Genomic DNA, 72,089 nt, shown 5'->3' with positions numbered 1-72,089 from the left:
GACCGCATAATGCCAAAGACCATGTTTGAATTCGTAATGTCTTCATTAAGATTTCAGTGTTGTTGTGAACTGTCAAATGGTCACCGTCTGAAAGCGATTTAGAAATCAACCATTGACCGGAATAACACAGCACGCACACACGCGCATTCGGGGCTAATCTCACATAACCTATAATACAGTGTCTGTAGCCCGTATATTGAATTTTAACATAAGATATTGAATCTGACAAAGTCCATCTCATTAGCATGATGCATCGGTGAGTAATTTCCTATCGAATACCCTTTTTCACATGCAGGCCCCTAATAAATGAAAAGGTTAAATTCCAATGGCATTTGAAAGATAATACTAATTCAGAACTTCCCTCAAAACAAAAAGGCTTGAAAATGCTTGTTGTTGTTATGGGGAAATAACGACCTCTAGTTGTCCAATCAAAATTAGCTAGCGCGATCGTTTAATTAAATAGTCTGATTTTCCGACCCTTGTAACGAATGGTCGAATGCTCTGTGCTGCACAAAGATCAAATCATTGAAATGTTGACCATTACAAAAAGTGGGTTTTTGATGTAGACAAATACCCATGTACCCTCTACAGCTCTTATTATGTGTGTTATTACCAAAGAAAAAAAGGAGTCAGTCAGTCAGTCAGTCACTCAATATTGTCTGACAGGGAAGTCTAGAAAGAAATCGGGTTTCCTTGCATAATTTGAATATACTAGGACACTGCTAACGTTTAAATTTCACAGATAGGACGTACGTCTATTGTATTGTATTGTATTTATTAAACTTCATTGATTTACAATAATATTCTGTGACATAATTCATAAATCCAGCAAATTCTACAGAATATGATGTTGGCTGCAAAAGGAATACACTACCTTTAAGGAAGAAAGGCAAATAAATGCCTGTTTGGGTTGGCTTTGGACAAATGAGCACATTTCAGCTTTGACAAAATGTGGAGAAGAAATACACACAAACGCATATATTGATAAAAGTAACCTTAGCCTTTCAATTCTTATCCTTCTTCGTTGTTTCTGAGAAGATTGCTGCCTTGGTTAATAATAGAAAAAGCTTAAATACACTAGTTATTCAATAATCGATATTCAAGATTTCCTTATTTTTTGGTTGTATATTATGATAATACAGAAATATTTTTTTCATTGATAATACTCATAATGATAATATTAATAACAATAATAAGCTCATTATTTTGAAACCTTTCTGATCGAATTGATTATACAATGTAAGAATGACGATATAATTCAATTATTTTGTCTGTTACAGTCAGACCTACTTTAGTGACCACCTGTCTACAAAATCCCAATTTTCTTTTCCCTTGAAAATGGTTTTGTATTGAAACATGTATTAAAGGTAACTGTCTACAAAGACCACTTTTTGTGTTTCCCTCGGGCGGTCGCTATAGACAGGTTTGAATGTACTATGTATTTTGTCTCATTATATTGTATTACTTGCACCAACAAGTGGAAATCGAATTTCCTGATATAGACAATAAATCATATACTTTTGATATACTTATATTTTTTGATGCTACAACCAATTCGCGCCTAGTATCACCACACTGATGGTGACCATATTTCGTATGGAGTACGGGAAGGGCCGATCAGCCCGTGACATTATTGAATATTCGGGATATCCGTCACCTCATATTCTCCTAATAACTCTAGAAATTATGTTATTCCGGCCAGGGGGTGTGGACATTATAGGAGGCAGAAGGCACTTTACACCGGAAGCAAAAGTAAATCCTACTGCAGTATTGCAGTACTCCTGTATTGCCTTTCCGACATTGAATTAGAAATTGGAACAAACATGCGCAAGCTTTCAAAGTGATACGTACACTTGATAATACTCTCGCCTGCGGATATCAATTTACGATGCCATTAAACATTTTACTGACGACACCAGGAATTGTATTGCCCAATCGACATTGGAACACACACTACAGGAAAGGAAAGGAAAGCCAAGCATTGTCATGCAATCTTATCATGAATTCATTACAGGTTATTATTTAACCTTCATGGGTTTTATTCACTATGAACATGACTGACAAAGAAAGCGGACAAAATATACAGTTCCTCAGGTAGACAAAGGAACATCCCTTCACTGCTATTATGTAAAAATGTGTAGAACAGGTGTCACATTCATATTCACATTTTTACATAATAGCAGTAAAGGATGTTCCTTTGTCTATCTGAAGAACTGTATATTTTGTCCGCTTTCTTTGTCCGTCATATTCATAGTGATTGTACAGTGTTTAAATTCTTTAATGTGGTATTATATACATGTAGTTCCTGCGTCAAACCACAAAATAGCTATAATGTATGTTATTATAATTTATTTAAAAGGCAGGGAGACAGTATGTGCGAGACGTGATCAATTTTGTGTGCTGCTATAGTTAAGCCTATCTACCTCCCACTATTAATCTCGGAATCATCCGTTTAATACTTGAAGTGCACCTGCCATCGGCATTGATCGAATTCAGCCTAGACAGAACGATTCGCACTTAAAGATAAAGTTGAGTAGTGCTAAATGATGTGATTATATTGCGAAAGAAAGTGTCTGTAAGCAAGTAGGAAAGGATGATTTTTCCGTATATTTTTAATTTTTTTTTGGTAAAATGAATTTATTGATAAATATATGCTTTTGAACAAATCAAACAATCATACACAATCAATTGAAATAACATCGTAGCATCTTAACGTAGTTCAAATAAAACATGTTTCGTTTTCTTGAATAACAGTGTTTTCAAAAATGCATAGTTTTTTTGTTTTACAGTTCCTTTCGATCTTTCATCGGTTCCGTATAATTGATGTATATTAAGATGTTTCGGAATGATCAAAATGAAAAAAAAAACTGACCCGATCATGCTGAAAATCGCGCAGAAATGAGTACATGGGACTACACACACGAGTGACATGGAGGATTGGTCCAAAGTTTTTTAAAACTATTTGTCGTCATATCTTAATTATGACGGCATCTGATGAACGAACGTCTTTAATGGAAATGTCTTCTCTAATTTTGTTCCAGATTGACGTACATAGAATAAACAAGGTGCTATTTTTTGTGGCCATCTTTACCAAAACTCCACCTTCTCTTTAAGCGGCTATATTTATAACCAATCCTATAAGTCCCTCCTGCATAACATTTTGCGATTTCCACATCAGACAATTGGTGAAACAGTTATACTTACGTATGTAGGAAGAAGTTGAAATTGAATGAGAACATGACTCCAAGTTACAACAGTCGAACAGTTGCGGGTACAATAGAGTGTTTGAATTAATCCGATAACTGCATAAAATAGAAGACGGAAAAACAAATTTTGATTTTAAATGGGAATAACTTATAGTTTCGGGGAAACAATTTGGTAATAGTTCGTAGGAAGACGAAAGAGAAATTGAGGGTTTAAGAAGGTGTAAACCACTTAATGATATTCTTGAAAGGCTTCCTTTAGTAAAAGCGAACCTATTACCGAGTGTCATTATCAATTTCAGAGCATGTGCATACGCATTCCAATATGTGATTCGACATTTTATTTCAAATTTTCCCATATGATATTATATATTTTATTGATCACTAATATTTTGAATACCTTAGTTTTTTTCAAATGAACATGTGTCATCGCTTCATAACTTGATACTACATGTAGTACCAAACCAGGGCCCCGTTGCACAAAACTTACCATTGATGGTAACTTTGCCATCAATGGTAACTACCATGAAAACCTTGATTTGATTGGCTGTTGAGCCCTGTTACCATGGTAGTTGCCATTAATGGCAAAGGTACCATCAATGGTAAGTTTTATGCAACGGGGCCCTGGTGATTTATAGTTACCCTCCATTCGACTTTAACCAGCACCGTGCCATACCTTTAATATCTAAAGGCGCGAAAACCTTTTCAAGAATGCTCTCCGACCCTTTCCTGAACCCCCTGAACTGTCAATAATAATGCTTTCTAAAATAATGGCTATGAGTTTTATATAAACAGCAAAGCAGCATGCAAACCAGCTGTTAGTTTTGACGCAGCTTCCTTGTCGATGGAATTTCGCAACAGAACAAGACAGTTATCGGTTCTCGTGGCGTATGCTTTTAAAAGTCGAGTATTAGCAGGGAATGTAGTTTTCTTCTTGGGTTTGGGTGTGTATGTCTGCGGTATATATTTTTGAACTTTAGTTTTAAACATTGCTCTTGTACAGACATAATACAACGTTAATAACCAACATTGCAATTATTAAGGCATGAAGGCCTTTAGACATATACGTTAACACAAAAGAGCGAACCTCGGCTTAATTTCCACCCGGATATTGTAATGGCACTATTAATTTTACTCCTTATTCTCTTTAAATATCGTTATTTTAAAGTCTCCTGAATGGGGGGGGGGGGAGTTTTATGCGTTATCTTATATCAATAATGATTTCAAGGAAGATTCAAGAGGTATTGGGGCGACAGGATCATGAATGGGTAGAAGGATGTATCATCGCCACGTTATTTATCTCCTTGTACTTCATAGAGGGTTTCAGACGCCGGAATAGGGAAAGTATGTCTCTATATTTTAAAGGAAATAGAAGCGTAAATCAAACTTATGACCCCTAAATCATAATATGTTGAATTTCGTAGAATTCAAAATTGTCGTTTAAAAAATGCATCTTTGGAAGAGAGAAAACAAACGAGTATCAAAATGGAATGGATGGCAATTGCATCATGACAATAATCACAATATACAAAAGGGATTCAAAAAGCCCAATTTGCATCATCCTAATTATCTGGGGCATTATAATTTTGAAATGAGCATATTACGGTAATCCATCAACAACATACTTGATACTTAGGAGAGCCTTAAACGTCTATACAGCTTCAAGGAGTTATTCCACTTTCAAAGCTATTATCCACCTTCCCTGGGAATCCGACCAAAAAACAAAAGTTCTAACCACCTCAGGTACATTCACGATCAAGGGACATAGTCTAATCTTGAAATGATATAGAGTTGCGTCTTAATTCCACAATCGGAATGACGTGAGTTCCATGGGCTTTACATCTCCATGGAAACGCACACCGCATATCGCAGACGACATGCCTTGGCAATCGATAAGAATCAGCTTGGCGGTAAGAGGTGACACTTCGGCACTAGGTCACGTGATAAACAAAGAAGCAGCCTATAAATACGCCATACCAATGATTTACCGAAATGTCAAACAAATTTCAAAGTGGTTTCGAAGCGAACTTTTTCTAGATGGGGGAAGATTGGGGAAGGAGGGAAGAGGTGGTAAAGGTAGCTCGGATTAAATACAATTTGTCCTATTATAGCAGACATCGTTATTAATATTTTTTTATCGTGACGTTTTAAGAAATAAATGTAGGCCTACTCTTTAAACAGAAATCGATAAGGATAAGGATAAAAAGAGTACATAATAGCACTACAACCATGATGTCAGTGGTTTATTTTCATTGATCAATGCTCTAATGTCCTATCTTTAAACTTTGCAGTAATTTTTATAAATCGCTAAACATACATGATCCAGAGAATTGAAGTCGTTCAATTTGGATTTTTTTGTGTGATTGTGTCATATTGCACTGCTTTTCTAATTTTCTCATTTTACACACTCTTCCTCCATGTTTCAGTTCTTGGTAAACTACCCTTTTCCGTATTCTTTGTTGGCTGACATATTACCCTTTTTTAATGCTGTTTCTGCCTCTCTCGTTATCACTCAGACTTTTCTGCCACGATAAGAATATTATTTGTCTGCGGTACGATTGTATAGCAGACAAATGTTGTTTGTATCGTTAATGAATGCATACTTATGTTGGGTCCGGGGCTGTGCCCCGATGGAATGTAATTTGCATAGGCAGCTCGTACAGGTGTACGAGCTAATTCTGCCACGGAGACCAGGGCGTGGCATGAATTAGTGTGTAATTGAATCATTCTAGCTTAAGCTTTCAACGAGACAACTTTTATTTACAATAAAAGTGCGTTGTGTCATATACTGTTACATGACTGTGTTTGAATAAGGTTTTCCAGAGTTTTTATGCTCGTTGAGTTTTATCTCTGGTTTTTTATCCTGGACCATGATAGGTCCGGTTTCCAGTGAAGGAAACGGTTTCCAGTGAAGGAAACGAGAAGAAATGTTTGTTAAACATTCATACTGAATAAACGGCCGGCTCTCAGTAGTCGTTGTCAGGCTATTCCACAATAATTGAAGTGTATTATTGTGTTATTTGTGTGTATTGGAAGTCAAGAGGGATGACAGACGAAATAATATGTGAGATTATAGGACAGACGGAACAAGAATGTTTAAAATGCACAAGTAATCTATTGGGTCTGTTCTCGCAATCCTCATTTTTGTTTTTACTTCGTGTTCTATTTTGTCAAAAATCTGAGATCAAGAGACATCAAAGCTTTCAAGCTACCGCGTCACGTGGGATTAGTTGTACTAGAACTAGAGTGATCCGGCTAAATGTGTTTCCGGACGTGACCGAACACCGAATAGGTGAATCGGATTAAGGGCCAGACAACTCCCCAATCTGACGTCACATCAATGTTTAACAAGTGGGCCGTCACTCTACTCCGATGGCCTCTTTAAACATGACGTATGATGCAGGATAGTGATCAGTGAGATATTCACAAGTGGGTCATTTAATGACCAGATTTTTCGAATAAGTAGTTTTTGGAGGGGGCTCACGGGGGCTATTAAGAGGCGTATCCAGCATTGTTTAAATCCTGTGATCGTCGTCCTCTCCTGTTTGAAGGCCAAGGACACCAACAGATTTGTTTCCTACAAATTTCTCGCGCCTAATGTTTTAAAATAATTCTATAGGTAATAGCAATCGCATGGTGCCAAAATATTTAACAATATTTATTGCTATACTAAGGGTTCAAATGTATTCCTGAGGGTAAGATGTGGCAAATATTGGTTTAATAATATAAAGTCAATGAATATCAGGCTACACCAGACGAAAAACCCTTTGTGTTTTAAGGCGTCTGCTTACAAGAAATTGGGGATTCTCCTGATATCGATGAAAATGCTGAAAATAAATGAAGAAGGAGAAAAGGAGAACGAAGAAGGGTGAGAAGAAGTAGGAAAGTAGAAAAGTATAAGAGGCAGAAGAAAGTGTATGAAACCTCGAATTTCACGTATGTCCTTTTTTGTACCTCGTTATAATAATATGTCTTGTTTACCCAGGGTAGCCTCATCAGTATTTATACTGTTCTCCCTGAGGGCCCTGCAATCATATTATTCCCCCGGTCATCGGATTCAGGCTTTATACCAGCACACAATGTATGCACATTTTCCACTCCCTGTGGAGTATTCCAGCCAGGCGTCATTTTTACAAGCGCACACTTGCTAATCTAAGTACATTAGCTTTCGCATTCTAGCGGGAACCCATTTAACACCTGGGTAGAGAGTGGCAAATATAGATCAATGTCTTGCCAAAGGACATTAGTGCCGCAGTGGGACTTGAAACGCGGACCTTGTGATCCACAGTCCGGTGACATATCTACTCGTCCACGACACCTCTACACCATGAAGATGCCCGTTAATGAGTCAATAAGTATTCTCCATTACCTTAAATGGATGAATTATGCAGGAAAAGTAGGTCTCGGTAGGGCAAATGTTGCCTCAGGAACATATTAAATCAATTATGGCTGAAAAAACTTCTAGGAATCTCGTTCTTGTACGGATAGTTAAAGACGCCATTATCATACAACATATGTTTCACTTTATTTTTGTAAAAAAATACCCTTAGGCCGGTAATATTTCTCAAATTGTTGTTTCTTTTCTGCTTTCTTTGTTTTAGCCTTCCATTTCTTTTGCAATATATGTACACCAGCCGTGAGTATTTTGAATGTCACATAAACCTACTTTCATCCTAACGCATTTACGCATTCTACTTCGTCATTTCCTTATTTTGGAGAGCCATATAACAAATAATGTCGTTAGCTAGAGGCATGTTTAGGAGGTTACCATAATGATATATTTTATTTGTTATTCCATTTACCTTGTTTGAAAAACAAGCTGCTACTTATACGAGTAGCCGGCAAGCGAGGCGTGTGCGTGTGCGTGTGAGTATGTATCTGTGTGTTTGTGTGAGGGTAGGGTAGGACATATGGTTTATCGTATTTTTCTGTTTTGTTTTTAATAAACAAATGTCAGAGTATAAGAATATAAACAACAAACTCATCATTTCCCGAAATTATTGATGCCTAAATTTTGATATACCATCTCTCACAACAACCCTCAATATTTCACCATCATGCAGAAATCATATTCATTCCAAAATGATGAAAAATCATTTGTGTATCTTTATTGGACGGTGATCCATTTGTTGGAAATGTTAAAAGCAGATTTAAGCTTGCTAGGGAAGGAGACAATTTATGTTTCCCAACACATGATACCGTACAATCTGGTATAACCGCAGTCAGTCATGTGCCGTTTTCATGGAGTAATGTTTCGCCTGCTGGCAGGATAATCTATATACATACAGTTTTTTAATTCAATTTGATATGGAAATGGGAATAGCCGGAGGCGAGAAGGGCTAGAAAAACATATGCACCGATGTTTTTTTTTGGTTGCATTTTCAAGGTCTACAGCGGATGTGGGGAAGTTAAATTATCAATAAAAGCAAAGATACATGACTTGGATGTTTTTTGAAAATAAAATCGAACACACACACACACAAAACACACACACCCACATACACACAAATGAGAACAGGTGTTGCATAGCAGGAGATGAAAAAACAAATGTTTATATCCTTAAATGAACCTCAAATAGATAGAAAATTTGCCCCTGAAAATGTATGTATAATAGTTCAGTTGACTGATATAATTTATTTTGTAACATTACATTTCTTAGAAATTTATTGTGATATATCACAATAATTTGCGTAACATGACATTCCCGGTGTGTTAGTCTGTCATTGATGAGTCTAGAGTTATAGTTACTTTGGTTTTACTTGGATTTTTTATTGTAACAGAAAACAGATGCCATTTCCCCCAACAAAGGTCCGCTCGTCAGCCTGTATCCCGCATTCAAAACCTAATTGATCGGCTATATCAGATGCTCCATTCGGTCCCTCATGCGCGCACACGCACAAACACATCCATACAATACACACCCACATCATGCTACCCACACTCTCTCCCCTCCCGCTCACATTATTATGATCATTTTATTATACTTGTTACTCAGTCCTAATGATGATGAAACGATGATTTGTTCAATTGCTCCACAATGTAAGGAACCTCGTTAAACAAACCGAACCCCATAAAATAACAACAACAATAACGAAAACAAAAGGAAACGACAAACCAAAAACTAGAAAACAAACATGAAGAGGTAGATATCACAGTTATTTTTAGCTTTCTATATTATGCAAATCTTGAGAGCTGAATATTCAATAATTTGATGGCTGCCCTTTGTCATGCTTATCTCCATAAAATCATTGTGTGAACCATTGACGGATTCCTATAAAGATTAGATACGACTAATACACAATCGCCTTAAAAAAATAATTGTCTTGTCTTGAATACACTTTGGTCTAATCAGATTCTTTCGAACAGCTGACAAATTTATTTACGATTGTAATGGTACTTTTGTCAACTGTAGTTGTCGCCTTTAGTAATTCCAGAGAACGGTCACCGATCACAACTATAGATTATTTATGGGTGGATGCAACAAGCAAGACGGGATTCATTCTTTATCCTGGTGTGGGTTATTGGTGGGTGGGCAGTGGATACTTTTTGTACTCAATTACGTCTCGCCGTAGGCTTTAACAACTTATACCTGTATAATGATCGTTCTTTACCACCCCCCTTCCCATGCGTAGCAACGTGAATGTAGTTCCAAACTGCCCACGGCTGTACTTTTTGATCGGTTGCTGGTTCAGCCTTCATTTCCTCTCTGTAATACCACCATACCTTAGTAATGTAGAAATGCAACTTATTAGGAAATTTAAGTGCATATGACTACAAAGAGGTGGGATGTTTTGCATTCTAGAATAACAGGGAGAGACGTGGGTTGGGAATTGTGAGTAGAAGTCTAATCAACGGGGGCGTCTCATTGTGTTTTACGGATTATTACACGTGGGGGTATACAGAACGCGGGGATCTATTTTGCATTGCAAATTAATGGTTCGATGATGCCTACGCTCCAAGAAAATGTTAGAGTAATGGCATAATTACTCATCGCCTTTTATTCGTATTGATCTAAAAATACTATATTACTATCCATTATCGGATGGAGGGAAGTATGGGGGGGGGGGGGGGTGGCTGCCTCCATGCACATATCAGGCATGTTATCCCTGATTACAATTCAAATAAAGCAAACATACCAATCAGGGACTAGTTACTTACACATGATCCCGTCACTATCCCTAAAGGGGTTCCTTATATCGCGTTCCCCTTTTCTGTCTTATTATTTTGAACAATCATATCTCGAGCTCTTTAAATGTCATGTTCCTATTTACATATCATCTCTCGAAGAGCCGATTTTTATCGACCCACAGGGAAATCAGAATTGTAAAAATACCCTCCGAGATATATTGTCATGCGCAGTGGTTTAAGCGATCAAATAAAGTGTCACGTGACAATTTGGTCACGTGGCTCACACCTAGTGGCCTATCAGCTTGAAAGATTTGGTCGTTGTTGTTGTTGGGGGGGGGGGGGGTCGAATCCTTTAATCTTAACGACAAGCTCGAATGGCGAAAAATCATCGAATGACGATGGAAACGCCATTAATCGCAACAACAACAAGCTCTTTAATTCATACATATATGGGAATTTACTTTCATCTAGCATCTGCCTAGTCATGATTTTACCTTTTTATATTTTAGAAAGTCACATTGGTCGACACCATCGTGATACGTTTTTTAATATTATACATAATTAAGTTTACTATGAAAAAAGGTGCTCATGATGATCTTTGTCATTTTCATTACTACTCACTCAGCATCCATATTTCAAAATAAATGAACTGAAATTTATCGACCCATCTGTGGTCTGTCATTATAGGAAAAGTTCTTTTTCCGTTGGTTAACAAATACATTGATTCGAGTTTACAGCGTGTGGTCAGTAGATACGCACGATACAAGCTTTATATCGTTATATTTCTTTGAGAAAAGTATTTAAACAAGTGGGAAAGGACGTCCCGAAAGTTCTTATAACACAATAGCAACTAGTTTTGAAAACTCAACACAATAGCCATTTAAACATCATATTGTATATCCCATAGAAATCAGGTTCAGTAATATTCGCCTATTTCCATAGGCGACTCACTAGGCAAATTGAATCGTCGTAGGTTGATTTTCTGGAAGTATAGTTGGGATCGAGTTTTATGGCAAATCTTTTGAGTAACCAATAGTTTTTTTAAACAATATATTTCTAATTCATAAACTTTATGTCCCTGCCCGAATGGCTCAACCAATTTTGCCGTATCGTATTAGTATAAATCAGCAGTGATTGTAATATTTTTCATTTCAATTTGTTGAGTTATAATGTTTAAAGGTAAAGACCAGTTTTGGAAACACCCCCTCTCAAATGATGACATGAAAGCTCTTATTACCAAACATGTGAAAGAATAAGTTTTGACTAATACGTGATGATACAAATTCTGCCTAAACCGCCCACATATTGATATATTTAGTAAATTATTATATCTATTTGGACCTGATAGATATCGCGAAAGTGTCCCATATTCATCGTTCTGGGTACAGTGCTTGTAATTTTACCAAGACTGGGCCAAATTTCTTATCATTTTGATGATTCCAGAACCTTGCAGTACACACCAATTCTAATATGCTAGCCCGGGTATGCTAGATGATCAACCTTTCCTGATCGATTCCACAACGTTTCTTTCACAATGCAATCGCATGACCATGACTGGTCTTTATCTTTAAGTTGCCGTGACTGAAAGAAAGTAAAAGTAAATCAAAATATCTGATAATTTGGGTCTGTTGCCGGTAAAAATATCCGAGGTAAAAAAGGCCAGTGGTATCATTTTGTTTAACGTCAGACATTTTGTGCAGGAGCGATTTAAGGTAAGGTGATATATTGCGTTGTCAATTAAAGCTTCTCTTTGCCGTAGGATGAGCAACGGAAGAGTGATTAGGTGATCCTTCACAAACAGCTCTTTAAATATGAAGCCTTTATACACAAGGCTTTTACGGCTACGCTAAATAACACAACGTAACAATATTTCAACAATAAGCATGCGATGTCGTATATTCGCCGGGTGCAAATAAATCATTATATTAAAAAAACAAGAGGCCTCAATAAGATAAACAATGGATGCAAGAACTGAATTTGAAAAAAGCATGATCCCATTTTTTCTTTTGTAGTGTTTTGTTTTTATCAGGAGATATTTGTCAGAAATTCCTATTTAGTTTATGATTTTTGAAATATTTTTAAATTTGAAAAGAAGGCAATAATATAGATCTATTGACTGCTACATGCCAATGAGAGGCATAGCTATTTCTATAGGCTCAGGGGGACATTACATCCTGCTATACACCAAATTCACAAACACATCTACAAAGAATTCTTGCCTTATCCTTTTCTTCAGTAAAGATGAGTTAAAACATCACAGAAAATCTGAGGCACTGTCTGTTATAAAACTTCGCTGGAAATTTGCCTGAATGTTACGATCGTTCTGGAATCGTGCACACGCTGTATGGTATCCGCGCTCGCACAAAGAAACTTTTTACACGTAAACCAATGGGAATCTCAGCAAAATCTAACTATGCGGCCCGTTACCCGGGGTAACGGGCATGTTTGTGATTAACTATTGCCCGTTACCGGGTGTATTAGGGAATTTCTTCCGTATCATATATTTTTTAAAATTTACGGTTCTATTAACATGATTTAACAAGAATCTACCGAATACCGTAATTTTGTGTGTGTTTGTCTCCATTTATTCCATCTCGAACTAACCAACCTAAGTAACGATGAAACCACCTGATAAGGTCAAGGCAACCACGTGACGTTTTGAAGAACCAACCCGAAATAGATCGGTTCCTTCCGCAAATACTTGCATGCTTGGTTCTGAGATGAGCCGAGTAATGTTATCGGTAAAGGATGAATAAAGTCAATACAATAGAAGGCTGAAAATGACAAGGACCTGCAACCTATCAAAAAATCAACCGAGTTCATTCGAACAACTCAAAATAATGGTAAAGAAGTGTTGTTCGTCAATTAGTAAATCCGGCGGTTATTAAATAGTATTAAATGTCCTTTTCAGTTTGCATTCATTGGTTGTTCGATATAATTCTCACATGATACGTCAGAGAACGCAAAGGTCAATGACGCATTCCTACGTCAGGTAAATTGACGCTTGGTTTGCAATGGGCGTTAGTGAGAACAAAAATATATGTATACTCATATATATATATATATATATATACCGTTTCCCGTTTATATCAACACGTCTATCATGTCTGTTGTTAGACCATCAACTAATATTCAACCATAGAAGGACATGAATATCTTACGATTGTCTTGATAGCACTATGCATTATATATATTTACATTTCTTGCTGGTTTCTTTCTTTTATTACTATAATTTCAAACATGTTATCCACAACCATGCCAAAATTCGCAAACTTCTCACTTGATTTGAACTGCCCCCTTCTGGCGACGCGAAGCATGAAACTCGCATACTTGACGTCCGTATAATAAAGGTTGAGGCAAAGGGGAATCACGCGGAGTTACTTTCTAGCCCCGATGCACAAATTTCACCCCTTGATTTTGACGAAATGTCATTTATACATAGCACATAACACGGATCACTACACGTATACAGTTTGTCTTTTGCCCACGGCAGACGAATCGAGAAAGTCGGTTTTAAGCAGATTGTGAGTGATCGTGATGACATTTAAGTAAACTTGCCGGCGAAACAAGACTGTTGATATTTGTCTTGAAATGTGAGTTCAACTTAATGAAAGTAATTCTGCCGGCACTATATAAATAACAGGTCGCCCACTTTCTCTGTTTTGACATCCTTGAACTTTAAAGCTCTTCGGAAATCTTAATCGATCTGCAAAGAATACGGGAGTTTGAATGTGCGATGAAAAAAGAACCAGGTTGAAGCACGCTTTGCTTTCATACCATGAGGTTAATATCAATCGAAAATAGTCGATTTGTGGACTCTTTCTGCTTAAAGGTGATATCATAAAGTAAAAACAAGAACATTGTTAAGAAACTTTGTTAATTAACATATTGCATGGGAGGAGAAATATGTTCAATTCATACCATGCAATACACTATATCTCATAATTGAGTTTTTAGACACCTCAAGAAAATGATGAACACTTATTGTTCTTAATAACATAATGGTCATTCAATATATTTTGAATTTGTTTTCTTCGCAAATATACACGTGTGTCACCAAACTACTTGTAGTTTATAATGTGTTTATCTTCTCCTTGAGTTTTTTCATGGTGATCCAATTTTCATTTTTGTATTCCCTTCTTAAAATTCGCTTGAATACAACCACATAATCATTTATACTACTACTACTACTACTACTACTACTACTACTACTACTCCGTAAAAAAATCTCTCTTCTTCATCTCTCCTTCTGTATTTTGTTGGTGTTCTCTATCTCCCCTATGTAGAACACTTTCAATGTCGGTCCTAATCAATATCTCTTTTATCTATCTCTCTCCATATTTTTCTCTCTTTCTCTTTCTCTTTTTCTCTCTTTCCTTCTCTCTCCATATTTTTCTGTCTCTCTCTCTTTCTCATTCCCTTCTTTTCCTCTCCCTTTCCCTCTATTTCTCTCATTCCATTCTCTATCTCCCTTTCCCTCTTCCTCCCCCTCCATCCCTCCCTCTCTCCTCTCCTATCGATTTGCATTACCATTGGATATGAAAAACAAAAACATATTTCTCTCTCTCTCTTTCTCTCTCTCTCTCTCTGTCTCTTTCTTTCTTATTCCCTTCTCTTCCTCTCCCTTCCCCTCTATTTTTCTCTTTCTCTATCTCCCTTTCCCTCTCCCTTCCCCCTCCTTCCCTTATCCCCCTTTTCTTTGCATTGACATTGGATATGAAGAAGAATTTTTTTTTCTCTCTCTCCCCCTCTCTCTCTCCCTCTCTCCCTCTCTCTCTCTCTCTCTCTCTCTCCGTATTTATCTTTTTCTCTGTCTCTTTCTTTCTCCTCATACTATCTACCTCTCCCTTTTCCTCTATTTCTCTCTCTCTCTATTTCCCGTCCCTCTCTCTTTTCAATCCATTCCTCCCTCCTTTTACCCCCATTCCTTTGAATTACCATTATACATGTTCTCTTCTCAAATCAAATGTGAGATCGGACGTTTCACGGGCTTCACACCATCCACATAACCTGTACTTTGTTGGAGTACTCATAAAAATCAGATTGGGTTTATTCTGCTGGTCATGTTAAGGAAATGGCTTGTTGGTAGTGCAGAGGGGCGTTTTCATTCCTTTCAAGCTCACACTCTTGAAAGGAATTGAATTTCTGAAATTCAAGCAGACGGCGGAGATCGTGTGACAACATGACTTGTGAGTTGCACGTAACGTACTGTTCATCTTATTGAAGCAAGTACACACTCACTTGTAAAAATGTAAAGCAAGGCGCCGTTCCGGCTCAATAGTATAGTATCATCCATGCAATTTAATTGGATTCGCCTTGATTTGATTTGATTTGACTGAAGTTTAATTTTTATACTTTATTTTGATTGTATTCGAGAAACCTGATTCAAATAACAGAAACATGGAATTAAATTATACAAAACAAAAGTAGTTGTTCAATTCATAATTAGAGGCTATAGAAAAATTAAATTTATTTTCTGTCAAGAATAGTCATTGAGATTTTATTCAAAAAGCCAGTTTCTCATCTACTCATTGGTGCTACACGAATATTAACACTAGTATCAAATACTGACGCTATGGCAGACCACTGGTAACTCTATTCCTTTGTGAATTTCCGTTACTCATAGGACTTTATTTTAAATCGTTTTTACCTCCTCTGTATGTTTTCTTCAGAGTCGACTGTTCTCACAGGAAGATTGTTGATCAAATGGATATAACTGAAGTGTACACTTTCCTCTTCGAAGTATAGTTGAACGATCGCCTAACCCCGGGAACTTGCACTATTGGTAACGGGATACTAATTATCGATTAGCCTGGCGCAGCATGCCTGATACATTGCACAGTTCTATCACGGAGCCGAATATTCAATGGAACATATACCATTTCCCAGGAATCGTTGCGCAAGAGTCCAATTTAGACATGAGATTCGGATGCTTACGACTTTGCAGGATCCCGCCAAATCGTTCTCCAATATTCGCGTGTTTAAGGTGAACCACAGAATGTTGTTTGTGAATGCAACATTTGTAAAGACGCAATATATATTTTAGTTAAGGAGGGAGTGGTGGAGTTTTCGTTTGCACAATACCACCCCCGGGTGAGATTTTTTGCTGTTCCAGGTTCGTTTTGTAAATAGGGGCATTCTTTTTCTCGATATGAAAATTTTACCCGAAATGAGAATTCGGGAATCCCACCTGCCCTCCCAGGCTCGCTCAAAAGGTCAGTGTGCAAGGGTGTAGATGTGTGCATTAGTGTGCGTGCGTGTGTGTTCGTGTGCGCGTGCGTGTGCGCGCCTATGTATAATTTTTGTTCTGTCTTTTTTGTAAACTCACCTCTACTGGATTTCTTTGCAGCATGAAATATACCCGTCCAGAAGTAGTTATGTCCTAGAATGCATATTGGGAGCCTCAAATCTGTCGAGATTAATTTAAAGATAAACAAACTTGATATAAAAGTTTTATTAATTTAATTGAACATTAATTCAATCACAATTGGCATACTTTGAGAAATAATCATAAAACTTAAAAAAAAATGAAATTAGATCAACATTCAAATTTGCTTGTATTAAATATTAATAAGAAATCACATAGAATCAGGTCTGTTTTGAAAAACTCATTCATTTGTTGAGCATTGCAAAAAAAAGGCACATTTACGTTCAACTCCGAGCTGCAAAAGAAACTACACACACATATTTTGTAACAAGTGGGACTGAAGAGATAATGCAGTCTAGAAAGGATCGGAAACAGTGAACTGTAGTGAGTGTAGTCTTACCATTAATAACATTAATAACATGTAAGAAATCAGAATAGCTATGTCATAACTATTAAATCATACGAATTTCTTATAAAGCTGAACCGAAATGTATTAGTTGCTATATTTCTGCCAAATTTTTCGAACATGTTCATGATTTCTCTGCAAATTCGTCAGATTGTCTTGTCTGTTAACCATATAGGCTTAACCACTACATCTATGAAAATAAATATATTTATAGTATGACGCTAAAGGCTTTAAAAAAACATACATTTATTGGATTTATTATTTGATTGACTATTTTGTGATTGGCTTCGCTGACGTATCGTCTGCTAGAAAAAGGGCAAATCATAGTCTGATCTGAATATTCACAATCTTTCTTACCAGTACCATTGAATCACTATTGTAGACAAACAAAATTGTTTTCTAAATTTCCGGGGATGGCCCTCTAATATTCCTAGGGAGAGGCGCCCCCACCGCCCATTGAATTGTTGACCCGCATTAATTACGTCCTATTGGGAGTTTACATTGTCTGGCACTTGTAAAACACAGGAAAATCTCTGCCTTTGCAATACCAAGGTTTAAATATTAGTATTGAAGGGAGCAAATAAAGAAATCCATTTCTGATGATGGAACTTGATGCGTTTTGAAGCAATTCAGAACAATTGCAACCTCTACTCGTTATTTTTCAGAAATATGTATATATTTTTTAAATTACGAAAAAAATGGAATCAACGTTCTGTTTGGTTTTACTTTTTGATACGTATGTATATATATATATATATATATATATATATATATATATATATATATATATATATATATATATCAATCAATCATCCGATTTGAATATTTACGTCTGGGGACCGACCTTTAACGTCATCAGCCGGAAGACGTTACTCAGATTCGAACCTGCGTCCTTGGCTGAAGCGAAGTCCATTGTTAGCTGGATTACAGGCGCACGCCACAACGCCTCTTGTACGGTAAACTCACTTTATATCGATTGCTACAAGCAAACATTAATTATGAAAAGAAATAACAAAGATTGGCATCGTTTGAGAAGATTTGCATAATAATCGTTTCAGAATGTTTTCTTTTCATTCCGATTTTTGGGGTACTGCTTCGGTATGTGCCAGGCTCGGTGTTCGGTTAATCATTTGTGATGGGGAAGGATACGACAATGTGAGATCTGACGGTGACAATTACTTCGTCCTACATGACAAAGCCGTCTTCAGAGATTTACAAGCAAGATCAGAATAGACTATAAGCCACTGGTTGAGAGGACAGTTTTATCAATTAATTGTTATCTACTCCAGTGGTCATGTTCAAAAGGAGCGTCTCTAATCATTAGCTGGTATTGAGCCAACAATCTTCACTGATCTTCTACCTAGCTTTCTTGCACTGTTATCGGTAAGCGAACATCATCTTCTTTGACCCTGTCTTATCTAGTTTCATTAATATATATATATATACATATATATATTTTTCCCCCTTATGTTTGACTTGCATTTGTATTTCTTTTGTTGAACTTGTATTATATTTATTTTGTTTAAATTTGTATGGGTAATTTATGAATGCTTGTGTGTAGCCTAGTCATATTGATACGATTGGAACGTGATGTCATTTACAGAAGAGCCTGGTTATAAGCAGAAATTTCATGTTTAATGTCATTGGCGCCATTTTAGGTAATATGCCCTGTACGAAGATAGTGTAAAAGGCTTTTTAATACGGTAGGGCCATCTCTGAAAATTTATATCGGTGCATTTTGGTTGTACTCGTATATCCACGGGATTGTTGTTTTTATTGTATCCCCGGCAGTATGCCGGTGGGGTACTTTGGATTCAGCAGCGTTACGCCGCGTCCGCCTCGTCATATTCTTTTGTGCGCTCTCACTAACACATTCCTTGACTGATTTCTTTCAAATTTTGTATGGAAGTGTGTATCCAGTGGCGGATCCAGGGGGGGGGGGGCATAGGGTTAGTGCAATTTTTCAAATTTTCGAGGCTCCCCCCCCCAACAAATATAATGCTCACTACCCCCCCCCCCCCCCCCCCCCCCCCCCCCCACTGAGCGAATTATCGGCCGGCAGTTTCGCCGCTAAATATTTTCCCACGAAATGGGCCCCCTCCCCTGCCGCCGGCTGAATCCACCCCGTGGTGTATCTTGGTATTTTCTACACACCTACAACTTCTGGTGATGCTGGCCCCATTGTTCCGTCTTCTAAAGGGTAAAAGGCCATATTTTTTTGGATTTGTGTGCGCTCTATAGGCCACATTTTTCAAGGGATTTTGTTTAAATTTTGATGGAAGGTGTATCTTAGTGAAATCTACAAGCCTATTGATTTTGGTGATGCTGCCTCCTGTGTTCCATCTTTTATAGGGTCAAAGGTCATATTTTGATAGATGACTTGTATGCACTCTAGTGTGCGGTCTAACTGTATTACTTCTTGACAGATTTTTTTTCAAATTGAGTATGGAAATGTATGTTCGTAAAATCTATGCACCTGTAGTTTTTGGTGATGCTGCCACCAGTGTCCCGTGTTTTATAGGGTCTAAGTTCATATTTCTTTTATGCCCTCTAACTGCCACATTTCTTGATGAATTTCTTTCAAATGTTGTATGGAGGTGTGTTATAGTACAATCTGCACAGTTTTAATGTTTTAGTGTTAGTAGGCGAAAATAAGAAATTGTTACAAGATTTAAACTGGAATGTAAAAATAGATAAAATTCGAAATGTATTAAATATGTGGAAAATGAGAGATCTTACTTTTTATGGCAGAATAATTCTTTTGAAAATGTTAGCGGCGTCACAAATTGTATATACCGCAACTGTTGTACCAGTACCAAAACATGTTTCACAGATACTGAACAGACTATTATTTTGTTTCTTATGGAACTCCAAAAAAGATAAAATTAAACGTAATGTAATTATAAGTGATATTGAAAATGGTGGATTGAATATGATTGATATTGCTAGTAAAATATCTTCACTTCGTTTGGCATGGATATCTCGTTTTTTCAATGATAATGGCTCTTATTGGAAAAATATGTTTAGATACTGGTCTGACAAAATAGGGGGTTTGCCACTATGTTTACATATCAATTGTAACATAAAGGATATGAATTTATTATGCTCTAAACATAATTTGCCAGAATTCTATGTAGATCTTTTTTTGTACTTGGTCAGAACTAAAATTCATTGATATGTTTAAAATAAGAAATTTTCCAAATGAAATTATTTGGAAAAATAGTAACATTACCTTTAAAAAAAAAAACTGTTTCATCGAGAATGGCAAGAGGCCAGTTTATTGAAAATTCACAATTTGATTACAAATGGTATTTGGAATGATTCTACAATACTAAATACAAAGGTGAAAGCACACCAGCTTTTATTTGATTTTAAATATACAAAATTAAAGAAAGCATTTCCACAGTGTTGGTTGGATAGATTAAGATATGAATCTGAACAAGAATGTGATATTTCGAATATGATAGAAATAGAAACAGGGGATAAAGTGAATGTTTTTGTTATGAAAGTGAAGGATTATTATCGTTTGTTATTAAATAAAAAGTCAAAGGAACCAAATATTATTTACTTTTGGAATTTCTTTTTAGATTTGGATAATGACTTTGTTTGGAAGGATGTATTTTTATTTAAATTAAAGCAAATTCGTAATAATAAAGTAAAACAATTTAATTTCAAGATGATTCATAGGTTTATTCCCTCAAAAGAAAACTTATATAAATGGCAAATTATTAACAATAATTTATGCAACTCTTGTAGACAAGTTGACTCAACTTTTCATTTTATGTTATATTGCAAGGATGTGACTTTATTTTGTAAAATAATATGTAATTTGATATTTAATCTATTCCAAATAGAAATACAAATAGAACAGAAGATAATAGTTGTTGGTAAGGATATTGGAAACAAGAAATATTCACTTCTGAATGTTATTTTAAATTATGACCTGTGAATGATGAGCCTACCGGGCCCAGCCCCTTAATCTGTAGGAGAACGGCACGCCCAGTCAGATGCTTTTTTTATTGTATGTATGTAGGTAAGGGCTTATTGTAGTTAATGTTTTGATGGGAGATGGTGACCTGTGAATGATGAGCCTACCAGGCCCAGCCCCTTAAACTGTGGGTGAACGGCACGCCCAGTCAGATGCTCTTTTTTTATTGTATGTATGTAGGTAAGGGCTTATTGTAGTTCATGTTTTGATGGGAGATGGTGACCTGTGAATGATGAACCTACCGGGCCGAGCCCATTAAACTGTAGGAGAACGGCGCGCCCAGTCAGATGCTTTTTTTAATTGTATGTATGTAGGTAAGGGCTTATTGTAGTTAATTTTTGGCTGTGAGATGGTCACATTTGTATGATGAGTTTACCGGGCCCTGCCCTTAAACTACAGGTGAACGGCACGCCCAGTCAGAATGCTCTTTTTTATTGTATGTATGTAGGTTAGGGCTTATTGTAGATGATTTTTGGCCGGGAGATGGTGACCTGTGAATGATGAGCCTACAAGGCCCAGCCCCTTAAACTGTAGGTGAACGGCACTCCAAGTCAGATGATTTTTTTTTGTATTATATGTTTGCATGTAGGTTAGGGATCATTGTAGTTAATTTTGGGCTGGGAGATGGTGACTTGTGAATGATAAGCCTTCCGGGTCCTGTAGGTGAACGGCAGTCCGAGTCAAATGCTATTTATGTATTGAATGTATGTTTGTAGGTTAGGGATTATTGTAGTTAATTTTTGGTTGGGAGATGGTGACCTGTGAATGATGAGCCTACCGGGCCCAGCCCATTAAACTGTTGGAGAACGGCACTCCCAGTCAGATGTTTTTTTTAATTGTATGTATGTAGGTAAGGGCTTATTGTAGTTAATTTTTGGCTGGGAGATGGTGACTTGTGAATGGTGAGCCTACCGGGCCGAGCCCATTAAACTGTAGGAGAACGGCGCGCCCAGTCAGATGCTTTTCTTAATTGTATGTATGTAGGTAAGGGCTTATTGTAGTTAATTTGTGGCTGGGAGATGGTGACCTGTGAATGATGAGCCTACAAGGCCCAGCCCCTTAAACTGTGGGTGAACGGCACGCCCAGTCAGATGCTCTTTTTATTGTATGAATGTAGGTAAGGGCTTATTGTAGTTAATGTTTTGATGGGAGATGGTGACCTGTGAATGATGAACCTACCGGGCCGAGCCCATTAAACTGTAGGAGAACGGCGCGCCCAGTCAGATGCTTTTTTTAATTGTATGTATGTAGGTAAGGGCTTATTGTAGTTAATTTTTGGCTGGGAGATGGTGACCTGTGAATGATGAGCCTAACGGGCCGAGCCCATTAAACTGTAGGAGAACGGCACGCCCAGTCAGATGCTTTTTTTTAATTGTATGTATGTTGGTAAGGGCTTATTGTAGTTCAAAAAAGGTAAAAATCTACGTTACCATCCTATACATATCTGTTTTTTTTTATAAGGGGGGGGGGGGGGGCGTCGGGTCCCTTATAGGATCTTAAAGGTTGGCTTACCAGCCCCGACTGCAGCTGCTGACACGCATGCACAAACAGACGCACGGCGGGTTATGTCCAAAGCATTAAGTTCCTGCTCGCACAGAGACATTGACTGTGAAGAAGCAAATATCATAGGCCTAATTGTTGCCGGGGGAGTTACGCTTGAAGTTGGAGTTTCATCTTTCAAAAGCGTTCCTGCATCTTTTACAGGACAGGCTATATCTACAACGCTTTCATGTCATACACCTGGGGCTAAGAGGAAATATCATATGATTTTGGCCCCCTTTTCTCCCTAGTGCCACATCAATCAGATAATGTTCAAATCGAAAATGAATGTATGCATATATGTTGCTTCTCAGGGGGTGGCATGAATGCGACCTTTTCGCACCATTCTTCACACGCAGAGCAGAAAAGTTACAACTTTGCTAAATTTGTGGACAAAACAAATAACGAATCATAAACGTGAATTCCTTGTGCATGTAGAGCTCAAATATAGCTTTAATGTTTCGTGAGAGAACAGATGTATTATTAGCATGATCAGAGTCAAGCAATTGCCGAGAGCTCTCCATGTACCTCAATCTTTCGATTCATCACTATTCCGTCGGGATTGATAGAGATAATCTAGGGCTGCACGTGAACCCATCTCTTGGTGTCATGTTTCAAACGTTCTAGAGTATGAGCCCCATTTACATTGACCAAAACTCTAAGGACTTCATGTAGTTCATTCGACCTTCCAGACAGTCAGTTGGATCTTCGCTATTCCTATTTTTTCTTCTGTTTTTCCTTATTTATCAACTTTGCCTTTTCGCTATTGCTACGTCTCTTTCTGTTTTGATCTCCTTTATCCTGATATACATGTATTCTAAGCACTCCTTGGAAACAAGAGAATTTGAATTATTAATCTGGTAGAAAATTGTCGAATAAAAAGTATATGTTTCTGTTGTCGTTGTTATTTTTATTGTTTGTTGTTTTTGTTGTTTCGTTTCTAAGGTGTAAGATTTGGAATATATAATTTTAAGCAAAACCAGAATATCTGATTAGATGACAACCAAAACGTACAGAAAAGAAACTCTATTTAGAAAGTACCAACGAGAATAAAGAGAATAAAAAATGTTTGGGATGCAAAATCGACGTTTAGGCATTTTTTCATTTTCTTGTCAACTCAGTTTTTACTTTTCCATTTTCGATATACTATTATCATGATTGTAATCAGGCTATGATAATGGTAATGTATCATAATATAGATCATTGATTTACCGGGTTTCATATGGCCTATTTCATATCAATGTTTACTTTGCCGTTATTCTTATTGTAGATTTGACCTTTTCATGCGTATTTAAAAAATAATATCACACACAAATCTAACTCACTCATAGAAATATGATAAGACAATCAAAGACATGGGCTGGTAACAATCACAGCGTGACGTCCATGAAAGAATTACACAGACTGTATTTGTGGAATGCAAATATGAAGCTTAATTGCTCCGATTCGTAGCTACTGATTAATGCCAAGGCGTATTAGCAAAATTTACGTCATCACTCGGTAAATATTGTTTGACCATTATTTTGTTACCTCAAAGAAAGTAATTACGAAGGACCGAGCCAGCAGATTAGTCTCCAACGAAAACATGACTTAAGCAGTGATTGCTAAGATTATCTCGGTAATACGAAGGATAGGCCATACGCATGTCTCTTTGACACAAAGATATGAATTTTTCTTTTAGTTCTTCAGAGAATCACTTGCAAAACTTCCTTGTCATTTGATTTATTTATTTTTATTAGATTAAACATACAATTTTCTAATTTAATCATTGCTGAAAAGGGACTTTGCCTTTTGAAATATCAAATCTTATTTAGTGGTATGCGACAATGTTTTATTAAACAAGGAAAATGCGCTATGGAAATATAATTCTTCGAATTAGATCGAAAAAATGACTCTCGAATAAATATATCATCGAAATCGAATTCAATATTAAGAAAACCCTGGGAATGGATACGAAACTCCGCCTGGGGATGACAACTACGGTTCATCAAGATTGACGTACGAACTAGCCATAACACACTTTTAATCAAACGAATTGGCCACTTCATTCTTACTGCCCTCCGGATTAATATTGTCATTATTTTTACTTTTCATATCACTTGGACTGATGTTCCTAAAGGGCATGCCTGCCTTTGTAAAATTCGGGTCGGTCAAAAATTGGGCTCCAGGAAAAAAATTATAATGGTGTTGGAAGAAACAACGGATATGTGTTGATTGAAACTGATAAACTAATTTTTTTTATCTAGGTTGGGTTTAATTTGTTAGCATTTCTGTAAATTACAATGCAGTTTTTTCAATTATTTCTTTTTGTTTCTTTAATTGAAATTACCGAAGGCTTGAAAATGTTATGTCAACCAGCGTTGATACCCTTTCTGTTCTTTGTATTACCTTTCTCCTCAAGATCATTAGGCCCGTTTACACATAACAATTAGTGTGATTTGGCTCACGATTCAAAGATCGATTTTTGGGGGGCGATTATTCACACACAGGAAGAATTTTCGCTCGACGGCAAGAACGTCCAAAATACGCATGCGTGAATCTCGACGATGTGTGTGCGCTTGGAATCCTGGGGGGTGTTTCATAAAGCTGTCCGTAAGTTACGCACGACTTTACGCACGACTGGTGATAAGTTCTTGTGCTACATGTAAATGATTGAGAATCTGATTAGCACCCAAGAACATGTTCCAGTCGTGCGTAAAGTTGTGCGTAACTTACGAACATCTTTATGAAACACCCCCCTGGGATTAAATAAATCGATTTTGTATTCTCAATATCATTCACACACACACACACACCCACAGCGCCCGGCAAACTATCGCGATTATTCTGAAAAATCGCAAGACTTACTGCGAATTAGATGACGATGCGACGATCGACTTTTCACTTTTTTTCTGTAGGTGTGGACGCCCTTATAGGGAGGATAATTATTGTGAGAGTTTACTTTGATACCTGAACGAGTTATGAATATCTAATTAAAGTGTGAACGCATTTACAATCCGCTCTGTAATTCTTATATGGTACGTACACTGATAATTAATGGGTACGTTACTTTATATAATAATATTGAGAAAATGGACGAGAGATGTTCACACATTAAAATGTTTCAGATGTCAATGTGAACTACCCCACCCTTCCCCTCTAATGAGCGCGGCATACGAGATTTAAAGATAAAACTCATTTATGATTTGAACGGTCAAAATCTATGAAAATAGTTATGTTTACCCAATAGTTAGGTAACCGTATTTATAATGGTATACCGAAATCATTGTCTTTTGACCTACATACTGTGTGTGTTCATCGGTGTGTATCTATAATGTGTAGTATCTTATTCATATATTGTAATTGTTTCGGTAACGTGTACAATCATATAATCTTGATATTTATTATTTATGTCAGGGGACTATTATACTTACAAATTTTTTAAACTTCCCTTTTTTAGTCTCCAATTTCTTACTTACAGAATTGTAAGACTATGATTGTTTCATGTTACTTTTGTATATTATTTTATGGTTTTATGATTGAAATAAATGAATTGAATTGAATAATATTGAAGAAGCATTTTGTAGAAGAGAGCTTGAATGCTCTGCTTATATTTTTATGAATACATGTACAAGTATTTAGCGGGAAATGTATATCATCCATCTTTTAAAAGAAAACGCTTAGATTCTTAATATGAACACCATACGGTAATATTCAACATGCCCTTGAAAAAGTAAATGCCGTTTGTAAATGTTGTGGGTATCTTTATTGCGTTCAAAATGTGAACCTTTACTTTGCTAAAAAACGGAAAAACAAACATTTCAAATTAACTTCAGTTTTGGTTCAAGGCCTCATTTACGAGGGAGGAGGCGCAATTGATTCAGACCATTATTTATTCAACAAAAAACAACAAGGTATAAATTGTACAGGTTGCTTTTGGGACATAATCCTTCCTTGTCCTGTGCAGTTAACGTTTTTAGATGCGTTGCTTTATTTTCTATACTGACATTTTGGGTAGAATTTTATTGCACCGATCCCTCATTCTCTGTCAATGACATAAAGGAAACATCGGGAACCATCACGAGCGTTCATTATCACAATTTTCAGTGCGTGGTATCGACCGAGGGAATCAAATTTTCTTGGTAAACAAGATGGGATTGCACTCTCTTTCTCGGGTGTAATCACATAATACTCACAAATGGTTAGATTGCCAAATGCCACCATTTCAAGGACATTAGATGTAGGAACACAGTTGACTTTTTAAGTGCTTTACTAAGAACAATTAAAGGTAATACAAAGTTTTGGTATGAAGTCGTGAATTTGGTTCAAATGAACATATTGGAAGCATATGCGATCCTACAACATTAAGTGATCGTTGTCGCGGTTGAAATCGAGTATACATTTATGAAATTGTAGATAATAAACTCTTTATGTTGTATAGCTCCCTCTCAGGGTCAAGATATTATATAAAACAATGTTTCTTGACTAAAATCGACCAACTAGCTATTGCCATTTGGAAATTATATGTCACAATTACATATTTTGAGATTATCATGGTCGCAGATAAGTACGGCTGTGGGCGCTATTTGAAATTCATCAACATTTACCGGGAGCACCGGTAAATGTTTATATTCACGTTTTATCAAAAGCAGAAGTGTTTTAGGGGCTACATTTTCTAGTGCTTATAAAACACCCACAGGGTCATCCGAATATGTCAAAATTGTAAAGAATCACTATCCACTCAATTTTCAAAAATTCCCAAAACTTTGTATTACCTTTAAGGTGCAATTTTCGACTCTCAAGGCGAGATGTAATGTTGATATATTTTCGCCGCTGTGAAAGGTATACATTAAAAAAATCAAATACAAATCTGAAGATGCAATTCAGAAAATAAATATACAAATTTGAAATAAGATCACACATTAACTATGTAAACGAGAAGACTGTCGAAATTGTATACCTGTTAATGTCAGTCGCAATTGACAGTTCGTTTCGAAGCATTCATTTCTCTCATGAGCAGAGGTGTGCTTTGAATTATCGAGAGGGATCAGTTGGAGTCACTGAAAGTTAATGTCGAAGACATCCTGTATGATCTGTGGCATTCACTTGTCCCGCATCGTTAACGTTAGTACATTATCAAAGATTCTTTTTAGAAATGTGTCATGTGATATCAACGTAGATATATTTCAATGACTGTGAACAAAAAGTGAAAACAACACGATAATAAATAGTATTTTCAGGGAAAGTTTTGTGTCAGGCAATGCCAGTAGGGTATTACTATACTGATGATGAGGATTGGGATATTAGTAATAAAATTGAGTATTTTTCTTGTGATATTCTTTACCTTAAACGGGTGAGTTAAGTGTAGACCTTGTCACAAAAACTTTAATAAATGTATCGATCTTTGTAATCGACCCTTATCTTTTCACCCTGTTTTCTTCTTTAACAATTCTAAGGAGAGTGGTTCTTATGTGAGCCAATGCACGTGGCTACATCAACTACTCCGTGTCTGCTTGCATTCGACCTGTTTGCAAATGATTTGAATCGTCCATTACCCGTGTCATACGTCGACTACCCCTCCCCCATCCGTTCCTTCCCCCAAACAAGCGCAACTACTAAAACCTTTGTGGTGTCAGGTAACGGAAACGAAAGCTCAAAACATTCGAATTGGATATCTTTCATCACATGGAAGTCAAGCAATGTGCTTTTGAAGTTCTTTTTACATTAATAATGATATTTGACACCTGCATTTACTTAAAGAAAGGAAGAAAAAAACTAAATATTCTTTACATTGATTTTATTGAATCTCAGTGGCTTAATTATAAATGCTATAATTGGCATTTCGTTTAAGGGACAACACGGTTAATATAACGTCATTTTCGTTGTCATCTGTGTTGTTTTCATGTGATGAAGATGAAGAAAACAAAGCATGCGAAAGTTAATGACAATAAAAATGTGCTAGTGGCTCTTAAAGTAACGGACATTACATTTTGGCGAATGGGTCAAGTAATTTTGAAATTGGCAACTTAAGATAGTCAAAATGTAGCCTTAACTGACAGATAGCAGAGTTTTGGAACTTAATTTTACTTTAATAGATAGACATGTAGGAAGAACAAAGTTTTCCCCTCAAACGATTCTTTGCACCCATTGCGTTTAACCGACAAAAATAAGGAGTATGGGATTACCCACATTTATCTAATAAGTAGAGTCAGTGCCAAGTCCTTTGCACACAATGATATTTTCTTGAAGTTCAAATGCCAGAACCCTTTTACCAAGGGCATGTAATAGAGTACCGTCCTCTCCACAGTATTGCTCAATGCAAACACAATAAAAATATTCAAGGACTTTTCTTTTTGTCGGGATATGTAATTTGTGAAAAAGGACCTTGGCACGATTTCACCTTCAACATTTGGATTTTTGCCTTTAAAGGGGCACACACAATCGTGTATATTCAGTTCACCATCTCAATTAGTAGGTTTCTTCCATCATTAATAATAGATCTTTCTTCTTTTCATCTCGCTCTGCTACCCCACATTAATTATTTCATAAATTCGATATGTTTGAGTCAAAGACACGTTCTACTTGCGGGCCAAAAAGCCAGTCCATTGTTTTGTGCCCCTAAAGAATGAATTAGATAAGATATATTACTATTTCGAAATTGGAGTAAAGTTTTGGAATGCCTGAAAAAAGGAGGGGTGCGTAGGATATGTAAGAAAACATGAATGTTAACTAATCACAGCAAATAATTCCCTGTAACGGAAAAAAGGTGTGAGTTAACTTGGAAAATTAGGAAGAAAAATGAGGGAAGAGACATAATTATGGCGTGGTAGGGTAACAAGCATATCATATTTTTAGCATTAGCTTTGTACCATTTTATTTATGTTAACGGTTTTTTTTAAAGGTATTCTATAGGAAATATAAACAATTGTGGAAACTACTGTCTTTTTTAAAATCCCAAAGCTGTAGCCCACATATATCACTCCCTTAAGTAATGTCCACCTCCTCTTTCTACATATCTTCTTCTCTCACCTTCTGTCTTTCCAGGCTCCCTCCCCTTACCTGCTTTCTACTTCTATTTCTTTCTCTCTGTCCAACTGTTTCTCTCTCTCTCTGCCCACCCCTATCTATCCCTTTCTCCCTCTCTCTGTGTTTATGTTTATCTATCTGTCTGCCAATTTATCTATACACTATCTATCTATCCATCTTTCTTCTCTCTTCAAGTGCCCCTTCCCCTCAATCTCCCTCCCCGTGCCACTTCACCGTCACCTCGTTTCCATCACACCTGTCTCGTATCAGTCCCAATCATATATAATACATATATATATATATATATATATAAATATCTTTGTCATTATACCCTTATGGTGAAAAGGATACCAAGGTTAATGTAGTAGAGCTTCGTTTAGATTTCTCCGAAAAAAGTGGAGTAATTTTGACCACTTAATATGATATTAGCTAGTCTCACCTCGAATTTTAGCTGTAGGGTTGCGATAATTCCTGTGGTTGTCAAACATCTGAACATTTCTCTCTTGTGCTCACTAGCAAATTGCATAGATATATCCACATGTCTATATTAATGATAGTATCATAAGTCATATCGCTGTCTAGATGAGGCGTAGATGAAGAGGCATCCCTGCTCATATTACTCTCGTGAGGGGTTCTCCCTGGGAGGATCGACAGGGGTTCCTCACCCCTAAAACGAATTTACCAGCGCGAGGTTCATGAACCTTGCATCGGTGTCGCTTTTCCTGTCGACATCAAAGAAAGAATTCCGATTGGAGTGCACATTCATAATGTTCAATTTGCACTCAATACTCGAACACGTTACATGCTGTGTGTTTACGAAAGAGAACATTCCACGAACTAGGTTTCAAAGGGCATATATTCGGTCCATGGCGTAAACAGGGGCAGAATCTCACCGATCCAGGGGTGTGTGTGTGGGTGGGTGGGTGGATGGGGAAGGGAGGGAGGGGGGTATCTGCTACAACGCATACTGTGAGTCAATTATAATTGATACTAACTTTGTGCCCTTGATTATCAGTCGGGGAGGGGTGGGGGGGGGGGGGGGGAGGGGGATCGGCGGCTCCAGCCTATTATGAATGTTCCACTGCACAACGTAATGCTGGTAATAGGTTTATTGCAATTACATAACTGAGAAGGCTGTTAAAACTGAACCCCAGCTTGATCAAAACAATAGTCACCCAAGCTGCCCCCTGCATTGTAATTCAATTTTCCACAAGATTATTTTTTCTGTACGTGAAAGTATTTGCTACTCTTTTCACTACAAAGTTGTTTAAGCCCTTATTTATTAAACGTTAGTTTGGCAGCCGTACCTTTATATTTACTTTTGTCTGTAGGCAACATGATTGCTCACAATATTTACAGTATTCACTACATAGCTTTTGATCTTAATAAGCTCTAGTAATTGAAAGCTTGTTGCATTTTGTAAATGTAAAATAAATCCATCCTCGACAAAATAATTTAAACAAGGGAAAAAGATTCACTACATTTCTCCACCAGCATGACCGAATACTTATTTTAAATGATGATTTCGTACATCCTTTTTAAAATCATGTCAAGGTAAACTGTTATAAATAACTGTGCTTGTCTCATTTCCCAGTTTCTTGAAGCCAGGTTGTTTACAGTCATGCGCAAGCGGAAATGAATTCAAGCTTTGTAATATGATTGATCGAACAAATCAGTGCTATATTGTCTGGCGCAAAATAAGAGGTAATAGCGGCAAGATTGAGGAATTTCGTAACAATTTTGCCGTTAATAAAGGACAATTCAACCTTTATAATAATTAATTTCATTTGTATGAAAGCCCCTCAAGAAGAGAAACGGACTAGCGAAAGCGAAATGAATGGGAACATAAGAAATGTATGAATAATAAGAAAGTTATACGAATCTCAAATTGGCAATTTTGCCAGTGGATTCTGGCGTTGTCGTGGATAACTCTCCCATTTGTCTTGTCCAAAAATGTCATTAATTCATGTTCTTCCGAAGTGTCTCGACCCTTGAGGCCAGGCGCGCCGGAAGCAGTTTGGGACTGGGGGGGGGCAAACATTCCAGGGGGCTCACCTTCCAGGGGCAGTGACGTAATGAAAAAAAAATCGGAAGGGGGGGGGGGTGGGGGGGGGGGGGGGTAGACGACCAGTCTTACACGTTACATGCAGGTCCCGCGGAACGTTTTTCAAAGTGGAGTATTATCGATCAGGTAGAGCGTAAATTGGCGTGGGGTCCAGGGCATGAGCCTCGGCAGGGGGTCAAGGGGCTGAGCCCCCGGAAGCTCAGGGGTTTTAGGTATTTAATTACGGTTAGATGAGCATCCAGGGGCCCTCTTTAAGGCCATTGATGTGTTCCAAGGGGGGAGGGGGAGAGCCCCCAGAAGCTCAGAGGTTTTAATATTTAACTACGGTCAGATGAGCATCCAGGGGCCGTCTAAGGGCCCTTGGTGGGGTCCAGGGGGCAGAGCCCCCGGAAGCTCAGGGGTTTAAAGTATTAAATTACGGTCAAATGAGCATCCAGGGGCCCGCCTTATGGCCCTTGGTGGGGTCCAGGGGACAGAACCCCCGGAAGCTCAGGGGTTTTAGGTATTTAATTACGGTCAGATGAGCATCCAGGGGCCCGCTTTAGAGCCCTTGGTGGGGTCCAAGGGGCAGAGCCCCTGGAAGTTCGTTTTTTTTTATGTATTTAATTACGGTTAGATGAGCATCCAGGGGCCCTCTTTAAGGCCATTGACGTGTTCCAAGGAGGGAGGGGGAGAGCCCCCAGAAGCTCAGAGGTTTTTATATTTAACTACGGTCAGATGAGCATCCAGGGGCCCGCCTTAGGTCCCTTAGTGGGGTCCGGGGGTGGAGCCCCCGTAAGCTCTGGGGTTTTAAGCATTTAATTACGGTCAGATGAGCATTTTTTATACCTTATTTATGACATTAGCAAGTCACTTATTTCTGTCTCCGTCTTTCTTTCTTTTTCTCTTTAACATACTTTTTTCAAAATGGAGGGGGGGGGGGGTGGGGGGGGGGGGGGGGGGGGGGGCTCGAGCCCAGCCACTTTGCAGACCATGACATAAAGGCTTCTAAATAAGCGTATTTTCGCCTGACTGTAATTTGGGAATTTCTTATTTTCCAACAAACGCATAAAAAGGTCTGACTTACACAAAAATGGAGAAAAAATGCCGGAAAATCATGTCACAACATCAACATTTGTAAATCACTTGTTCCGAATACACCACCCCCCCCCCCCCCATCAGTACGCCAGCGTTCAGGGGCTCATGTCTTCTCACCCCTATAACAAAAAAACGGACACGCTTTCCCATTCTCGCACAATTATGTCCATGATATGCGCGTATCGCTATTATAGAGACCTCCATTGATAAATACCGTATGGGTGGCATGCGCAATGTTTATGAAATTTAATTCCTGTGATCTTACCTTTTTCTTTGAATGGAATTGTATATGTGATTTAATTCAGGTTTTTATAATTGTTACGTTCTTTTTTATTACAAATACAAACCATTTTTACTCCTTTACTGTTTTTTTGTTTTTTTTTGGAGGGGGGGGGGGGGGGCGTTTTGGGGGGGCAAAAATGCGTTTTGCCCCCCCACTTTTTTGACTGGGGGGGGGGGGCAACTGCCCCCCCTGCCCCCCCACTTCCGGCGCCTATGCTTGAGGCACTATTTAAATATAGTTTGGATAGTATATCATTATACGTCCTGTAAAGGTTGGATTTCAACGAGATGATATCTGAAAATTCTAATAGCAGTGACGGATCCACAAACCTTGAGGGAGGAGAGGGAATGATACAATTATTTTGTTTTTTCTTTCTGACGAACAAAAACAAAGGGAACAAATTTATTGCATGTCAAGTGTCTGTATAGGGGCCTTCATCAGCTGAGGGCACAAATTGTGGAAACCTTTTCTATACTCGATGTATCCTCCTTAAGATAGGTAAGACGGGTTTTTCCAGGGGGGGGGGGCTCCCCTCTGATCCCCTAGATGTGCTACTAAGTATAGTATAATCGTTGTACTAAAGGAGACTGAGGATGTTTGCGAATTCATTGACACTTAAATGTATCAATTGAGAAATGATATTCCAATAGTTTTTACAGAAAGCTAAATCAAATGTTTGTTTGCCTCTGTCGGTCTTTCTGTTTTCTTTATTTCCGTCTTTATTTCTGTTTTGCTTTCTTTCTTTCTGTCTTCCTTTCTTTCTATCTATCTTCGGCTAGTTTCAAGCCATCTTCACTATCATCTATCTGGGCTTATCTTTGAAGTTTCGTTCTATGATTGAGTAGCTGCTGATATAAATCATGCTCCATCTCCCAATAGTCAGATCAGATTATGGAACTTTGATAGAGAGTAGAGTCATAGGATGACAAGATCAAGATGATTTGTGGATGCTAATGAAAGATGATTTACGACTTGGAGGTTGATGTTCATGCCCGATGTGTAATCATAACTTTGGGGATGACTTCATAGGTCAAGCTTCTTCTGAGTGGGAGTAATAAGCTGCTCAGCTAAAAATGATTGATACCATAGTTTCTGTTTAAAAACAAATTATATATTCGCGATTCACAGAAGCGGAATATTAATGTATCAGTGATTACTATAGACCAGCTAGTTGTTTTACAATTTGGCTTAGGTGTAAATGTCTATCCCAAAGTACATTTTGCCATCTATAATGTCTATCACTTTTAATTCTTACTACTGGAATTATTTAGTTTCTCGAAATTCAGACAAAAAATACTTGGGCAGATTTCCTTTGACACATACTTTCAGCAACCTGTAGGTTTTCATGTTATTTCAAGTTGTCATGATTTTTACATCATTTCAAAATATCAATTTTTTACATCTTCAGAAATATTCGATTTCATTGAGCCATTATTGCTGAGATTATCCACGTAATCTAGAGGCCCATTAGGTTCATTTTTTACATATTTAACCCCGTGGTCATTATTATTCACAAACCAAAACCAGAATAAAATGTAGTCGTGCTCTGTAAACACTATGGCTCTGTAAAAATAAATTCCTTTCGTCGTCGGACAGGATTACGCATGGTGCAATTACCTTTAATCTCATTTAAGGACGAATTAATTTGAAAATTTCTGCACTGATTTGATCTGAATAGTTTGCTATCGATGGGTAAATATAACCAGTCTCTAATTATATCGTATATGCAGTGACCTGTTATTATGCCGAGTTAGGACGATGTTTGCATATCATAAAACAGGAAACATTGAAGGTTAATGATAAAATAAATGGGAGGGAAGGCCGTTTCCATGTAACTCTGTCATAGAACCAATAATTAGCAAATTAGCAAGGGCCACGGTCTCGCTGTGGAGGGGAGGGGGAGGGGGTGTCATCGGTCTTATTTTATGAAATTAATGGAAACAATACTAGGCCATCGTGAAGGAGTCGTATTAAGTGAAGGTTAATGATGAAATAAATGGGAGAGAAGGCCGTTTCCATGTAACTCTGTCATAGAACCAATAATTAGCAAAATGGGTATTGATTGTTTGCCGAAACATACATTGCTGTGGCTGGGTCCACTCACTGAAGCGGCACAAGGGCCACGGTCTCGCTGTGGAGGGGAGGAGGGGGGGGGGGGGGGGGGGGTGTCACCGGTCTTATTTGATGAATTAAATGGAAACAGTACTACTATACCATCTTGAAGGAGTCGTACTAAGTTTATTTTCATGTCACTCTTCCGCTTCTCTCTCTTTATTTGTCTCTTTCTCATTGTTTTAGTTCACTGGGGATGAGGGATTAGAACCCAAGTGGAAACTATATTTTTCAGGACGGACTGGAGTGATGAACATAATACCGTTTATTGTGCTTGCATGCACTGAATAATCGCGCTAGTTTATTGTGACCCGATTTTTATTTACTCAACATTGATATAATCTGGATTTTGAAAGAAAAGAACAGAACGAAAGAAGAGAGAACAAGAGAGAGAAACAACTAGTGAAAGAAGGGGTTGGTGGGAAGAAACGGCATTATAGAGAGAGTTAATTTCACTAACTTCTTCTTAATAATTTTTGCCAATGAGATGTTCATACTTTTCGCCTTCATTGGATGAATTAACAGAACAGAACTTGTACCATTTCTCATTCCGATACATAAGTTCCGAATCTCAGTGTTACATACAATAATGCAGTATTCATTCTTTCTTCACTATCAATGAAAGAAGCCGACAATAATTATTGTATAGCCGAGAGATGAGGGCGCCTTCATAAATGTTGGCTCTGATTTATTTAGTTTGGCTATGCAGTAGATCACAAGCCGAAGAGTTTGGGGGTATCTTCCATTACAAAAAAAAAAATGTTTTATATTATTAGTGGGAGAAAGCTTGACATATATAAAATTGGGTGGAGACATATAAACATAGAAAAACAGCATCTTCACAGCATATGAGTTATGAAAGTTAATTAAATGGTTGCCTATATATATATATATATATATATAAACGTATTGTTGGCCTCGTTTAAAACATAGATTTGATCAGTCTTTTGTCACCTTAATATCTTTTTAAAAACTATTTGTTTTAGTGCACACTACGCTGATACTCCTTTTTTGATAAATGTAAATGTTAGCCTGTACTTGGTAGGAAGCATCACCTATGCATTCTTTTATTTGATTCTCATACAATGGACCATCATCCGAATTCATTTATAGATTATTCAATAGTATACTGATACAGGCGCGCACGCAGGATTTTTTCCAAGGAGGGGGTTTTAACATTTTCAAATCGGGCCGATAATTTCGCACTCGACTCAGCCAGCCGCTGAATAAGCGGCGGGGGTAAGGTCACCTTTTTTAGGTCAGCCACGGGAATATTTTTTTTTATTTTTAAATTTTTTTATTTTTTATTTAAAAAAAAAATTAAATAAATAAATAAAACCCAAAGGGGGAGGGGGGGGGGGGGGGTTTAGGGGGGTTTATACACATAAAAATACCAAAGGGGGGGGGGTTTAACCCCCCAAACACCCTCCCTGCGTACGCGCCTGTACTGATACATCATCATATAATATAACGTTGTCATCATTAGGCCTACTGACACAACCTGATGCTGGTCTTGCGAAGTAAAGATTAATATTCGGATTTGTCGACTTTGTGCGGGGCCCTCTCTCGACCATTTTCGCAAGAGGTCATCAAAATGTAAGTTACCTTATCGTGAAGCTGCACATTATTTTTCAGATAAATTTTGTTTCATGCTGTCTTTAAAAGCACATTGCCGATGAAGCGCCATTCATTGTATGACGTAATATGGGCGTCACTGACTGATGGGGGTGTTTCTATTCCTCTTCCCTTTTCTCTTTCTTGTTCTTCTTGTTCTTCTTGTTCTTCTCGTTCGTCTTCTCCTTCTACTTCTTCTCCTTCTTCTACTTCTACTTCTTCTTCTTCTACTCTTACTTTTATGTCTCCTTCCAACTCCTCCTTCTTATTCTTTTTCTTATTCTGCTTTTCCTCTTTTTTCTTCTTTTTTTTTCTACAAAGCCTTGAAGATACATGTGTATTTCTTCTGAAGGTGTTCGTATTTGTCAATAAATAGAGAAAAAACAGATACGGGAAATGTGTTATAGTGGCAAACCAGCCTTGGTACGAGTCGGGGTACATCTCCCTGTTTTAAACGCTAGGAGAGAAGACCAGTTTATCGGGCAAATGGTTTTTATCACAAATTGGGTGCTCACCCCCCCCCCCACCACTTCCCCTTTTGGGACACGCCACTGTAGGTCATGACAGTTATAGGCATGACAAGTTTTCACAATAATTCCTCTTTCATGAATTATTGATAAAGGTCATTCAGCTTCTGAGTTGCTACAGAATCTTCGAAAGTTGTAGTCAGCTAGAGTTGGGGGGCAGGAGTAGCAAGTTGTTAAAGGGCAATTCGACCTTAGTAATTTGCTCCGCAAATAAATAAGAGAAACAAAATGGCGCAAGTTTGAAATAAATCGGACCAATAGCCAGAGAGTTGTGAATGTTTGAAATATGAGATCACTAAATATATTCGAATATCAAATTGATAATGGGTCAATGGGTTGTGACGAAGTCATGGACAACTCTCCCAGTTGTCTTGTACAAATCTGTCTCTAATTTCTGTTTTCTCCGTAGTGCATTCTTCTCCGGGAATTGCTCAAAATATATATTTCGTGTAGTACATTACCGTAGGTTTTTAAAATGGAAAGACTCCCTGACTCCTACATTTTGAAAAATTGAATTTTGGGTCATGTTGTGTGTTCAACAAAGGGGACAGTTGTCCGGCACTATGTCATAGTGAAATTAGCGATTCAGCCAATATGAAGTGCCCATCTAATACAGTGATTACAACTTCCAAAAAGTGATATTAAAAAAAAAAAAAAAAAAAAAATCATAATTATGTACTATTTACTTCAAACTTTTACCAGTCTGCTTCTTTGATTTGTTCTGCGTTCTTTTAGAGTAGTTTTAGGTTAATAAAATATGTTCATGCCCGAGCATCAACCCTGTAGCTGCCCACAGATAGCGCCACAACTGTTTTCTGATCAGGCCTAATTGCAAACATTTTAAACAAACAAAGTAAACCCCTTGACTTAACCAAAAAAAATTAACATGAATATTTAATTAAACTCATTTCCCCTTCTTCATGGTTCGTTATTTACAAAAACAAATGATCAAAGTTCGATCATATATAATTATGCAGATAATATACAAATAGTCAAAAGATCATATAATGGAAAAATATTGATTTTCATGGCCAAACTTTGGCGCAGAGAAATACAAAAATACAAACAACAAAAATTGTAATCATTGCATGTTATAACCAAAACGATCGCAAATATTTTAAAATATCCACATACGAAGATTCCCATAGCTTATTTACATCACCTATTAAAATATACTAACATTACAGCCTGTTTGTTACACAAGGTTCATGTAGGAAATATAATAGGATGTTGAAATTGCTATTGAGTTAATTCTTGAAAGTTTATGCAGTCATGTTTGACCCATTATAGGAATAATGATAGACACCTAGATTTAGGTCACACTGGAATCAAATGCCTTACGACTCGAGCTTAAGCATCCATATATTACCCTTTCCTAGATAGTTGTTAATCAGCATTTCCTTCTTCAAACGGTGTCAAACGAACAGCAGAAAGCGACAAAACAGACGTACATTTGATTGGACATCAGATATCTCATTCAGGCGTAAAATTGCGCTCTTTGAAACCATCAACAGTCGCAGACTATCGCCTGCCCGCCCTTGCTGATACGCCATCTATTTGACGCAATGGCTTTCGATTGGAGTCGAAATGTAAGCCGATTTCGGTGACTAAGTCAAGGTGAAAAGACGATAAGATCACGGGTAGGGCCTTATGGAAGGTTAAAGGTAACCTCAACCCAAGAAATAGCTTTCATTATTCTCATATATTTATTTGTATATTATTGCCAATAAATCTACAAGATTCCCTAACAAAGTGTATGAGAGGGGTATAAAGCAAGAATGATGTATGGGGGGAGGGGTTTTAATTAATTAATTTAATTTAAAAAATTGTGCTTATGGGTGACCCAAAACAGGTGACCTTACCCCTCCCCTCCCCCCCCCCCCCCCCACGGAACGAAATATCAATCGGCATAATTTTCAAATTTTTGGGAAAAAAAGAAAAGAAGAAGATTCCCCAACAAAATGTATGAGAGGGGGTATAAAGCAAGAATGATGTAGAGTTTCCTTAGCGCGACATGGGCATCGCCGTTTTCCATGAAGGTTGCGAAAACCTGTGAAGTTGGATCGCCCATTAAAGAATGAAAAACAATACAAAAAGAAATATAAAATATTATAAGCACACAAAAATAAATTGAGTAAAATAAGCAGAGTACAAACACTTCAACTATGTATAAAACAAGAGAAAGCAAAATAGAGAGAAGAAATAAAATATATAAAGGGGGAAAAGAAAGGAAAAGAAAACAAAATAACAATGAAAGAGGGTTCAGATATAAAAATTATTTTTTAAAAATCAACAACTGTGCTGATTAGTAATTATTTAGTAGTACGATTTTATATTGTTTTCTAAAGGAAGATATGAATTGTGATTTCGTTATTACTTGGGGAATCATATTCCACTGTTTAGGACCTAGATAACTCATTGATTTAGCTTCATAAAGAACACTGTACATCAAAGGACAGGAGTACATCACATTTCCACAATACCTACACTTCTTATTTGGGGTTCCTTTTATTAAAAGCAATATACGTGTTTTGAATAAAATACGTGTATAGACAGTGATGATACAATGCTCACTCACTCACTCACATATAAAAGTAATAAAAAGCTGATATTTTAGTTTTATGTTACCTGGAAGTCACGTTTTATGTTCGGGGGGGGGGGGGCTCGTCCTTTCCTACTGTAGCTTCCCCAGTTTTGAATAGAAAAAAATAAGAGGTATGAACAATAATACATAATTTAAAAAGTTGAGAAGTGATCTAAATTGTTCAGCGCTAACACCGACCAAATATTGACGCCTGCACGAGGGCACAGGTGCTGTTAAGAAAGCAATGATCGCACAATTGACGAGGAAATACCTTGAAAAGCAGTTAATCATATGTGATTTTGAGAAGGTGTGTTTTGTGTTGACTTTCGAGGGGTACGTACGACACAAAGTACAACAATCTCCGTGTCATTTGGGGGTCATTGGGGGTCATTGGTGGACTCACTGTGCATTACCGTTGGTGTAGGTGAAGTGAGAGAAATGTCACCAATGGGTAGCCCCAGATAGCTTTTTTCAGATTGGAGCAATGGTGTTAATGAGACAGTGTGATACATATTGGAATGATAAACAGAAGATAGCAGGATTTGAGAGAGAGAGAGAGAAAGAGAGAGAGGGAGAGAGAGAAAGAGAAAGAGAAAGAGAAACAAAGACATGTTAACCACTGAAACCTCCTTCAGAAATGACGCGGCAAACCCACGGCGGTTTGTTTTAATGACGTTAAGTGTAATTAGCTTCAAATTTCTAAATATTAGAACACAAAGCTCAGTGACTTTATTTTTCCACGATTTGTTCACTGAAAAGGAAAGAAATGGTTTACATTTTCTCCCCCTAACTTATCGATTATTTCAGCTCAGAACGAATTGTTTACCTGTCACAAGTAATTTCCCAACTGAATGTATAGTGTTTTTGTTTTTTAAAGGAAGAATTTCCTCGTTGGAAATGTCAGATTACTCAACCATTTGTACATATATTTTTCGCTGAAAACGAAGTGGCCCTCCAGTAAATAGGTTAAATAGTATAAATTGACTTTAATCTGTGTTCTGACATTTTCACATTAAACTGCGAGATTGATTTGATTTGATCTTTATTTCTGCATTTTTCCAAACATAATAACTGAGTAACAAAGAACATATAAACGTAACATATACAAACAATAATAACTTCATGACAAATATATTTGTTTTCATATATACATATATTAACGAAACTTGATATTTGTATATTACATGTTATTATAAATTTGAAGTATTATCCGAACTATCTGTGGACAAAGTGGAGGAGACCGCAATCATAAGCGATTATTGACTAGGATGGCGGCCTAAAAAAAAAAAATCTCAAGGTAAAATTTAAGATGAAAAAGTGTTTAAACTATCTTTATGGATGCGTTTGTGAGGATGTTGTGTGAGGGTATATTGTGTGCTCGTGCGTGTGTGCGCGCTTGTGTGTGTTTGTATGTGTGCGTAGCGAATAGTGGGTGTGCGCGTAGCTCCGTGTTATATGTACCGTGTTTATATAGTGATCCGCCTCGAGGGTTGAAGCCGGTTTGAAGCCTCGAGGCGTGTTGAACCCGGCAATTTTATGTCATATAAACGGGAAAAATTGCGGGGTTCAACACGCCTCGCGGCTTCAACCCGGTTTCAACCCTCGAGGCGGATCACTGTGTAAACACGGTAATGGTGGAGTGGAAACAAATGTACCCTTTTCAATAAAGGAAACAAAGATTAAAGCAGTCACATTGATGAAAATAAATAAAATATCTACAAATGAATTAAATAAGAATTCGTAGAAATAATCGACAAATAAACAGCACTCTCCTTTTTTTCGAAAGTCAGCTATCAAAAGATAATTTATTTTGAAAAAAAAAAACATATAGCTCCGTTTAGCCTCATTTGACAACGTCCCCTATCGTCAAAGTCAGCAGCCTAACATGTTAGCCTATGGACTTTTACCAAACAAAAATCGTTAAAAATTCATTTTTGTTTAAACGAAAAGCACATCCACCACGACGTACGTTATCACTAGCTCTTTCATTGGAACCCTCATGTCTCATTGACTTTTGAAAGTTTACCCACCGTAATTTCATCAAAATGGGTCGCAAGCTCGCCATTGCCTATATAACACATGTACAACAAGTCGAACTTTGGACTGAATTTACTACGCGATTGTAAGGTTATATGTCAAGCACACGAAGGATAAGAAGCATGAATTATCATAGATCAGTTTTGATTTGTTCATTTTGTCCATGTCATCCAACCCCCACCGTAATTTTTCCATTTAGTAAAGGCAAGCAATTTGCCGAGGTAAGCAAAAACATGAATATTCATGAACGGTCAGACAATGCAGCCTTTTAGTACGTAACGTATAGTGAATGGGAATGGGCGATGATCCGTCCAGGAGGTAGAGGTCAGTGGTTTGTGCTGGCAATGTTCCAGCGAGTGAAAATGGGACAACCGGAGCAATATGACGGATGAATAAAACTAAAGTCGTTTTGTTTTCTAATTCCAATTACCTTAATTTCCCTTCCAATAAAATAAGATGAATTTTAAGAGCCGTTCAGGATCAGAATAATGCATATATTCCCCCTTGGATTAAACATCATTCTTGCATTATACTAACATGGCATGTAATTTATAAATACGTAATAGCACAAAGGCCTGCGTTTGTTTTGTTCTAACTTCTCGTAAGCTTCAATTTAGACATAAAAATGTAAAACGTATTATTTCTTTTGTTTCTCAGGGAATAGCAAAGCTGCTACAAATTATTTGATCAATAGAGCACTTATAAATCCTTCAAAAATTTCAAGGATAAAACAAACCATGAACAGAAACAGCGGGCAGACGACATGATTGCACTTTCACGCACGCGGGAAGTGACACACGACTAAGAAATCAAGTTTGCATCTACAGAGGTGGATAACACAAGGTGTGTAACTCAAAACTGACGTCAAACCAAGGATTATGCTAAGTGGATAGGACAACTGAGAGGTATTTAATTGTCAAGTGCTCCGGAGTTGCGACAGGCATTGGCAGATTATAGTCTTCGATGTGAACTTCTTTGAGATTATGAACTCGCCGTTAGAAACTTGAGCCACATCCAGGACACACAGACATGCAGATGCTGTGCTGTCATCTTGTTTCGTCTTAGAACTCCATGGCATAGGCCCAATTTGCTATCTTCATTAATTTCCTTGTCATGAAAGAAATTTCAAATATCTATCCAACTTCTATCCATGATTATACAAGTAATATTTATATTGTAGTACAGTATCGAGATTGCAAAAGTGATATTGCCCATTCAGGCAGTCATATAATCCTCTTACAAGAGAATGCCAGAATAGTCTTTACAAAAGGAGATAGTGCACACGTTGTTTGTGAGTTTTGATTCTGGAAACCTGTGTGGTTGTAATTGTGATATATAAAATAATAATCGAATCAATTTATATACCGCGGTTACTATATAAATATACTCTAGTGTGCTGTGATGAAAAAACTCCTAACAGTGCTTCTTTATACGGAAACACAACCAAAACCTATCCCAAAGCTTCGGAAAACAAATGCGTCTTCACACGGCAGCAGATGAGGCTTTTTTATGTCTAGTGGTAGGTTATTCCGAATCATTGGAGCGGCACAACTGAAAGCGCCATCTCCAAGAGTGATTTTTTTTAATGTAAATAAATGTTAGAAGGAGCTGTCCCGTGTATTTCGTAAGTTATGTGAATATGGAGGGGATTTAAAAGATAATAATCTAGACAATAATTTTGGTCTTTACCATTTCAACCTTTTTTTCCTTTTTTCACAACTGTTGAACCATCTTTTTGTCACCATCATCATCACTATTATCAAAATCGCTATCCTCCTTCTCCTCCCTCTCCTCCTCCTCCTCTTCTTCCTCCTCCTCTTCCTCCTCTTCATCACTATCATCCTCCTCTCAATCAACATTAATACATCTCCATCATCATCATCATCATCATTATCATCATCATTATCATCATCATTATCATTCTCCTCTTCATCATCATCATTATCATCATCACTATCATCCTCCTCTCAATCAACATTAATATCACCTCCATCATCATCATCATCATCATCATCATTATCATCATCATTATCATCATCATTATCATTCTCCTCTTCATCATCATCATTATCATCATCACTATCATCCTCCTCTCAATCAACATTAATATCACCTCCATCATCATCATCATCATTATCATCATCACTATCATCCTCCTCTCAATCAACATTAATACACCTCCATCATCATCATCAACATCATCATTATCATCATCATTATCATCGTCATTAGCATTCTCCTCTTCATCATCATCATCATCATTATCATCATCACTATCATCCTCCTCTCAATCAACATTAATACACCTCCATCATCATCATCATCATCATCATCATTATCATCATCATTATCATCGTCATTAGCATTCTCCTCTTCATCATCATCATTATCATCATCACTATCATCCTCCTCTCAATCATTATTATCACCACTATCATCACTATCATCCTCCTCTCAATCATCATTATCATCATTATCATCATTATCATCATCATCATCATCATCATCATCACCGCCACCAATACCACCACCACCTCCACCATCATCATCAACCCGCCATGATTATCATCACTATCATCACCGCTACCAATATTACTCACGTTGTCCCCCTTTATGATTTTCAAACCAGACAAAACCCGCGTCAGAATTAATGAACACACAACTAAGGATATAGAAGTCTAGATTTGACCTTTTTATTACTTTCTTTTTTCTTTTTCCCAAGATTAATGCTGTGACAGGAGAGGCTAACATAACCAAAAGGGAATACAAAGGTGCATGAAAAAAAGCGTTAACTCTACCGTGATTTGTACCACAAAATAAATACATTATGATGGACAATGCGTATCGTTCTGCACACGTGAAACAAAATCTAAGAATATTTACAGACTTCTTCGATAAAATTACAAGCCGTCATCAAGTACAATGCGATAATAACCTTGCAATCTTTCATTAGCACTTTTCATAAATCTATATTCGGCAAAGTGTTAGAAATGTAGAATATTTGCGATTTGCTTCGTGTTTAGAACAGCGAATTTACCTGTAAGGAAATCTCCACTAATAATAATATCCCATTTAAGTAATTCGCATCAAAATGAAGACGCGAAACATGTATTACATCATAAAAAAATACAATCATTTTCTTTCTTCACGCACCGCTCTCCTCGTTAGTATTTCCTGAAATGGTAACTTTAATATTATACGGGGACATAGGAGGGAGGCAATAAAGGTGACTGATTATCCGTCCTCAGGCATAATGCTCAGGCGATTGCTCCAGGCTTTAATTCATTTCGTCAAAGATAAATAAGTTTGAGTCAGGGTTGAACTTTTGTTTTTAGGTTAGGTTTAAGGTTAGGGTTATGTATAGTACGTTTTCCAGATTTGGCATTTAGAATTCAGTTATAATACAAAACTGACGCAGGGTCAATTTCGTCAAGTAAACAGTTTGTATAGTTAGTGTTGGGGTTACACTTAGGTTTTAGGTTAGGTACATGTTGAGGTTTGGGGTTAGGTATACTATTGATCCAGGTTTAACATTTAAATTCGATTAATGTACAAAATAGACGCTAAAGAGCAATTGCCGTCGAAGCATAATTATAGGCGTGAAACTTGATTGTCATCAGTGGGCGCCACCTTTTTCACCCAAGCGATAGATAGTGGGATAATGGCGATAAAACTCATTTTGATGTAGCAAAATGTCATGATTTCAAGGGTAACACGATCACCATTACTTCGGAGAAATCTACCTAAGGCCATTCCAATAGTCCTGTGCGTCACCTTTTGAATTGTGTGAACATGCAGTGACGTACTTCGTGATCAGAACATGATTTTTATGCGATGTATAATAGGGTGTTGAAATTACCGTTGAGTTGATCTTTCGAGAATAGTTGCGATTGTATTGTATCAAAACACCGGGAATATAAGTGGTCTCTAGACTATAACTACACGAAAGTCAAGTAGTACACTTGACATTTTTGAAGAGGAATATCATTTCTATGGGGATTCTTTACGGAGAGAGATACAAATACGAGGTACATCAGGTAACATTTTTGAAGTGAGGTATACGTCGTGGAGGTGTGAACGACGAATATAAAAGAATGCGTATAATATTACTGTATATAAATTCAGGGAGAGATGACGAGTTTTAAAAATGTTTAAGGGGCCTCTGCAAATGCCTTGATGCATTCATGTAGGGGGTGGGCTAGGAGCTCAATGTCTCGGCGCCACTTGACTGTTGAAGATTTTAGTGATTGAAATAATGATTCGACTTTCCAGAACTTAAACAGACTTGAAAGTTAAGTAACATGTCTAGGATATAAATATAGGAGATATATAGATATTGAGAGGGGGAGGGAAAGTATACTTTGATATTAAAACAAGGGGAAGGGGTGGGTGGAGTCAACCTTAACCGTCAAAGTCATAACGTAGCAATTATATTACAGCACTTGTTCTAGGGTAATGACGCTAGGATAATGTAGTGTTATTGCATCGTGAAAAAAGGAGAGAAAACATTACCTCACCTCACTGCTCACAGTACATAAACCATGTTCATATCTTCCTTAGATTCTTCATATCTTCCTTACTAAAATCACTGGAATGAATTTAGAGGAAAGAGGGGGAGGGGTCTTATCAGGCATATTCGATGACATGGGGGATGAATGAAAGAATTAGAGAAACAAAGAAAGAAAATAAATCTACTGAGTGTAAGGGGGAAAAAAAAATCCAATCATGAAGCACATGTTTTTGGTTGAAATCCTTTAAATTGCTATTACAACTCTACTCTAATGCATCGAAATTAAACTAATTAGATATTTGTATGGATATTTAAATAGATAAATAAATAAATGAATAACCACACTTCTTATTTCAAACATTGTTTATCAATTAATCCATTCCAAGTGATTACTATATAGGCCATGCATCTGTGTTGATTATTTCCAATAGGTATTATATAATTATGTCACATAGGACGGCGATTGCGCTTAATCTTTGGATAATTGCCGCAGAACGGGCAAACCTCTCTCTCTCCTCTCTCCTCTCTCTCTCTCTCTCTCTCTCTTTCTCATACACACTCTCTCTCTCACTCTCTATCCCCCTTTTACCTCGTTTGTTTCTAAATATCTAAACATGCGGAGCGACTACAGTATATACGTAATAAATCTAATTTAACTTTATTATATTTTGCCTTCATCGATTTTGATGCGTATGAACTCTCCTCATTTAATTTCTTGATTTATTTTGAATCACGAAACTTCTTCCATCCACACACTGAAGTGCTTATGTAACTACACCTGTACAAATATATACACCAGTATCGATTTCACTTATATGTTCACACATTGAATTAATGCTGCTCTGAATATTATTAAATAATACACGGCCGATAAATATTAATCGGAACTTGATTACATATCATCACATGGGTGTTTTCGTGGAGAACATTAAAAGCACACAAAATGATGTATTCGTGGACGATGATAAAGAGCATGACTGGATTAGAGACATTTAGAGAAACTGTAGGACATTTTAATCAGGTTCACGATCGATGAATAAAATTATAATTGGTAATATAGCTTCTAATACGAATTGCTTAAAATGAAAGCTTATTCAACCTATTCTACAGAGCTCTGTCTAAAAAGCATTCAGACTTAAATAAATTTAGTAAACGTATATATAAATCGAATTCAATTCTCAATTGTTCATCATGTGACTACATACAGTCTTGAATCAGAAGAAAACATTCCCTTGTTTTTATGATTGATGCAAAAAGCAGCAGGTTTATTCCGCTTTTTATGCGAGGGTATCAAGAAGACCTATGATGAAAGTTTTGAAGAAAAAAGAAGCTATTTGCTGAAACATATGTATCCTTAACATTGCACCTGTATACTAAAAAATGCATGAGTTCATATGTTAAACTTAGATATTGAAAAAAGGGCTATTTATGCAAATGTGAAAGAAACGGTGTCTCCTATAATCCTGTTCCGAGATAGTCTCCATAGACAGGTCTCTCATCAACTTCATTCGATGTCGCATCATTCAAGTCCTGTAGAGAGAGAGAGAGACAGAGAGACAGAGAGAGAGAGGGAGGGAGAAAGAGAGACATACAGACAGACAGGCAAAAAGAGTGGGAGAGAGAGAGAGAAAGAGAGAGAGAAAGACGGAGAAACAGAGAGTGTGAGAGAGGTTTGATAAAGAGGGGGATACATGGAAAAGTTGAGATGGGAGAAGAAAGAGAGAACGAAGTGTTGGAAACAGATTATTGTAGACAGAGAAATGGAGGGAAAAAGAACAAGAAGTTCAAATTAGAATTTCTTATTTTCGGTTTGTAACACATGATGGAAACCGAGCATATAGACCAGTCATGAATAAATCGTCATTTACACGAAGACGTCGCGTTCTCATTCAAACGCAACACAGTTTCAAGTACGTGACTCTTTCACGATTGACTAGGGGGTAAACGTGTAATAGTATTACATTATTAAAGCTGAGAACAACAAAGAGCAAATCCATCCATTCTGAATTAAATATCATTTTACATGCCCATCCATATGTCAAATACTATCTCGAACTTTAGTCTCTGCAAAGGAATATCAATTTAACATTTGCTTCTAGCCTAAGGAACCCTTTTTAAAGGTGCGAGGCAGTTGACTTTGTGAAATAAAGTACAAGCATTCCGTTGTGGATCATTGAGTTAGGTGTTGCTATGTGATAGGATGCAGCACTCCCCGGGTGTCACGATGGTATATTGATGAATGCAAAGTAAAAGCTCCCAGATCTCTGATTATATGAAAATTACCTTTTTTATTAAAAAAAATTCTATATACTCGGGCTTTCACGAAGCGGATTTCAAGCAAACTTTGTTTCAAATTTGTTTTCTAGCGCATTGTTTTCGATTATCAAGCTTTTATTTCTATAGCGTTACAGTCATCCAAATGCCCCCTTTAGAAACATGATTTCCCACATCGGACATAAACAAAATTGGTGGATTATTCAGAATATTTAAGAATGATTGTTATTATGAAAGTTTAGAAAGTTAAGTTGACCAACGTTTTGCCAATAAAAAATAAAAAATAAAAAATTAATTGAATTATATATTTTTACTTCCACATAATCATGTACAACACACTTGTCTTACATGTCATGAAGGGTACATTAAACCCATGGAACTGTACATATACTATTCCGTTGGATTCAAACTGTCTTGTATCTTAATTTCGTGTCATTGCACTGCTTTCGTACCATTCAAATGTCCCTCTGTAGATTCAAAGTTACCATAAACACGTCTAGTGATGCGATAGAGGGCAGGGCCTCGGGGATGGAAGATCCTTGGCATTTTACACTTTGCCCCCTTATAGAGTGCCCCCTTATAGAGTGCCCTTAAAGATAATGATGCGTACCGGTCATGCGGTTACCTCGTGAGAGAAACTGACTGGAAGCAACTGGGGATGTGTTTGTTTTGTAGTATGATGGGGGGGGGGGGGGGAGTGTTCGGACACTGAACAAAAGCAAAGCTTTCTCTTTTGCCATTGGATTTAACCAAAAATATTAATGAAATCACATATTACAAACCATCATGAATATGTGTCCTTCATTAGATCTTCCAACATCAGTCTTAAAAGATTTATGAAAATTGCTTGTATGATGCTTCAAATTACTGTTTGAAATCGCCTGTCCGGATAACCAACCTATCTGGCCGGACACACGACTTGTAGGTGTACATGATTTCGGAATGATCACAGTGAAAAGATTACTGATCCAATCTTGTTGAAATCGCATATACTGTATATTTAAAAATACATTTTATATATATATATATATATATATATAAAGATAAGTACTCCACAGTCAATGTTGAATACAAATATTGGTACGAGCGTGTCGCTATTTCTCATCGTATTCGAGTTCATATATAGCGCATGATTTGTTTTTCTTCAGGGGACATGTCCCCATATATTATTATTTCAAAATTACAGACGATGTAAAATTTATTTGTTATATCTTTATCCGAACTCATTTAGACCAAAGCATTACTGTATTGAATAGACCGGTAGGACCATACGAGTCTTGAATATCTACAGAACTTGTACAAATTATTTTAGTTGCCATAATTATATTGTTTGAAGATTTAGCAATGATTGTACGAACAAATAATATTGAATTAATTAGAGGCCGATCAGTGGACTGTAGTTTAAACATTGCATCTTTTCTTTTTGAAACTATTTTCATTGAATCTACAACATCAAATATGGGTGTAGGTGTATCAGAGGTTCCGTAATAATCCCCAATATTAGAATAAAAATAAGGCTGCTCGTGTATGATCATGATTGATGATACAAATTTGCCATTTGATGAATATCACCATTTTTAAAATAAAAATTGTTTTCCTTGTCTCTTTGAGAACGCGTTTTTCTAAACAACAATTTAGTGTAATCACTGATTCATGCATGAAATTAACGGCATCTTTCTGTCTGTATGTTTGTCTCTCTCCCCCTCCCTGTCTCATTTTTGACAATGCAATCAAACTCACTACGGGAAGTGGTCGCTGTGACAAACATGTTTTGATATGAAGCCGGTGACACGTTTCAAATGTTCTATTATGTGGTACGTGTAGGTTCATTCGAACTAGGCTCATTCGAACTAGGCTCAATTGTAAAGTATAGCAAACGCTTCAAATTTAATTTACATGCAACACATTTTGAATAAAAGGTAATTTAAAGGTGCATATGACGAATATTCCCAAATTAATCAAATTCAAATACACTTGTCATTTAAAAACACATAGTCCAGTCTTCCCAGAATAGTGAACTTAGTAAATACATAAGTATATAATTAGTGATTTAACCCAAATTGTGAAATACATGTATGTCCAGTGGCGGAGCGGATCCAGCCGGCGGGAAGAGGGGGTGCCCAATCCGTGAGAAAATATTAGTTGCGACTCAGCCGGCCGGCGAATAAGCGGGGGGGGGGGGAGGGGCGCTTTTGTTTTTTGTTTTATAAAGGTTAACTTTACGTTATTATCCTATTTTTTTTTAATCGTTTTGGGGTGCTACGGAATAATCGCTACGTGGATCCGCCCCTGTGTATGTCTTATGATTTTGTTTTTTGGCGGTAGTAAATACTCCCAAATGTTTCACATTCATATATACATTGCGATTAAAATATAGAGAATATCCCATAGTCGTCAAAAACGAAGAATTACGCATTATCAGAAAATTTTAAAGACTAGTCCATATTATTAAATTGACGAATACCGCGTAGTAATTTTGGAATAACTTTTATTTTACAGTTACTTTAAAATTTTCACACAAGAGTACTTTACCTATCGCGTATGTTTAATGAATTTCCCGCTTCACTGTGACTCTGGTCTCCAAATCTATTATCAAAATTAGCTTTTAATGCCTCATTATTGTCCATCAAATGACACAAATTAACAGCCAGCAGGCGATTGCTGTAAGGCGATATGTTCTGGCGTTCTTTTTGTCTTGTTTCAATATTCCTCCCTTTATGATCAAATTTCTTACAGCCGGCCCGCTGATGCACCATGAATAATCAATTAGACGACAATGCCTCCAAATTCAGATTTGACAATCCCAAATTTAGACTCTGGAGCAAAATTATGCATTACCAAATTACCAGTTGTTCAAATGGAAGCTATAATTATTGACATTCTACGTTTTCCTTCTTAATTTTGTATATTTTTATATTGCTGTTTTACAGACAGTTTACTGTTTATTCACTTTATCATCAAAGATTATTCCAGAGTTAATAGCTACATTTGTCATACCCTTACCAATACCCTTTAAGTTGTGTAATGTTTAAAGTAATTTATGTAAAACATTGATTTGGCCGATTTATGTTTCTTGGGAACGTGACATTTTGAAGCTTACGTCTAAAGTTTTCAACACAGGCCCCTATTCCAACAGTCTACCTTCCACTTTTGCGCTACGAAAAACACAAAAAACATCAAATTTGCAAGCCGATGAGGTTGTCTTAAAATAGCATTCGGTTCTTTACGTCGGTCTTTAATTGAACTGCTTTATTAAATTGGGTTGCTATAGCTTCGTTCGATTCAGAAAGAATGATATCGTTATTCTGTGTCAACAGGCTCAAAACTCAATATCGCATTTTTAACAAAGGCCATGTTTCATAAATACTTGTTATCAATAACTAGTTGTAATTACTGTTATAAGATACTGATAGCCTTACATTCGATTGGCTGAGAGCAAAATTGTTATGGAAATGTGACACTTGTTATTGATTTTTTTTTCTTCACGAAACGGGGTCTATAGGTCTTTGACCCACGGTCTCTTACTAACAATAAATAAAAATATTGTTCATGTCATCAAAGTTTTATCACTACATTTATTCAGGGCTTTTGATTGTTTGTTATCCACCGCCACTGAAAAAAAACTGGAAGCAGCAATTATTAAGAAATAATGAGTTGCACGATGTCTCTGTATGCATGATAATGAAAGCATTGTCGATATAGTGATTGCTTTCTGAAGCATACTTACATAATTGATATCATTCACAGCTAACGATATTAATATATACATTCAGCTTAACAATAGTGTACTGTAATAATGATAAATCATAGGAGTTTTCAAAGCGCGTTTTCAGTACAAGGCCAAGGGGAACCCTGATGATATGAAAGAGAAAACAAATTTGCTCATTTATAATGTGTACGTCATCAATACTATTCTCATACACGAGGAAAATTATTTTTTATTTTCATATGATAACAGCGGCAATTAAAACGATTTGTTATATTACAGACTGCCGTTAACTATGTCTATTTTTTCCGTATTCGTTTTTTTTTTTAATGAAATAATCGGAAATGTTATTACAGACAGTGATGAGTAATGTATGACAAATGGTATTCAATTTACTGTGTCAACTGCATTGCCTATCTACAACAGTGTTTAAAATAAGAAATTATTAAAAGAACGTTTCCGTCATTTTGGGTCAACATTCATTTTAAGGAGAGAAAATTAATGCCTGGCGTTGAAATCATATCAAAGGCATTATCTAACATTTTGACGCAGGTGCAGACTAATTCATAATTTTAGTTAGGAATGAAATAAAAACAAAACTGCAAAATTGTTGCGCAAAATCATCAGCAATTATTTTAAAATGAAAAGGTACTTTTTTTAATTAAAAAAAAATGAAATTGTATCCGTACCAAGGTACGAATAATTCTTAAAGTTTTATGTCAGCATTATTGTGGTCGGAAAGTAATTATAATTGTTGTTATAAATTAAAAATGCTTTTCATTCTCTCGCACTGCTTGGCAATCATGTAAAGAGCTAACATTTAAAAAGCAACCTTGTAAAAACTACGTGCAATCGTCACCAAAAAGATTCTTCGAAATTATAAATATATTACTGCCTGTTTGCCGTATGGTTGTAACATAAATTATTTGACTTTATTCCAGCACCATAAATGGACACAAAATAAAGAACATATCTTCCACTTCATGTATTCATTCAAACTTATTTATAATCATAAGATTGTCTGCCATACGTCGAAATGTGGAAGTTTGAATACTTTGGAAATAGATAAAAAAAAATCAGAAATTGGATACGAATCCCCATTCAACTGAAGAATAGATGGAGCCTAGAACATGGAATTGTATTTTTTTCATATTAAAATTCGATGGTTTTTACATAACGGAAATGCATGCTCAAGGATGAAAGTCAATGACGGATTGGAGCCTCATGCACTGACCAATGCCCTATTTTAATTCCTTCCGTAAACTAAAATAAAGAACTGTTTGTTCCCCCAGACCTGCCCCTTATCACGGTAAAACTGCCCCCACACTTCATAACGAAACGGTAACAAAACAACCCTGCGTTTCGAACTTCTTATTTTTTATTTTTGGGGCCAGCTTTTTTTTATCCGGAGAGATGTTCCCCGTCTCTAGCTCCGACCGACGGCGTGTCGAATTACCGTAAATGAATCGGAACGAAAGAAACTCGAGTTTAAGAGTGCTTACATTCAGGCGAGTCTTTGACAGGTTGAAGAGTTGTAGAAGTCTCATCCTATTTGCCGCTCTCCTCAAATCGCCCAGAATATCGGAATCCCCTTCAAGCTGTAGATGTAGGGGCAAAGATTGAAAAGGAAAACAAAAAGAGGAAAATTGTTGTAATTAAGATTGCAATGCAAAGATCTGCGTAGCGAGGAGGAAAGGGGAAAAATATAGGCCATGGGATCGAACAACCAAACTTGAGATATTGTAACATGTTGGCACGAGTGGGGGAGAGCGATGGACAAAAATGTTTTCCCATAAACACTTGAGTCTTAAGTAGTCTGATCTAAAAATCATATAGGTCCTATGAGTTATAATCAACATATTTCATAATGGATTTGTATTGTATTTTACATATAAAGCATATATTTTTCAATGAACAGCGTTTTAAAGATAATACCCCCTTTAAACAAGCAGGTTGATAAATACATTGTAGTGTAATTATAGTTGAATAAACTTATCAGATAGAATATATGGAGCAAACACAAATCTTAGAGAGAATTTTGCTGAGATTTCCTGTATTGATAACATCCATTCGGGATTTATTCTACTGGGAAATGCATACTGATTATTTACATGCATACATAACATTGAACGTACGTTAAATGTTAAGCCTCTTCCCTCCGACAACCCCCCCCCCTCCCCGCAGTTTTAAATAGGTCTTTTATATGATTTGATAAAAAACCAAACTACCCGTAGTCAATCGCACTAGTACTACTACTGCCGCTAGGTAGGACAAACGTTATGACTTGTTCTACCTAACAACACGTAATGTCGTATCGTGTGTAATTCGCATTCTGACTATTATGGTTCAATATTGTTCGTAACAGTTGAATGGATAATTTGTAATGAGGTACTTAACAAAAATTTGAGCATTACATTTGATTATATTAGTAAAATAACTATTGCAACAAACGCTTAATGAAATGGATTTTCGGAAACTCTAGTAGTGTGATCTCACGGTGGACCGCCGCCATTAGCCCCCTCCTTGGATTAAAGGGCGACGTCGTCCATTCTTTGAATAAATATATCTTGATTTGTTTAGTCTTGTTTGTTTCAGTACAAGGGCTGTTTAGTAAACCAAATGATTTTAAGGATTGTTCTTCACAGTCATGAACTGTCCGTTCACCCGATTCGCTAATACATTGCTCTTTTAAAGTACTCGGTCAACTCTTCTGCTTCTAAATACACGCATGTTGGCAGTGGTATTTTATTCCTTCAAGCTTCCTCATGTCTTTGGTAACTTTGATGAATGTCACCCTTTGGCATTACTCCCGTTACTTATCGAAACGACAAGGCAGTAACGACACCGTTGCGAAATTAATTTTACTATCAACGTGCTCTCATTAGAAACCACTCAATTTCCTTTCTTCTATAATTTTTCATAAGCGAAATCGGAAGTTCTAAGTCGGTCGAAACAGTGGTTTATGCACATTTGTGTTTATTTTAGTATCGGCCTATAATAGAAAACACCCCCTCTCTTCGCTTTCTCCCTTTTTACACCCTCCTCCTCTTTATGTCCCACTTTGTCCTCTGGTCTCTCCCTCTCTCTCTCCCTTCCCCTCTCTCTTTCTCTCTCGCTCCCTTCAGTAATGTTCAGCAGTCTCTTCTTCGGTCTCTCTTTCTTTTATACCTTTCTCATCTCTTCCATCCTTTCCCCTCATAGTTTCCTTTTTATGTTTTAATTTTATCTTTCTTTACAATAATCCTATGTTTCTTTCCTCTCTTCCAAAACTTCGCATTTTCCCCAAAACTTCACTATCTCTCTCTCTCTCCCTCTCTCTCTCTCCCTCTCTATTTATCTTTAGCCTTGTCTTTCGTGATAACTCCAATGCCTGACTAACTGTCTCTTTTTTATAGGGATATCACGATCTATCACGGTCTACCTTTATCTCCTAGTATCTATCCATCTCACTCTTCCCGTCTGTTTCCCCGTCCTTCCTCCCCCATTCTCTTTGTTTCATCCGAGCATCCGCTCCATTCTCACGCTCTGCCGGCCGGTAAGTACAAATTTTATAAGAAAGAATTCAGATCACAACTGATAACTATCTCTCTCTGCGATCTGGGAATCATCATCAATATTCAACACTCGATAACAAAGATACCCTCAACCCCGCCGTGTCTAGTCTGCGGTTGGTTGCTTCTTGGAGAATCTAATGCTAAATCGGTGAAGGGAAACGTGCGATGAGCATGATGAGGAAGATAGTATTTTGAAGAACTTTATGGAATTCAGGTAACCTCTTGTTCAAGTCGGTGGAATAAGCCTCACATTGTTAAAGCATTTTATTCCGATTTGGCACAAATAAGTAAAACAGGATGTTTGCCAGGGTAGAGCATAAGAGATGTTTCCAATGCAATTCACCTTTACATATCATTAAATACATCGTTTGTATTGTTACCATAACAATAAACAATCCCAATTATAGTGCACTTTGAATATCACCGAAAGTTCAACAAAAACCCACTGTATGTCTTTAAAACAAAAAACCGAACTTCATCACCAACTAACTCAATCTATGCCTTCAAAATTTCAAGCAAGCGCTGAGCATGAACTTCTTGTTGAATGCTCTCAAACTAGTATAATTTGGAGCCGGCGTACGCCTACTCCCAAGCCCTTTAGAGACTGGGTATTAGACTCGGAATGAGTTGGTATAAGAGTAGGGGGAAACCCCGGTGTAATGGTCCACCTGCACACCCCAATAAGGCCGAGTATACGGCATCTGCAAGAATCTTCAGTATTGAAGGAGGCAGATTATCTTGAAGAAGAAGAAGAAGAAGAAGAAGACGAAGAATATACCATGTACACAATCTATCCGCACTTAAAGGTAATACAAAGTTTTGGTATGGGGTCATGAATTTTGTTCAAATGAACATATTGGAAGCATATGCGAGCCTACACTATTCAGTGGTCGTTTCCTGGTTGATATCGAGTGTAAAGTTATGAAATTGTGAGTAATACACTATTTATGTTGTATAGCTCCCTCTCAAGTCAAGATATGAATTAAGCTATGAAACAATGTTTCTTGACTAAAATCGACCAATTAGCTATTCCCGTTGGGAAATTATATATTACAACTACATATTCTGAGATTATGATGGTCCCAGCTACCATTGTACGGCCGTAGGCGCTATTTGAAATTTATCAAAATTTACCGGGAACACCGGTAAATTATTATATTCAATTTTTTTCGAAAGCAGAAGTGTTTTAGGGGCTAAATTTTCTAATGCATATAAAACATCCACAGGGGCATCCAAATATATCAAAATTGTAAAGAATCACTATCCACCCAATTTTCAAAATGTCCCAAAACTTTGTATTATCTTTAAGTTGAGGCTTTACCGTACTATACAGCCTCAACAAGAGCGGATAGATCCTGATTTGTGGATAAACAACTTAAAATCAAGGCTTCTAATTTTCATCCTGAACGTTTATTTTGTCCCACACTGAAATACATAGGATAGCCTTAGCTGCATCATTCTTTTCTCACTTGTTCGGATGCAATAAACGTTTAACCTTTAGCCGCTAATTCCGATGTTTAACCCGTTGGTTACTGAATTATCTAATTCCCATAAGCTTAGCACAGGGACTACCAGGTTCCAGTAAGCAATGGGTTAACATTATCCACGTAACGGAAGGTAAACGGTGAAATGTCAACGATGTTGGTTCACGTCGTATTAGATCGGTACACATAGGCATACGTGTGAGGCGTAAATGTTATTGAGTAAATCCCAACATGGTTCAGCGATATAATATTGACGTACAGAGCACGTGAAGTAGAGAGAAAGATATATAGTTTTTCGTGATTTCCACTATAAACTAGAAACGTACATGGAGCCATATAATTTGATCTTAGGGCTTTTTAACGCTAATCATAAAACAATATGATCTATAGAAGTTCAAGTTCAAGTCTATTTATCTACTACTTCATAAAGAACGTAACAAAAATACATTTCTGGTAACAATGGTGATTTACGTAGATATCGTAAATAAAAATTGAACATTAGTAACTTATCAATATATCATGTACATGGTATGATCTTCAAGATAAAAGATTTTTGTTCTAATAGTAGGGCATGTTAAAAAGCTATGCTTGTTACTAATGCCCCAATATTGAGTTAAAGTAGTCAATGATTGGGTTAAAAAAAAAAAGGAAAGATCGTTCGATCATACGAACAAACTTAACACCTAAAAGTGTGGTTGGTAGGATGGAAGTTGTCTCCACCCCTCCCCAAAAGTAAGAAAGACGATGGAAAGCGCTATACGGTGTTGAAATACAGGAGGAGTAACGGAAAGTGAGTGTGGCAAAGGTGTGGCAAAGAAAGGAAGCGAGAAAGAAAGAGTGAGAGAGAGAGGAGGAATATATAGGAACGAAAATATCGTACAAACACGCGCACGCACACGCGCACGCACATGCACACCCTCGCGCACACACAAACAAATACACACTAGTCACATGAACGAAGGCAAAGTAAATGAGTCTTGTCTGAGTAGGTATGACCAGTTTTAGTGCACTTACAGGATCGATATTGATTTTCCGCTATCGCCAAAAGTAGCGCTTTGTCACTATTGTCTAAGCACTGCCGACAGGGGCGCATCAACCATTGGAAAACAATAGACAAGTCATTGTAGAGTGAATATGATTTAATGTTGGAAATTTTATGGCTATTTAATACCATGAAATGTCACATTGCTAGTTCATTCGTTTAGCCTTCAATTAACACAAATAGAAAGTCTAGAGGCCTTGTATTTAAAAAAAAATGTTCTTGAGACGTGTTGGTGCTTGCTGCTTATTTGTTCCCTGTCTATCCTCGAAGACTGGCGGAAAACGCAGCTTTTGGCGATACGGTAAAGTTTACTTGATAATCCTCTCCAACAAATCCCCCTTTCTATCCTACCTAAAAGGATATAATCTGCGACTTCACTACAAATTATTCCTTAATCCGATTCGTAATGTAATAAAAGGTTTAAAAGAATACAGTCCTTCACCTTTTAAATATATTTTCACTTCTCGTGTTTTCCCTCTTCCTCGGGTCAGCTATGGCTGGCATGATTGAGGACAGAGTAGGAGCCAATAATGAACATCAAGTGCGGAATGAAGGTCCACAACATCAGAGGCGGAGGAGCGGCTTCCAAAGTGGGGTGGGGGGGGGGGGGGGGGGGGAGGGGCACCAACAAAAAAGGCAACTCCAAAAGCAAATCTCAAATAGAAAATATACAATTTTTTAGACAATGGTATATACTCCTATATTGTGATTACATTATCAGGGATGATTTCAATATTCTTTTCTCTTTATACATCATATAAGATACTGCTTAAAGATAAACTTGAGTTCTGGTAAAAAAAAAAAATTAATTCTCACATAATCAAACGAAACTTACACTGAATGTTCAAGATTACGAATAAATGACATGTGCCAAACAATTTTGGAAGAAAATGTATACTGGCTGAGAAATGAGCATTGAAAGACAACGAAATCAAGGTAGTACTAGCCCCGTCACCATGTGTGTTGTCCCATATATAGCTTTCTGTGTACAGTGCTTGTTACTTTACCAAGAGTCGGCCAAATATATTATGATTTTGATGACTCCAGATCCTTGTAGTGCACACCAATACTTACATGCTACATGATCAACTGTTTCTGATCCATTCCACACCTTTTCTTTCACAATGCAATCGCATGACCAGAACTGGAGTTTATCTTTAAGCATCATACTTTGCAGTTGGGTGTGATGGTCTGAAAATTCCTTTGCGAGCGAGGACATTTTTAAAGATTTGAGAGGTCGCAGTGCGAAAAATTACATCTTATAAAGAAGAAAAAGCCAATGATTATGGGGTTTTAAGCACATTCTCATAACGGAAGACAGAAAAGACCTTTGATAAGTTACATAATTATAACATCTATACCTACGAGCGAGCGTGGTGACCGAGCTTTTGGGGAAATTGCTCTTAGTCGCTTGAAATTAAGGGCACGTTTAATGATGAGAGGAAAAGGGGACATTTATCAAAAGGGTTAAGACACTAATTATGAGAAGGGGAAAAAGCATTTATAAGAAGGAAAAAGAGCATTTATTAGGGAAAAAAGGGTCACACTCGTGAGGTGGACAACAGACCGACATCAGACCGTACACAAATTATCTTAATAATCGGCCTTTTAGGAAGCTGCGTAGAGTTCTTTTTTAGGTGTGATAGAGATACATGTGTCGTGTATTTAAGATTCAAGGTATTATCGACGGGGATTAAAGGGGATTAACCTACAGAATATCCATGAATATTTCATGACACTGATGTTTATCAGTCGATGTTGAAACAATACAAGAATGTTTCCCATCGAGCAGCTCCGGTGTACATGTACCTCAACTCACACCCCCCCCCCCCCATCTTCGCCCCTATTAGTAAGAATCTTCCCATGAACTGTGCTTGATATAAACCCATATTTGTAAGTGTCGGTTTCCTCTATATACATCAATTGATAATTGTGTGAAATTACCGAAACTCCCGGTTATCAAATTCATTATAGTATACCATGTAGACACTGTAATCTTGAAAAATTTGTATAATGGAATAGCCGAATAGCTGAATAGTGTTGCTCACCGCATACGAGAAACGTTTGTTCTTCCGTCAGTCCATCCAATTTAGGTTGTCTTTAATAGCAATCTTCCATTAATCCAACATGCGAATTATTTCTAAAAGTAATTGCATTATTAAACAAGTCCATGTATGATGAAAGTTTATTACTTTATTTTATCTAATCATCGTTTAAAATCTAAATGTTAATTATGTCACATATGAAAATAAAAATGTTCAATTTGATAAGAGGAACAATGATGACTGTCATCAACAAAATGATCGGATGGGTGACAGTTTCCAAAGCTCTTTTATAAACGCATATTATAGGCGTATTTGGCATGTATCCTAGATAAAAATAGAATATCATAACATTATTATTATTTTCATTATCATTATAACCATCAAGGTTAGGGTAATCCACACACTTCAACAATAATGACCTCTGAATGATATAATACCAACGTTGACTTTAATACGTGGTTGACTGAAAACCAATTAGTATTATGATATATCATCTATTTTTTTGCAATGACAATTATATAGTACATTGATGTTATCTTTTACGCATGTTAATTAGTGCAATGTGATATGATCATATTTCTTCGTGCAACCCAAGTATTGTAATTACAGAATTCAAGGCCAATTTGGCGTATCTAAGATTGAATCATTTATAAGTGCGTCTGAATTATTTGATTGAATAAGTAAGCTATTACCATTGGGTGGTTTCTATTGTAGTTATGTATCTAAACATATATTTTGTAATGATAGTAAAGACGGTAATGACGACACAGGCAGGGGAAATTAAATTTAGAAACTCATTATTATTTTCATTATATTCATTACAATGTAAATTTCACCTTTAAAAAGCAAGATCAAATTAAGGAGTGCTAGGATTCTAACTTTTCATCGGTATTGGGAAATTAGATATTCAGACTCGACCACATTGGTAATTCGATTTATACTTTATCTTCATTGAAATAGAATAGAAAATGATTCCCCCCCCCCTCTCTCTCTCTTTCTTTCTTTCTTTGGTAAACGTGTGGGTCTACATGACTACATGCAATGAAAAAAAGGAACACAGGTTTTAACATTAAACGTTTCATCAGGGTGTTTTCTTCAGTACTGGATGCTGTTGCTATGGTAACAAGTGTCCGCAAGCTGCCGATTTGGGAATGCGGTTTCAAGGTCGAAACAGGTGATTGTACTAATCGTGTTTCCTGTTGATTGTATGACGAAATGCCAGTTTGATGAATATCATTTAAATGAGCGGCCGCTTTATTCAACATCACTAATCTCTTTCATAAAGTTTGCTCATTATGACCGATAAATTGCCTTGGTATCAGGTATTATTAGTTTAAATGATGAGTTGTTATGCCGGAGATCGGTGCACAGAAAAGTCTGTTGTTTCAAAAGCGTATTGGTCAAGCTGATTGATATACAAAAAAGGTCTATGACACCATTTCAAAAACGCAATTTTCGCCCATTAGAGTGGACATATGTAGATGTTTGGTGATCATAATTGATGTGTTGTGGGTTAAAAAAAAGAAACTTCCTCCCCAGGGTTATTCAGATATACCACCTTTAAAATGTCGGCGGAAACGTCCTCTTATCAAGCGGGATAAATATCGAGGCTAAAAAGTGCAAGGAGAAATCGTGCTTCGTGAATGGAGAGAAAGAGTGAGAGAGAGGAAGAGAGAGAGAGAGAGGGGAGGGAGGGAGAGGGTGGGTTGGGTGAGTGAGTGTTGAAGAAGGAGGCCTGGGGCAAGAGAGATGGGATAATGTATGAACATATCAACGTAACTTTTAAGAAAGACAAAGTATTGTTTCTCTATAAGAAAATGTGTAAAATAAATGTATAAATATACTACATTGAAATTCGGTGAAACCTTAAAAATCAAAATCAATCACACCACAAGAGACTATATACTAGTGTGAACATTTTCTTTATTAATATACAGCCTATGGGTAGTTCATTAGGGTTGAGGTCAAAGGTCCCTCTCTGCCTACTTCACTTGGCGTGCTACGCAACCGGATATGACTGTGTTTCATTGATCAAACTGTCATCTTTTCATCTCTTTCACCGATTATGTTCCTCCCTCTTCCCTCATCCCAGTCTTCTGCTATCAAACATCCGGATAGCATCAATAATCAACTATACATAGTTGGTGTCTATTGTGAGTGGCTAATTTGACGGATGTGGGATCGTTTCATGATGGATGACGAAATGAATGCATTGGGTGAGGGCAAGGCTACTATTTGAAAAACTCACAAAAATAGGTCCGGCAACCAAGGCTCGTACGTCCGATAAGAATATGATGAAGTGCATTGACGCAAACGGTGCTTGATTGGCAAATAATTATTGTCAGAACATCTGGTGTTAACGAGTAATGAATAAAATATAGCAAAGTGGCGATTAGTATCTAACGTGTTTCTTTTAAAAGAGCCTTTTGTATCATTTATGTGATTTATTATCTAACGTGTTTCTTATTATAGGACCTTTTGTATAACTCATATGGCTCGCCCTCATTTGACCGCATAATGATGGATGAAGTTTGCCAAAAATAATCAAATAAGGTAAACTATATGACATTGATGTTACATACCAGTAAAAATTCATATATACAACAAACGTAAGTGTAATAATCGCTGATTACCAATATATGATTAGCAGAAATGTAATTTTAGCCCATGAATGTCTTATTCCACATGTGCAAGTCATTGAACTACAGTGCTTGGCCCATCGACCGCGAAGAGGGATGAGACTGGTAAAGATGTCAAAGGTTAACTTAAGGAGGATTGTATATTTCTTGTGAATCCACTCATGTGGGGTAATGCCAAATATGATGTCTCCCAACTTGAAGGTAACCCATACCACTCTTTCAGGTTTTCCTTTCCTTTTAAGTGTTTATTTCGATTTTGAATTTATTGAAATTGAAGTTTGTTATGACCAGGCATCCTCTTTTTTAAGAGTAAGAGAACTCATGTAGTTACATTTTTTTTCAATAAACTTTTATTCTAAATGTATGTCCCATATCTGCTTTTGACCGATAAACTTTCCATTAAATTGAATACATTCAAGTTATGATTTCATTATAAGACACTACGTGTCTATTTTGTTCAATTGGTATTATTAATAACCATGTCGGTTCAAATACGGCTTGTAAAGTAGTATTAATTGATTTTAGAAGACCCCATGTGTAAACAATCAACAAAGGGCCTTTTCCCTTTTTCCCCCTCCCGTTTTCCTCTCCTGTTTTCCTCTCCTGGGTGAACTTTCTCTTTCTCTGTCCTCTATTCCTAATTCCCATATCACTTTGCACTCGCCTTCTGTTCCCGCGTACCGCGTTACGTCAGTTTTGGCGGGAAAGGGGATCGTGTCTCGGCCATTACCAATGGAGATCGCATCGATCGTCTGTCCGAAGGAGTGACCCTCTTATCCGAGGTATGTGTGGAATTCATCGGTGAATAATCCAGACTTATAATCTAAATGGACAATATCAGAGCCTGGTATTCATTTTGGGGATAATATCATCATGCATTTATCATATGAGTTTCTGCTTGCAATAACTATATAGTCAGTCTCTTTTTGAGATTTGCTTTTATTTGTGATAAATGAGATAATTCGATAATATTGATCATTGCCACCAAAACACTGATTACTTTGCTTGTAGTTTATAAGATTATTGATGCGTATTTTTTTTTATAGATATCTTTAGTCTTTAAGTGATTACCTGGAGGTTAACATCTGGAATTCGTTCGTTTATACATTCAGTAGTTCAATATTGAAGTTTGCACGATGTTTAATGTCAAGATCATAAGATTTTTTTAAACGACCATGAACATTAATTTTAAAGATAATGTTCTCATTAACTAAGAGCTGTTGAAGAGGTTGGCCAAAGTTTTGGAACTGACATATCCCCGCTTGCTGCTGGAAATACAATATTCATATACTTCTTCCTGAATGGCCATAATTCTCTTTAGTAGGGAGGTTAATAATTTATTAATAAGCCATTGAATAAAAGCAGGTTACAAATAAATTATGCAAAATGCACGGTTACATATTACACCTTCATGGTTCATTTATCCCGCAGAGGTCCGCTGATCTAAGGCGTGATATCTGTAAACTCCCAGTCGATCTTTATATAATAGGGTCTCAAGGTCGAGAGTCTTTATGTCTTTTTAACCCTTTTTTGTCATTTATCCAGTAATTTTGCAAAGAAGAGAAAAGTTCAGCTCTTACTCAATTTACAATTACATTCAGACACACCGACACCCAAATGGACCGATTCTAGACTATGGTGGGTTATGTGAATTGTTCGTTCGGTGCGTTGTTGGTCTGGAGTCGGTCTCGCTGATGTGACCGAGGTATAATTAAAATGAAACAATGCTGTTCTTTCTGCGATCCCAACCAATATTATTAACCCAGCATTCCCAGGTACCCATTAGCACCTGGGTGGAGTGGGACGATGCGGGCAAAACACCTTGTCCAAGGATATAAACACCGACCAAGGAATAAACCTGGGAGCTCTCGCATGAGTGCAAAAGAGCTTTATCAATATATCACATAGATATCACATACATCATTGAACAAGGAGTCAGTAAGCAAAATAAGCGTCCCGATCTAACCTTTCATGTTTTTTTGACTAGCAACATAGAAACCTACATGTGGCCCATTTCTCAAACAACGTCAAACGTCTTTCGTGGGCGTTGTAAACCCACATTTCAGATCTATAGAACGACATATGGCGGTTTAAAAAACCAGCCTCTGCATCTATAAGCTTGCTAAAAATTGCAGACACAGAAGAGCACTTGCTGATTAAAACAAGGTCGACAACTTAAAGTATTGAAGTCCCCATAGACCAACACTTGTCTTCTACGGGTATCTTTGTTTACGTCTCAAAGATTCCTTTTTAAGCTTTGCGGACTAGATTTTTTTTATGCAGGAGTTTAGTTTAACATTAATTTATAGAAGGCTTATGTGAATTTTTCTATTGTTTTTTACGTCACCATCAAAGCCAACGGTTACACCATTAGAGCGCTGGAAAAAAGGGGAAAAAAGAAACAAGAGAGGGGGATGGATGGGGTGGAGTTAAATTATAAGGAAAAATGGGATCAAGAGGAGAAAATCGATCCCTATAGATTTCTTTAAATAGAATTTGTCCACCATTCGGCAGAAATATGATAGAGGCTTAAGCTGAAATCGGATCGAGCCCTGACACTACGAAACTATATCTGAAACGTGTCGAAGACGGGATTCTGAATTTTATGCATAACTGAAGTACGAAGGCGAAATAGGAGAACGTTCGATGTGAATTTACATATCAAGATGATCTGTACATGCTACTGAAATGTATGAAAAAATATATAAGAATGACTAAACGTAATACTTAGATAAGTAGGAAAGGGTTCAAAAATATAAAAATGAAAAGAACTTGATTTAAAATTGATGTAACCTTCGTATGTCCACTCTATTTACATCCATACTCTTAGACAACCACACCAGGACACTAACCAATAGGAAACTGTCCTATCAGAGGCAATCGTCTTTTATAGACAACAAACCCGGGGCAAATACTCCTGTACAAAAAAAAACTACCACTACATAGGAAAACTATCGCCCCTATAACCCGGGTAAAGCTTGTTCCAGGGATATTAAAATACGAACTCCAAATAAGATGAACCACGGGAAAATTTATGGCTCATTGAGTCCCATATCACTGAAAAATTGGTAAAATTCTACCAAAGTCCGGAATGAAATTTCCCACGATAATAATATTGCTCCTATACATATTCACCACTATAAAGTCCAGTATTTCTAGGTTTTTTCTAAGAGCATATTTGTCAGGGGAAGAGACCCAGGGCAGTTTTCTTTTTTCTTTTGATGGCTCTCACCGAGTGATGAAAGATTGCATTCATAAACACTTTAACAAATAACTTGTGCAATTACAATATACAACTATATTAGATATAAGACTGTAATCACTCTTCGGACGTACAATTTTCACCCCAAAAAAATCAGAAAAAATAAAATACACACTGGTGTCCGATATGAAAACGATTGAGAACTTTAAGACATGTTCCTGATTTATATTACTCGAATTAAAGGCTCATGTTATGCCTTTTCTGCAGGAAAATTTTATCAGGAAATATATCAGGGTTTTTATCATGCCCTGCGAAATTACAAATATCAATCAAGTTAGGATTTTGGAAGAGAAAATGTTTCCTGGATTAATTGTTTATTAAACCTGGTAACGATCCATTTACATCTTTAAAAAACATTTGTCACTAGATAGCGTGGTCAAATTCGACCACTTTAAGCTTTAATATTACCTCCTTTAAGCTTCATTCTACCCGTGAAACCGCGACTTTTGGGGTCGTTTCACTTACATGTGGCGTAAATGTTTAGAGTGAATAACTTATCACCATTCTTGGGGTTTCCGGGTCTATAATTATACCATTATCAGGAGTATTGGAATAAGAGTTCAGATGAAGATGGTACGGGATCGGTCTCAGAATTCTAATCATAGCACGCTCTCAAACACGTTGAGGTGAAACCCAATCCCTAGTCAACCTCAAAATGTCTCATCAGCGGCTCTTCGTTGAATTATTAGACGGGTTTTTTTCTGACCGGAGATCAAATACCACCTCCCTTTACATGTATGTGCGAGCGAGACCAGTGGGACGTCACATGGATGAAATCGCGAAAGTCGGTACAGAGATGTGAAAATAGTGCAATAAACGATTAAACTTTGTCATTATTGATCACTGATGTGATTCCGTGGATCCCTTCCCAATTCAATGTTTGGATTCAGGAGTAACCTAATAAAACTCATTCAAGAACCGGTCTTTATTGTTTATATCAGAATGCAACAACGAAGAAAAATATGATTAAAAATTTGTTTTTAAAATCCTAATACGAACCGGAAGATATCAAGCAACCAAAAACTTTGTTTTGAAAAAAATTAACGGCTGAGATAATATTAAAATGAAATATAAACGTCGCAGATAAAAAAAAAAAAAAAAAGTGGGGGGGGGGGGTCAGAATTCGGAATAATGACTGACCGGTGCTTACACTGCTATCGTCTAATGCGACTGAACAACTTAAACAAAAATGGTCTCTTACTTGTTCGTTTAAAAAAAAAGTGTATAAGATCGGTCTGAGATTAAAGGATAATGCCTGAAGCGGTGAACCGCTATTTTAATTCTTTCGTGTTACAAGCAGTTGATGTGTATCGTTTAAAAGCATACCTATGACGTTCAAAGTACAACAAGTCGATTAAAATCTACAAAGGTATTCATTTTTCTTCATTTCTCTTTCTTTCTTTCTTTTTTTCTCTTTTTCTCTTTTCCTCCCCCTCTTCTCTTTCTCTCTCTTCTCCTTTAAAAACAAATGATTGTGTAACATATCACTATTGCACAATGCGAAGTGGGGGTTATAAGAACAAAGAAAAGTGTAAATTATATTGCAAAAGCGTGTTCAACCCGATGGTAAATTTGAACCACGTTCGTTTTTTTTAAATCTTAATATTGATTGTAACAAGACAATTGTGGAGAGTGGAGCGCTAGGAACGTTAAGTCTGACAGACATGAGTGCTATACAATAACCCATTATTTTGCTAAAGCACAACAAAACAAAGATTTAAAAACTAAGGATTATAATTCAAACATATATATAGTCTATGTTCCATGGTAAATATAGCATTAGCTTCTACCAAATGCATATTTTAATCATGGACTAATCCAAGTGGCGAATTGGCCGCGACCTCTTTTTTGCGATTTGTATAATGCAAAGGAAAATGTATTTCAATTCTCCTAGTCCTTCTTTTGATAAGTGACTTTTGGAAATAAGGCCAGATTTGGGAAATTCATGTCATGCCGGGAAAAATACTGAGAAAAAAACATTTCGCCTCCTTTTGAGATTCCGGAACCGCCCGTTTTTCACATCATTTTGAAGTATTTTTAACTACACCAAACATTGACTTGTAAATAAGAACATTTGGTTAACCGCAAACACTTTATATAATGGATATTGCTGTAGCGAAAGTTATGATAAGGACTCCAACATAAAATTATCGAGTAAGATCACAAAATATCGCATTATCTTTGAGTTAAGAACATCCATTAGCAGTACTTCCATCACCATCGTTATATTTTAAAAATGTATATCGGATAACAACAGAAAAGAGAAATAAGAAAATTGTATCTAGGTATTGCTGAATATTTGCAGCAAATTCAGTTCCGAAGTCATTGCTCTGAAACTCAGGGGGTGTCTAAAAGAATTCTCAGGTAAGACTGTCAAAGCTCCCACACCTTATGCCTTATTAGACATGTCAAATTGAAATGAGGACTCGAAAACGTTTGGGGTATTTTCTATTGATCGACGTTAATGGGAATCCTTGGATGGTAGGCCAAAAACAATAAACGTCCGTAAAATTTGTATTTTCCCTCGAAAGTGCAAGAGCCCTGTTTAATAGTTACATGCGTTTCGTATTCTGATCACATGTTTATCTACCGTGGAATATATTTCTTTTATCTTTGCTGTCGATTACTGTAATTTCGAAAGGCCATCCTTTACTTAAACAGCTTAACGCACTACTATTTCCGTGAAATAGTGTCCTTAATCCTTAGGATCCCTACGATTGCGCCCTTTATTCCAATATCATAATTATTCTGTTACTATGTTAAGTGCAGTACGAAATGGATTGTGATTGGGATCAAATGTACTGTCCAAACTTGAGGGGTTCACTATTGAACTTACAATATTTGTATTATGGAAATATTCGAAGAGAGTCTGAAGATGGTCTCTCTCTCTCTCTCTTACTATTTATTATTGAAGTTCATGTGAAATGCTCACGACTTTATTGCACTGCGCTATAAAGAAGCTACATTTTTTTCTTCTAAATGATTTAAATGTACATGTATTTCATCACAATGTCACCCCTTCTGTAGCACCAATAAAACAAAAATACTGATAATTATCAAGCTTTATCCTTTCGAAAGCTGAAAACACAAAGTTCTGAATTAAGTCATCACATGCACAAAATATCACAGATAAATGAGGTGCCATAAACAAGGAAACCCTTCTGAAAATTTACCTTCATATTGTCATATTAATGAATTTGCCCAGCTATTGAGGAGTTTGCATGAACACAAAAATGAAATAGACACCTTCATGCCAAATACGCATCATATACAATCTGAATATCAATAGCTTATTGTTGATCCCTTAGCTATCTGTATTCATATTCCGGATTATGATAGACTATGGCTTCGTCATAAAGTCACCCAGATCTGTGGGGTTAGTACAAATTACGCAATGAATTTCTTTCTGAGGCATGAGGTTCGTTTAAAAATAATTCTTGTATCTAGGTATTTATTCAAGTTGCTGTGAATCCGAAAGTGTGTTGACATTTTTCGTTGTACTGATTTATCTGTAAGAGATAGGGAATGCCGAAATAGATATTATGATATCTTCAAAACCCCCTAGTAGTTCGCGTTGGAACATGAAGTAAATTATATATTATATAGACAGGCACGTTTGACAAAAATGGAAGAAAAAAAATTGTGATTATTTCATTGTATTCTCTAGCCCTCTAGAAAGGCATTTACTATTAAAGAACAAATAAATTGCTTATTTAGATGTAAAATACAATGTTTCTTCAAGAATCGTCCCTAAATTATTGGAGTGGTAGGGGATAGCGGACCCATAGTATCCGATTGTCAGAAACAAAATGATAAAACAAACTGTTTCACACTTCCAAATTGACCGACAAGAAAATTAAATAACTCCAGTTTATTTGGTAAAGAAAGACGATTTCAAAATGTGAGATTCTTCTTGTTAATCAAACATATACATGATAACATTCTATGATGTTGATTCTTGGCACAATCAATAAATGCAATAAAGAATGGTCTCATTTTCACAACATACTACCTTAAAGAGAAGGCCAGTTTAAGTTCGAGAACAAATGACATTTAATTGCAGTTGACTCAGATTGGATAAATACATTTAATATTTTTTCCTATAGGTCTCCATATCTAATTAGTTCTTTGATACATTCATTTATTGTAATTCAACATTCAAGTAAGCACGATATTTGATGTTTTCGTAGTTTAGCGCCCATTCAATTTCTCTATATTATATTGTCTCTTTACGGGTAATTGACGAATAATGAAGAAGAAATTTTTGATTTCACTTTGTTCAGATGCTATAGAACGATATAAAAGTAGACCTTATCAAAAGAAAATGAAATAAACACACCAAGCAGGTTCCAAATAACTATCTGGCGCACCTTAAAATTACGAAAACAAGGAAATATATTAACCCCTTTTGATAATCGGCATTACTTTAAAATTCATCTCGTTGACATAACACACTTCAAACATAGTTTATAACGTCTGGGAAACAGAGTATACTTTTAAAAATTAAGATGGACTTTCTCTTCCTCATCACACTTGTTCTATTTTGCGAACATATTCAATATGTGTGCAGTCAAGGTGAAATGAAAATGCCAATAAAATGCAATTTCTGAGACTCTACGCCATATTCGGATGTAGCAAAGAAAATGCATCAGAGCGATTTAAGGCTGGTCAAAGTCAATAGATGGAATAGTGAACGTTAATTCTTTGTTTTTTTCTAGTCCCCTATATATTTTATTCAGTTTTTTGGAAAAAAAAATCAATCATTATCGCAAAAGGGTAACATGATGTATTTGACGATTAGAAACATCATTTGATACGGAAGAACAAAAATGAATGTAAAGTATGTTCTTACTAGTTGTCGTTCTTCTGTCGTCTGGCAAATAGGTAGTTGTGGTCTTTCAATGGTGATCTTGTTCGAGTTGACTTCTGCGGCGTCGGAGCGTTTTTTTCCACCGGGCCTCCACCCGCTGAATCTGTGGTGCACTTGCCCGTTGCATCTGGGTGTGTATTCGCTGATGAGCACGAACAACAGCAGGGCGGCTGAGATAGAGACTAGGCTGGTGATAATTTGCTTCATGATCTGTTAAGTTTTTGCCGCTGGTAGGCGAGCTAGCTGCTGTCTGATGGGTAAATGAAAGATAGAGAGCAGACAGAGACGGCTTTTATCCCCCGTGTCAAATCACGCCCTCCGTAGTCGAGGGTTACCAACACGACTGGATTACTGATTGGGTCATCATGACGTAATCGAATCTACCCCCCCCCCCTCTCTACCTCCTCATCTTCAACCTTCCGACTACTACAGCATGACTTTAAGAAATATGATGAAATAGCGCATCTAAAGTGTGATGAAAATCATTATAATTTTCAAACTGATAATTTGGGATGTCATGTTTCTTTGTCATCATTATTACATCACCAATCAAGAAAGGCATATTTTGGACGATTCAAAGCGCCTTCCGGTATTCAAAGGGGTAGAAATATGAATTACGTCAATGGTTTGTCTCATCTCTCCTAACTTCGAACTATTGGTGACGTATGAAACACAAATGGCACGTAATAAGTCCTTCCTCTCCCTTAGAGTTGGTTTGACGGTTGCACTCTTAAAAAAGAGTTTACTATTTACTTTCTGAGAAATGAA

At 36.8% G+C, this 72,089-nt stretch overlaps 1 protein-coding gene across 1 annotated transcript; it reads right to left on the bottom strand.

Moving 5' to 3' along the window:
* Positions 1-44,606: 44,606 nt before the first annotated feature.
* Positions 44,607-71,563, bottom strand: LOC582423. The gene is made up of 3 exons (XM_795086.5): positions 71,304-71,563; positions 53,928-54,023; positions 44,607-47,975 (listed from the first exon to the last, which is right to left on the bottom strand). Exons 1-3 carry the CDS (start codon positions 71,526-71,528, stop codon positions 47,901-47,903), a joined length of 396 nt encoding a protein of 131 aa, XP_800179.1. The 5' UTR covers positions 71,529-71,563; the 3' UTR covers positions 44,607-47,900.
* Between the last annotated feature and the right edge of the window lie 526 nt (positions 71,564-72,089).

This window comes from Strongylocentrotus purpuratus, unplaced genomic scaffold, assembly GCF_000002235.5.
Source record: "Strongylocentrotus purpuratus isolate Spur 01 unplaced genomic scaffold, Spur_5.0 spur5_scaffold_15, whole genome shotgun sequence".
NCBI classification, from domain to species: Eukaryota; Metazoa; Echinodermata; class Echinoidea; order Camarodonta; family Strongylocentrotidae; genus Strongylocentrotus; species Strongylocentrotus purpuratus.
Note: the sequence above shows the minus strand (reverse complement) of the source record. Positions and strands in the feature narration are given on the sequence as shown.

Bases quoted from the DNA above. Each gene is read 5' to 3' on its own strand.
- LOC582423 (XM_795086.5), bottom strand. From the start codon at position 71,528: ATGAAGCAAATTATCACCAGCCTAGTCTCTATCTCAGCCGCCCTGCTG. The intron at 54,024-71,303 runs GTAAGAACATAC...CTACATCTACAG, and splicing joins CGACAGAAGAACGACAACTA to CTTGAAGGGGATTCCGATAT. The intron at 47,976-53,927 runs GTAAGCACTCTT...CTCTCTCTACAG, and splicing joins TGTCAAAGACTCGCCTGAAT to GACTTGAATGATGCGACATC.